Below are 64,162 nucleotides of genomic sequence, written 5' to 3'. Positions count from 1 at the left end.
CGCAGCCGCTTCTGCGCAGCCGCTTCTGCGCAGCCGCTTCTGCGCAGCCGCTTCTGCGCAGCTGTTTCTTGCGCAGCTGTTTCTGCGCAGCTGTTCCTGCCGCAGCTGTTTCTGCGCAGTTGTTTCTGCGCAGTTGTTTCTGCGCAGCTGTTCCTGCGCAGCTGTTTCTGCGCAGCTGTTCCTGCGCAGCTGTTTCTGCGCAGCTGTTCCTGCGCAGCTGTTTCTGCGCAGCTGTTCCTGCGCAGCTGTTCCTGCGCAGCTGTTCCTGCGCAGCTGTTCCTGCGCAGCTGTTTCTGCGCAGCTGTTTCTGCGCAGCAGTTTCTGCGCAGCAGTTTCTGCGCAGCTGTTCCTGCGCAGCTGTTCCTGCGCAGCTGTTCCTGCGCAGCTGTTCCTGCGCAGCTGTTTCTGCGCAGCTGTTTCTGCGCAGCTGTTCCTGCGCAGCTGTTCCTGCGCAGCTGTTCCTGCGCAGCTGTTCCTGCGCAGCTGTTCCTGCGCAGCTGTTCCAGCGCAGCTGTTTCTGCGCAGCTGTTCCTGCGCAGCTGTTTCTGCGCAGCTGTTCCTGCGCAGCTGTTCCTGCGCAGCTGTTCCTGCGCAGCTGTTCCTGCGCAGCTGTTCCTGCGCAGCTGTTCCTGCGCAGCTGTTCCTGCGCAGCTGTTCCTGCGCAGCTGTTCCTGCGCAGCTGTTCCTGCGCAGCTGTTTCTGCGCAGCTGTTTCTGCGCAGCTGCTTCTGCGCAGCTGCTTCTGCGCAGCTGCTTCTGCGCAGCTGCTTCCGCGCAGCTGCTTCTGCGCTGCTGCTTCTGCGCAGCTGCTTCTGCGCAGCTGCTTCTGCGCAGCTGCTTCTGCGCAGCTGCTTCTGCGCAGCCGTTTCTGCGCAGCCGTTTCTGCGCAGCCGTTTCTGCGCTGCCGTTTCTGCGCAGCCGTTTCTGCGCAGCCGTTTCTGCGCAGCCGTTCCTGCGCAGCCGTTCCTGCGCAGCTGTTTCTGCGCAGCTGTTCCTGCGCAGCTGTTTCTGCGCAGCTGTTTCTGCGCAGCTGTTTCTGCGCAGCTGTTTCTGCGCAGCTGTTTCTGCGCAGCTGTTTCTGCGCAGCTGTTTCTGCGCAGCTGTTTCTGCGCAGCTGTTCCTGCGCAGCTGTTCCTGCGCAGCTGTTTCTGCGCAGCTGTTTCTGCGCAGCTGTTTCTGCGCAGCTGTTCCTGCGCAGCTGTTTCTGCGCAGTTGTTTCTGCGCAGCTGTTTCTGCGCAGCTGTTTCTGCGAAGCTGTTTCTGCGCAGCTGTTTCTGCGCAGCTGTTTCTGCGCAGCTGTTCCTGCGCAGCTGTTTCTGCGCAGTTGTTTCTGCGCAGCTGTTCCTGCGCAGCTGTTCCTGCGCAGCTGTTCCTGCGCAGCTGTTCCTGCGCAGCTGTTCCTGCGCAGCTGTTTCTGCGCAGCAGTTTCTGCGCAGCAGTTTCTGCGCAGCAGTTTCTGCGCAGCAGTTTCTGCGCAGCTGTTCCTGCGCAGCTGTTCCTGCGCAGCTGTTCCTGCGCAGCTGTTCCTGCGCAGCTGTTTCTGCGCAGCTGTTCCTGCGCAGCTGTTCCTGCGCAGCTGTTCCTGCGCAGCTGTTCCTGCGCAGCTGTTCCTGCGCAGCTGTTCCTGCGCAGCTGTTCCTGCGCAGCTGTTCCTGCGCAGCTGTTCCTGCGCAGCTGTTCCTGCGCAGCTGTTCCTGCGCAGCTGTTCCTGCGCAGCTGTTTCTGCGCAGCTGTTTCTGCGCAGCTGCTTCTGCGCAGCTGCTTCAGCGCAGCTGCTTCTGCGCAGCTGCTTCTGCGCAGCTGCTTCTGCGCAGCTGCTTCTGCGCAGCTGCTTCTGCGCAGCTGCTTCTGCGCAGCCGCTTCTGCGCAGCCGCTTCTGCGCAGCCGTTTCTGCGCAGCCGTTTCTGCGCAGCCGTTTCTGCGCAGCCGTTTCTGCGCAGCCGTTTCTGCGCAGCCGTTTCTGCGCAGCCGCTTCTGCGCAGCCGCTTCTGCGCAGCCGCTTCTGCGCAGCCGCTTCTGCGCAGCCGCTTCTGCGCAGCCGCTTCTGCGCAGCCGCTTCCGCGCAGCCGCTTCCGCGCAGCCGCTTCCGCGCAGCCGCTTCCGCGCAGCCGCTTCCGCGCAGCCGTTTCCGCGCAGCCGTTTCCGCGCAGCCGTTTCCGCGCAGCCGCTTCCGCGCAGCCGCTTCCGCGCAGCCGCTTCTGCGCAGCCGCTTCTGCGCAGCCGCTTCTGCGCAGCCGCTTCTGCGCAGCCGCTTCTGCGCAGCCGCTTCTGCGCAGCCGCTTCTGCGCAGTTGTTTCTGCGCAGCTGTTTCTGCGCAGCTGTTTCTGCGCAGCTGCATCTGCGCAGCCGCTTCTGCGCAGCCGCTTCTGCGCAGCCGCTTCTGCGCAGCCGCTTCTGCGCAGCCGTTTCTGCGCAGCTGTTTCTGCGCAGCTGTTTCTGCGCAGCTGTTTCTGCGCAGCTGCATCTGCGCAGCTGTTTCTGCGCAGCCGCTTCTGCGCAGCCGCTTCTGCGCAGCCGCTTCTGCGCAGCCGCTTCTGCGCAGCCGCTTCTGCGCAGCCGCTGCTGCGCAGCCGTTTCTGCGCAGCCGTTTCTGCGCAGCCGTTTCTGCGCAGCCGTTTCTGCGCAGCCGCTTCTGCGCAGCCGCTTCTGCGCAGCCGCTTCTGCGCAGGCGCTTCTGCGCAGCCGCTTCTGCGCAGCCGCTTCTGCGCAGCCGCTTCTGCGCAGCCGCTTCTGCGCAGCCGCTTCTGCGCAGCCGCTTCTGCGCAGCCGCTTCTGCGCAGCCGCTTCTGCGCAGCCGCTTCTGCGCTGCCGCTTCTGCGCAGCCGCTTGTGCGCAGCCGCTTGTGCGCAGCCGCTTGTGCGCAGCCGCTTCTGCGCAGCCGCTTCTGCGCAGCCGTTTCTGCGCAGCCGCTTCTGCGCAGCCGCTTCTGCGCAGCCGCTTCTGCGCAGCCGCTTCTGCGCAGCCGCTTCTGCGCAGCCGCTTCTGCGCAGCTGTTCCTGCGCAGCCGCTTCTGCGCAGCTGTTTCTGATTTTCTGATGAGACTGCACTGCAACAGCATGGGTGACGAACTCCGTACGCGCGCGTGGTCTAGATATCCTACCACGCGCGTACGGGATTCAACTTTACATGTTCAACTGCCCAAAAAACATTGAACATGGAGGTACGCTCCTGTAACCGGAGGCTATAGAGTGTTTCTGCGCCGCTGTTTCTGCGCCGCTGTTTCTGCGCAGCTGTTCCTGCGCAGCTGTTCCTGCGCAGCTGTTCCTGCGCAGCTGTTCCTGCGCAGCTGTTCCTGCGCAGCTGTTCCTGCGCAGCTGTTCCTGTGCAGCTGTTCCTGCGCGGCTGTTCCTGCGCGGCTGTTCCTGCGCGGCTGTTTCTGCGCGGCTGATTCTGCGCGGCTGTTTCTGCGAGGCTGTTTCTGCGAGGCTGTTTCTGCGCGGCTGTTTCTGCGCAGCTGTTTCTGCGCAGCTGTTCCTGCGCAGCTGTTCCTGCGCAGCTGTTCCTGCGCAGCTGTTCCTGCGCAGCTGTTCCTGCGCAGCTGTTCCTGCGCAGCTGTTCCTGCGCACCTGTTCCTGCGAACCTGTTCCTGCGCACCTGTACCTGCGCACCTGTTCCTGCGCACCTGTTCCTGCGCACCTGTTCCTGCGCAGCTGTTCCTGCGCAGCTGTTCCCGCGCACCTGTTCCCGCGCACCTGTTCCCGCGCACCTGTTCCCGCGCAGCCGTTCCCGCGCAGCCGTTCCCGCGCAGCCGTTTCCGCGCAGCCATTTCCGCGCAGCCGTTTCCGCGCAGCCGTTTCCGCGCAGCCGCTTCCGCGCAGCCGCTTCTGCGCAGCCGTCTCCGCGCAGCTGTTTCTGATTTTCTGATGAGACTTCACTGCAACAGCATGGGTGACGAACTCCGTACGCGCGCGTGGTCTAGAGATCCTACCACGCGCGTACGGGATTCAACTTTACATGTTCAACTGCCCAAAAAACATTGAACATGGAGGTACGCTCCTGTAACCGGAGGCTATAGAGTGTTTCTGCGCCGCTGTTTCTGCGCAGCTGTTTCTGCGCAGCTGTTTCTGCGCAGCTGTTTCTGCGCAGCTGTTTCTGCGCAGCTGTTTCTGCGCAGCTGTTTCTGCGCAGCTGTTTCTGCGCAGCTGTTTCTGCGCAGCTGTCTCTGCGCAGCTGTCTCTGCGCAGCTGTCTCTGCGCAGCTGTCTCTGCGCAGCTGTTTCTGCGCAGCTGTTTCTGCGCAGCTGTTTCTGCGCAGCTGTTTCTGCGCAGCTGTTTCTGCGCAGCTGTTTCTGCGCAGCTGTTTCTGCGCGGCTGTTTCTGCGCAGCTGTTTCTGCGCAGCTGTTACTGCGCAGCTGTTCCTGCGCACCTGTTCCTGCGCACCTGTTCCTGCGCAGCTGTCCCTGCGCAGCTGTCCCTGCGCAGCTGTTCCTGCGCACCTGTTCCTGCGCAGCTGTTCCTGCGCACCTGTTCCTGCGCACCTGTTCCTGCGCACCTGTTCCTGCGCAGCTGTTCGTGCGCACCTGTTCCTGCGCAGCTGTTCCTGCGCAGCTGTTCCTGCGCACCTGTTCCTGCGCACCTGTTCCTGCGCAGCTGTTCCTGCGCAGCTGTTCCTGCGCAGCTGTTCCTGCGCAGCTGTTCCTGCGCAGCTGTTCCTGCGCAGCTGCTCCTGCACAGCTGTTCCTGCGCAGCAGCTCCTGCGCAGCTGTTTCTGCGCAGCTGTTCCTGCGCAGCTGTTTCTGCGCAGCTGTTTCTGCGCAGCTGTTTCTGCGCAGCTGTTTCTGCGCAGCTGTTTCTGCGCAGCTGCTTCTGCGCAGCTGTTTCTGCGCAGCTGTTCCTGCGCAGCTGTTTCTGCGAAGCTGTTTCTGCGCAGCTGTTTCTGCGCAGCTGTTTCTGCGCAGCCGTTTCTGCGCAGCTGTTCCTGCGCAGCTGTTTCTGCGCAGCTGTTTCTGCGCAGCTGTTCCTGCGCAGCTGTTTCTGCGCAGCTGTTTCTGCGCAGCTGTTTCTGCGCAGCTGTTCCTGCGCAGCTGTTTCTGCGCAGCTGTTTCTGCGCAGCTGTTTCTGCGCAGCTGTTTCTGCGAAGCTGTTTCTGCGCAGCTGTTTCTGCGCAGCTGTTCCTGCGCAGCTGTTTCTGCGCAGCTGTTTCTGCGCAGCTGTTTCTGCGCAGCTGTTCCTGCGCAGCTGTTTCTGCGCAGCTGTTTCTGCGCAGCTGTTTCTGCGCAGCTGTTTCTGCGCAGCTGTTCCTGCGCAGCTGTTCCTGCGCAGCTGTTCCTGCGCAGCTGTTTCTGCGCAGCTGTTTCTGCGCAGCTGATCCTGCGCAGCTGTTCCTGCGCAGCTGTTCCTGCGCAGCTGTTCCTGCGCAGCTGTTTCTGCGCGGCTGTTCCTGCGCGGCTGTTCCTGCGCGGCTGTTCCTGCGCGGCTGTTCCTGCGCGGCTGTTCCTGCGCGGCTGTTCCTGCGCGGCTGTTGCTGCGCGGCTGTTGCTGCGCGGCTGTTTCTGCGCGGCTGTTTCTGCGAGGCTGTTTCTGCGCGGCTGTTTCTGCGCAGCTGTTTCTGCGCTGCTGTTTCTGCGCAGCTGTTTCTGCGCAGCTGTTCCTGCGCAGCTGTTCCTGCGCAGCTGTTCCTGCGCAGCTGTTCCTGCGCAGCTGTTCCTGCGCAGCTGTTCCTGCGCACCTGTTCCTGCGCAGCTGTTCCTGCGCAGCTGTTCCTGCGCAGCTGTTCCTGCGCAGCTGTTCCTGCGCAGCTGTTCCTGCGCAGCTGTTCCTGCGCAGCTGTTCCTGCGCAGCTGTTCCTGCGCAGCTGTTCCTGCGCAGCTGTTCCTGCGCAGCTGTTTCTGCGCAGCTGTTTCTGCGCAGCTGCTTCTGCGCAGCTGCTTCTGCGCAGCTGCTTCTGCGCAGCTGCTTCTGCGCAGCTGCTTCTGCGCAGCTGCTTCTAGCAGCTGCTTCTGCGCAGCTGCTTCTGCGCAGCTGCTTCTGCGCAGCTGCTTCTGCGCAGCCGTTTCTGCGCAGCCGTTTCTGCGCAGCCGTTTCTGCGCTGCCGTTTCTGCGCAGCCGTTTCTGCGCAGCCGTTTCTGCGCAGCCGTTTCTGCGCAGCCGTTCCTGCGCAGCCGTTCCTGCGCAGCTGTTTCTGCGCAGCTGTTCCTGCGCAGCTGTTTCTGCGCAGCTGTTTCTGCGCAGCTGTTCCTGCGCAGCTGTTCCTGCGCAGCTGTTCCTGCGCAGCTGTTCCTGCGCAGCTGTTCCTGCGCAGCTGTTCCTGCGCAGCTGTTTCTGCGCAGCAGTTTCTGCGCAGCAGTTTCTGCGCAGCAGTTTCTGCGCAGCTGTTCCTGCGCAGCTGTTCCTGCGCAGCTGTTCCTGCGCAGCTGTTCCTGCGCAGCTGTTTCTGCGCAGCTGTTTCTGCGCAGCTGTTCCTGCGCAGCTGTTCCTGCGCAGCTGTTCCTGCGCAGCTGTTCCTGCGCAGCTGTTTCTGCGCAGCAGTTTCTGCGCAGCAGTTTCTGCGCAGCAGTTTCTGTGCAGCAGTTTCTGCGCAGCTGTTCCTGCGCAGCTGTTCCTGCGCAGCTGTTTCTGCGCAGCAGTTTCTGCGCAGCAGTTTCTGCGCAGCAGTTTCTGCGCAGCTGTTCCTGCGCAGCTGTTCCTGCGCAGCTGTTCCTGCGCAGCTGTTCCTGCGCACCTGTTCCTGCGCACCTGTTCCTGCGCAGCTGTTCCTGCGCACCTGTTCCTCCGCACCTGTTCCTCCGCACCTGTTCCTGCGCACCTGTTCCTGCGCACCTGTTCCTGCGCAGCTGTTCCTGCGCAGCTGTTCCTGCGCAGCTGTTCCTGCGCAGCTGTTTCTGCGCAGCTGTTCCTGCGCAGCTGTTTCTGCGCAGCTGTTTCTGCGCAGCTGTTTCTGCGCAGCTGTTTCTGCGCAGCTGTTTCTGCGCAGCTGTTTCTGCGCAGCTGTTTCTGCGCAGCTGTTTCTGCGCAGCTGTTCCTGCGCAGCTGTTTCTGCGCAGCTGTTCCTGCGCAGCTGTTCCTGCGCAGCTGTTTCTGCGCAGCTGTTTCTGCGCAGCTGTTCCTGCGCAGCTGTTCCTGCGCAGCTGTTTCTGCGCAGCTGTTTCTGCGAAGCTGTTTCTGCGCAGCTGTTTCTGCGCAGCTGTTTCTGCGCAGCTGTTCCTGCGCAGCTGTTTCTGCGCAGTTGTTTCTGCGCAGTTGTTTCTGCGCAGCTGTTCCTGCGCAGGCTGTTCCTGCGCAGCTGTTTCTGCGCAGCTGTTCCTGCGCAGCTGTTTCTGCGCAGCTGTTCCTGCGCAGCTGTTCCTGCGCAGCTGTTCCTGCGCAGCTGTTCCTGCGCAGCTGTTCCTGCGCAGCTGTTTCTGCGCAGCTGTTTCTGCGCAGCAGTTTCTGCGCAGCAGTTTCTGCGCAGCTGTTCCTGCGCAGCTGTTCCTGCGCAGCTGTTCCTGCGCAGCTGTTCCTGCGCAGCTGTTTCTGCGCAGCTGTTTCTGCGCAGCTGTTCCTGCGCAGCTGTTCCTGCGCAGCTGTTCCTGCGCAGCTGTTCCTGCGCAGCTGTTCCAGCGCAGCTGTTTCTGCGCAGCTGTTTCTGCGCAGCTGTTCCTGCGCAGCTGTTCCTGCGCAGCTGTTCCTGCGCAGCTGTTCCTGCGCAGCTGTTCCTGCGCAGCTGTTCCTGCGCAGCTGTTCCTGCGCAGCTGTTCCTGCGCAGCTGTTCCTGCGCAGCTGTTCCTGCGCAGCTGTTTCCTGCGCAGCTGTTCCTGCGCAGCTGTTCCTGCGCAGCTGTTCCTGCGCAGCTGTTTCTGCGCAGCTGTTTCTGCGCAGCTGTTTCTGCGCAGCTGCTTCTGCGCAGCTGCTTCTGCGCAGCTGCTTCCGCGCAGCTGCTTCCGCGCAGCTGCTTCCGCGCAGCTGCTTCTGCGCAGCTGCTTCTGCGCAGCTGCTTCTGCGCAGCTGCTTCTGCGCAGCCGTTTCTGCGCAGCCGTTTCTGCGCAGCCGTTTCTGCGCTGCCGTTTCTGCGCAGCCGTTTCTGCGCAGCCGTTTCTGCGCAGCCGTTCCTGCGCAGCTGTTCCTGCGCAGCTGTTTCTGCGCAGCTGTTCCTGCGCAGCTGTTTCTGCGCAGCTGTTTCTGCGCAGCTGTTTCTGCGCAGCTGTTTCTGCGCAGCTGTTTCTGCGCAGCTGTTTCTGCGCAGCTGTTTCTGCGCAGCTGTTTCTGCGCAGCTGTTCCTGCGCAGCTGTTTCTGCGCAGCTGTTTCTGCGCAGCTGTTCCTGCGCAGCTGTTCCTGCGCAGCTGTTTCTGCGCAGCTGTTTCTGCGCAGCTGTTTCTGCGCAGCTGTTCCTGCGCAGCTGTTTCTGCGCAGTTGTTTCTGCGCAGCTGTTTCTGCGCAGCTGTTTCTGCGAAGCTGTTTCTGCGCAGCTGTTTCTGCGCAGCTGTTTCTGCGCAGCTGTTCCTGCGCAGCTGTTTCTGCGCAGTTGTTTCTGCGCAGCTGTTCCTGCGCAGCTGTTCCTGCGCAGCTGTTCCTGCGCAGCTGTTCCTGCGCAGCTGTTTCTGCGCAGCAGTTTCTGCGCAGCAGTTTCTGCGCAGCAGTTTCTGCGCAGCTGTTCCTGCGCAGCTGTTCCTGCGCAGCTGTTCCAGCGCAGCTGTTTCTGCGCAGCTGTTCCTGCGCAGCTGTTCCTGCGCAGCTGTTCCTGCGCAGCTGTTCCAGCGCAGCTGTTTCTGCGCAGCTGTTCCTGCGCAGCTGTTCCTGCGCAGCTGTTCCTGCGCAGCTGTTCCTGCGCAGCTGTTCCTGCGCAGCTGTTCCTGCGCAGCTGTTCCTGCGCAGCTGTTCCTGCGCAGCTGTTCCTGCGCAGCTGTTCCTGCGCAGCTGTTCCTGCGCAGCTGCTTCTGCGCAGCTGCTTCTGCGCAGCTGCTTCTGCGCAGCTGCTTCTGCGCAGCTGCTTCTGCGCAGCCGCTTCTGCGCAGCCGTTTCTGCGCAGCCGTTTCTGCGCAGCCGTTTCTGCGCAGCCGTTTCTGCGCAGCCGTTTCTGCGCAGCCGTTTCTGCGCAGCCGTTTCTGCGCAGCCGTTTCTGCGCAGCCGCTTCTGCGCAGCCGCTTCTGCGCAGCCGCTTCTGCGCAGCCGCTTCTGCGCAGCCGCTTCTGCGCAGCCGCTTCCGCGCAGCCGCTTCCGCGCAGCCGCTTCCGCGCAGCCGCTTCCGCGCAGCCGCTTCCGCGCAGCCGTTTCCGCGCAGCCGTTTCCGCGCAGCCGTTTCCGCGCAGCCGCTTCCGCGCAGCCGCTTCCGCGCAGCCGCTTCCGCGCAGCCGCTTCTGCGCAGCCGCTTCTGCGCAGCCGCTTCTGCGCAGCCGCTTCTGCGCAGCCGCTTCTGCGCAGTTGTTTCTGCGCAGCTGTTTCTGCGCAGCTGTTTCTGCGCAGCTGTTTCTGCGCAGCTGCATCTGCGCAGCCGCTTCTGCGCAGCCGCTTCTGCGCAGCCGCTTCTGCGCAGCCGCTTCTGCGCAGCCGCTTCTGCGCAGCTGTTTCTGCGCAGCTGTTTCTGCGCAGCTGTTTCTGCGCAGCTGCATCTGCGCAGCTGTTTCTGCGCAGCCGCTTCTGCGCAGCCGCTTCTGCGCAGCCGCTTCTGCGCAGCCGCTTCTGCGCAGCCGCTTCTGCGCAGCCGCTTCTGCGCAGCCGCTGCTGCGCAGCCGTTTCTGCGCAGCCGTTTCTGCGCAGCCGTTTCTGCGCAGCCGTTTCTGCGCAGCCGTTTCTGCGCAGCCGCTTCTGCGCAGCCGCTTCTGCGCAGCCGCTTCTGCGCAGGCGCTTCTGCGCAGCCGCTTCTGCGCAGCCGCTTCTGCGCAGCCGCTTCTGCGCAGCCGCTTCTGCGCAGCCGCTTCTGCGCAGCCGCTTCTGCGCAGCCGCTTCTGCGCAGCCGCTTCTGCGCAGCCGCTTCTGCGCAGCCGCTTCTGCGCAGCCGCTTGTGCGCAGCCGCTTGTGCGCAGCCGCTTGTGCGCAGCCGCTTCTGCGCAGCCGCTTCTGCGCAGCCGCTTCTGCGCAGCCGTTTCTGCGCAGCCGCTTCTGCGCAGCCGCTTCTGCGCAGCCGCTTCTGCGCAGCCGCTTCTGCGCAGCCGCTTCTGCGCAGCCGCTTCTGCGCAGCTGTTCCTGCGCAGCCGCTTCTGCGCAGCTGTTTCTGATTTTCTGATGAGACTGCACTGCAACAGCATGGGTGACGAACTCCGTACGCGCGCGTGGTCTAGAGATCCTACCACGCGCGTACGGGATTCAACTTTACATGTTCAACTGCCCAAAAAACATTGAACATGGAGGTACGCTCCTGTAACCGGAGGCTATAGAGTGTTTCTGCGCCGCTGTTTCTGCGCCGCTGTTTCTGCGCAGCTGTTCCTGCGCAGCTGTTCCTGCGCAGCTGTTCCTGCGCAGCTGTTCCTGCGCAGCTGTTCCTGCGCAGCTGTTCCTGTGCAGCTGTTCCTGCGCGGCTGTTCCTGCGCGGCTGTTCCTGCGCAGCTGTTTCTGCGCGGCTGATTCTGCGCGGCTGTTTCTGCGAGGCTGTTTCTGCGAGGCTGTTTCTGCGCGGCTGTTTCTGCGCAGCTGTTTCTGCGCAGCTGTTTCTGCGCAGCTGTTCCTGCGCAGCTGTTCCTGCGCAGCTGTTCCTGCGCAGCTGTTCCTGCGCAGCTGTTCCTGCGCACCTGTTCCTGCGCAGCTGTTCCTGCGCAGCTGTTCCTGCGCACCTGTTCCTGCGAACCTGTTCCTGCGCACCTGTACCTGCGCACCTGTTCCTGCGCACCTGTTCCTGCGCACCTGTTCCTGCGCAGCTGTTCCTGCGCAGCTGTTCCCGCGCACCTGTTCCCGCGCACCTGTTCCCGCGCACCTGTTCCCGCGCAGCCGTTCCCGCGCAGCCGTTCCCGCGCAGCCGTTTCCGCGCAGCCGTTTCCGCGCAGCCGTTTCCGCGCAGCCGTTTCCGCGCAGCCGCTTCCGCGCAGCCGCTTCTGCGCAGCCGTCTCCGCGCAGCTGTTTCTGATTTTCTGATGAGACTTCACTGCAACAGCATGGGTGACGAACTCCGTACGCGCGCGTGGTCTAGAGATCCTACCACGCGCGTACGGGATTCAACTTTACATGTTCAACTGCCCAAAAAACATTGAACATGGAGGTACGCTCCTGTAACCGGAGGCTATAGAGTGTTTCTGCGCCGCTGTTTCTGCGCAGCTGTTTCTGCGCAGCTGCTTCTGCGCAGCTGTTTCTGCGCAGCTGTTTCTGCGCAGCTGTTTCTGCGCAGCTGTTTCTGCGCAGCTGTTTCTGCGCAGCTGTTTCTGCGCAGCTGTCTCTGCGCAGCTGTCTCTGCGCAGCTGTCTCTGCGCAGCTGTCTCTGCGCAGCTGTTTCTGCGCAGCTGTTTCTGCGCAGCTGTTTCTGCGCAGCTGTTTCTGCGCAGCTGTTTCTGCGCAGCTGTTTCTGCGCAGCTGTTTCTGCGCGGCTGTTTCTGCGCAGCTGTTTCTGCGCAGCTGTTACTGCGCAGCTGTTCCTGCGCACCTGTTCCTGCGCACCTGTTCCTGCGCAGCTGTCCCTGCGCAGCTGTTCCTGCGCAGCTGTTCCTGCGCACCTGTTCCTGCGCAGCTGTTCCTGCGCACCTGTTCCTGCGCACCTGTTCCTGCGCACCTGTTCCTGCGCACCTGTTCCTGCGCACCTGTTCCTGCGCAGCTGTTCCTGCGCAGCTGTTCCTGCGCACCTGTTCCTGCGCACCTGTTCCTGCGCAGCTGTTCCTGCGCAGCTGTTCCTGCGCAGCTGTTCCTGCGCAGCTGTTCCTGCGCAGCTGTTCCTGCGCAGCTGTTCCTGCGCAGCTGCTCCTGCACAGCTGTTCCTGCGCAGCAGCTCCTGCGCAGCTGTTTCTGCGCAGCTGTTCCTGCGCAGCTGTTTCTGCGCAGCTGTTTCTGCGCAGCTGTTTCTGCGCAGCTGTTTCTGCGCAGCTGTTTCTGCGCAGCTGCTTCTGCGCAGCTGTTTCTGCGCAGCTGTTCCTGCGCAGCTGTTTCTGCGAAGCTGTTTCTGCGCAGCTGTTTCTGCGCAGCTGTTTCTGCGCAGCCGTTTCTGCGCAGCTGTTCCTGCGCAGCTGTTTCTGCGCAGCTGTTTCTGCGCAGCTGTTCCTGCGCAGCTGTTTCTGCGCAGCTGTTTCTGCGCAGCTGTTTCTGCGCAGCTGTTCCTGCGCAGCTGTTTCTGCGCAGCTGTTTCTGCGCAGCTGTTTCTGCGCAGCTGTTTCTGCGAAGCTGTTTCTGCGCAGCTGTTTCTGCGCAGCTGTTTCTGCGCAGCTGTTTCTGCGCAGCTGTTCCTGCGCAGCTGTTTCTGCGCAGCTGTTTCTGCGCAGCTGTTTCTGCGCAGCTGTTCCTGCGCAGCTGTTTCTGCGCAGCTGTTTCTGCGCAGCTGTTTCTGCGCAGCTGTTCCTGCGCAGCTGTTCCTGCGCAGCTGTTTCTGCGCAGCTGTTTCTGCGCAGCTGATCCTGCGCAGCTGTTCCTGCGCAGCTGTTCCTGCGCAGCTGTTTCTGCGCAGCTGTTCCTGCGCAGCTGTTCCTGCGCGGCTGTTCCTGCGCGGCTGTTCCTGCGCGGCTGTTCCTGCGCGGCTGTTCCTGCGCGGCTGTTGCTGCGCGGCTGTTGCTGCGCGGCTGTTTCTGCGCGGCTGTTTCTGCGAGGCTGTTTCTGCGCGGCTGTTTCTGCGCGGCTGTTTCTGCGCTGCTGTTTCTGCGCAGCTGTTTCTGCGCAGCTGTTCCTGCGCAGCTGTTCCTGCGCAGCTGTTCCTGCGCAGCTGTTCCTGCGCAGCTGTTCCTGCGCACCTGTTCCTGCGCAGCTGTTCCTGCGCAGCTGTTCCTGCGCAGCTGTTCCTGCGCAGCTGTTCCTGCGCAGCTGTTCCTGCGCACCTGTTCCTGCGCACCTATTCCTGCGCACCTGTTTTTGCGCACCTGTTTTTGCGCACCTGCTCCTGCGCACCTGTTCCTGCGCAGCTGTTCCTGCGCAGCTGTTCCTGCGCAGCTGTTCCTGCGCAGCTGTTCCTGCGCACCTGTTCCCCCGCACCTGTTCCCGCGCGGCCGTTTCCGCGCAGCCGTTTCCGCGCAGCCGTTTCCGCGCAGCCGTTTCCGCGCAGCCGTTTCCGCGCAGCCGCTTCCGGGCAGCCGCTTCCGCGCAGCCGCTTCCGCGCAGCCGCTTCTGCGCAGCCGTCTCCGCGCAGCTGTTTCTGATTTTCTGAAGAGACTTCACTGCAACAGCATGGGTGACGAACTCCGTACGCGCGCGTGGTCTAGAGATCCTACCACGCGCGTACGGGATTCAACTTTACATGTTCAACTGCCCAAAAATCATTGAACATGGAGGTACGCTCCTGTAACCGGAGGCTATAGAGTGTTTCTGCGCCGCTGTTTCTGCGCCGCTGTTTCTGCGCAGCTGTTTCTGCGCAGCTGTTTCTGCGCATCTGTTTCTGCGCAGCTGTTTCTGCGCAGATGTTTCTGCGCAGCTGTTTCTGCGCAGCTGTTTCTGCGCAGCTGTTTCTGCGCAGCTGTTTCTGCGCAGCTGTTTCTGTGCAGCTGTTTCTGCGCAGCTGTTTCTGCGCATCTGTTTCTGCGCAGCTGTTTCTGCGCAGCTGTTTCTGCGCAGCTGTTTCTGCGCAGCTGTTTCTGCGCAGCTGTTTCTGCGCAGCTGTTTCTGCGCAGCTGTATCTGCGCAGCTGTTTCTGCGCAGCTGTCTCTGTGCAGCTGTCTCTGCGCAGCTGTCTCTGCGCAGCTGTTTCTGCGCAGCTGTTTCTGCGCAGCTGTTTCTGCGCAGCTGTTTCTGCGCAGCTGTTTCTGCGCAGCTGTTTCTGCGCAGCTGTTTCTGCGCAGCTGTTCCTGCGCAGCTGTTTCTGCGCAGCTGTTTCTGCGCAGCTGTTTCTGCGCAGCTGTTCCTGCGCACCTGTTCCTGCGCACCTGTTCCTGCGCAGCTGTTCCTGCGCAGCTGTTCCTGCGCAGCTGTTCCTGCGCACCTGCTCCTGCGCACCTGTTCCTGCGCAGCTGTTCCTGCGCACCTGTTCCTCCGCACCTGTTCCTGCGCAGCTGTTCCTGCGCACCTGTTCCTGCGCAGCTGTTCCTGCGCAGCTGTTCCTGCGCAGCTGTTCCTGCGCAGCTGTTCCTGCGCAGCTGCTCCTGCGCAGCTGTTTCTGCGCAGCTGTTCCTGCGCAGCTGTTTCTGCGCAGCTGTTTCTGCGCAGCTGTTTCTGCGCAGCTGTTTCTGCGCAGCTGTTTCTGCGCAGCTGTTTCTGCGCAGCTGTTCCTGCGCAGCTGTTTCTGCGCAGCTGTTTCTGCGCAGCTGTTCCTGCGCAGCTGTTTCTGCGCAGCTGTTTCTGCGCAGCTTTTTCTGCGCAGCTGTTCCTGCGCAGCTGTTTCTGCGCAGCTGTTTCTGCGCAGCTGTTCCTGCGCAGCTGTTTCTGCGAAGCTGTTTCTGTGCAGCTGTTTCTGCGCAGCTGTTTCTGCGCAGCTGTTTCTGCGCAGCTGTTCCTGCGCAGCTGTTTCTGCGCAGCTGTTCCTGCGCAGCTGTTCCTGCGCAGCTGTTCCTGCGCAGCTGTTCCTGCGCAGCTGATTCTGCGCAGCTGTTTCTGCGCAGCTGTTCCTGCGCAGCTGTTTCTGCGCAGCTGTTTCTGCGCAGCTGTTCCTGCGCAGCTGTTCCTGCGCAGCTGTTCCTGCGCTGCTGTTCCTGCGCAGCTGTTTCTGCGCAGCTGTTCCTGCGCAGCTGTTTCTGCGCAGCTGTTCCTGCGCAGCTGTTTCTGCGCAGCTGTTCCTGCGCAGCTGTTCCTGCGCAGCTGTTCCTGCGCAGCTGTTCCTGCGCAGCTGTACCTGCACAGCTGTTCCTGCGCAGCTGTTCCTGCGCAGCTGTTCCTGCGCAGCTGTTCCTGCGCAGCTGTTTCTGCGCAGCTGTTCCTGCGCAGCTGTACCTGCGCAGCTGTTCCTGCGCAGCTGTTCCTGCGCAGCTGTTCCTGCGCAGCTGTTCCTGCGCAGCTGTTCCTGCGCAGCTGTTCCTGCGCAGCTGTTCCTGCGCAGCTGTTCCTGCGCAGCTGTTCCTGCGCAGCTGTTCCTGCGCAGCTGTTTCTGCGCAGCTGTTTCTGCGCAGCTGTTTCTGCGCAGCTGTTTCTGCGCAGCTGTATCTGCGCAGCTGTATCCGCGCAGCTGTTTCTGCGCAGCTGTTTCTGCGCAGCTGCTTCTGCGCAGCTGCTTCTGTGCAGCTGCTTCTGCGCAGCTGCTTCTGCGCAGCTGCTTCTGCGCAGCTGCTTCTGCGCAGCTGCTTCTGCGCAGCTGCTTCTGCGCAGCTGCTTCTGCGCAGCTGTTTCTGCGCAGCTGCTTCTGCGCAGCCGTTTCTGCGCAGCTGTTTCTGCGCAGCCGTTTCTGCGCAGCCTTTTCTGCGCAGCCGTTTCTGCGCAGCCGTTTCTGCGCAGCCGTTTCTGCGCAGCCGTTTCTGCGCAGCCGTTTCTGCGCAGCCGTTTCTGCGCAGCCGTTTCTGCGCAGCCGTTTCTGCGCAGCCGTTCCAGCGCAGCTGTTTCTGCGAAGCTGTTTCTGCGCAGCTGTTTCTGCGCAGCTGTTTCTGCGCAGCTGTTTCTGCGCAGCTGTTCCTGCGCAGCTGTTCCTGCGCAGCTGTTTCTGCGCAGCTGTTCCTGCGCAGCTGTTCCTGCGCAGCTGTTCCTGCGCAGCTGTTCCTGCGCACCTGTTCCTGCGCACCTGTTTTTGCGCACCTGTTCCTGCGCAGCTGTTCCTGCGCAGCTGTTCCTGCGCAGCTGTTCCTGCGCAGCTGTTCCCGCGCAGCTGTTCCCGCGCACCTGTTCTCGCGCAGCTGTTCTCGCGCAGCCGTTTCCGCGCAGCCGTTTCCGCGCAGCCGTTTCCGCGCAGCCGCTTCCGCGCAGCCGCTTCTGCGCAGCCGTCTCCGCGCAGCTGTTTCTGATTTTCTGATGAGACTTCACTGCAACAGCATGGGTGACGAACTCCGTACGCGCGCGTGGTCTAGAGATCCTACCACGCGCGTACGGGATTCAACTTTACATGTTCAACTGCCCAAAAAACATTGAACATGGAGGTACGCTCCTGTAACCGGAGGCTATAGAGTGTTTCTGCGCCGCTGTTTCTGCGCCGCTGTTTCTGCGCAGCTGTTTCTGCGCAGCTGTTTCTGCGCAGCTGTTTCTGCGCACCTGTTCCTGCGCACCTGTTCCTGCGCAGCTGTTCCTGCGCAGCTGTTCCCGCGCACCTGTTCCCGCGCACCTGTTCCCGCGCACCTGTTCCCGCGCAGCCGTTCCCGCGCAGCCGTTCCCGCGCAGCCGTTTCCGCGCAGCCGTTTCCGCGCAGCCGTTTCCGCGCAGCCGTTTCCGCGCAGCCGCTTCCGCGCAGCCGCTTCTGCGCAGCCGTCTCCGCGCAGCTGTTTCTGATTTTCTGATGAGACTTCACTGCAACAGCATGGGTGACGAACTCCGTACGCGCGCGTGGTCTAGAGATCCTACCACGCGCGTACGGGATTCAACTTTACATGTTCAACTGCCCAAAAAACATTGAACATGGAGGTACGCTCCTGTAACCGGAGGCTATAGAGTGTTTCTGCGCCGCTGTTTCTGCGCAGCTGTTTCTGCGCAGCTGTTTCTGCGCAGCTGTTTCTGCGCAGCTGTTTCTGCGCAGCTGTTTCTGCGCAGCTGTTTCTGCGCAGCTGTTTCTGCGCAGCTGTTTCTGCGCAGCTGTCTCTGCGCAGCTGTCTCTGCGCAGCTGTCTCTGCGCAGCTGTCTCTGCGCAGCTGTTTCTGCGCAGCTGTTTCTGCGCAGCTGTTTCTGCGCAGCTGTTTCTGCGCAGCTGTTTCTGCGCAGCTGTTTCTGCGCAGCTGTTTCTGCGCGGCTGTTTCTGCGCAGCTGTTTCTGCGCAGCTGTTACTGCGCAGCTGTTCCTGCGCACCTGTTCCTGCGCACCTGTTCCTGCGCAGCTGTCCCTGCGCAGCTGTTCCTGCGCAGCTGTTCCTGCGCACCTGTTCCTGCGCAGCTGTTCCTGCGCACCTGTTCCTGCGCACCTGTTCCTGCGCACCTGTTCCTGCGCAGCTGTTCGTGCGCACCTGTTCCTGCGCAGCTGTTCCTGCGCAGCTGTTCCTGCGCACCTGTTCCTGCGCACCTGTTCCTGCGCAGCTGTTCCTGCGCAGCTGTTCCTGCGTAGCTGTTCCTGCGCAGCTGTTCCTGCGCAGCTGTTCCTGCGCAGCTGTTCCTGCGCAGCTGCTCCTGCACAGCTGTTCCTGCGCAGCAGCTCCTGCGCAGCTGTTTCTGCGCAGCTGTTCCTGCGCAGCTGTTTCTGCGCAGCTGTTTCTGCGCAGCTGTTTCTGCGCAGCTGTTTCTGCGCAGCTGTTTCTGCGCAGCTGCTTCTGCACAGCTGTTTCTGCGCAGCTGTTCCTGCGCAGCTGTTTCTGCGAAGCTGTTTCTGCGCAGCTGTTTCTGCGCAGCTGTTTCTGCGCAGCCGTTTCTGCGCAGCTGTTCCTGCGCAGCTGTTTCTGCGCAGCTGTTTCTGCGCAGCTGTTCCTGCGCAGCTGTTTCTGCGCAGCTGTTTCTGCGCAGCTGTTTCTGCGCAGCTGTTCCTGCGCAGCTGTTTCTGCGCAGCTGTTTCTGCGCAGCTGTTTCTGCGCAGCTGTTTCTGCGAAGCTGTTTCTGCGCAGCTGTTTCTGCGCAGCTGTTTCTGCGCAGCTGTTTCTGCGCAGCTGTTCCTGCGCAGCTGTTTCTGCGCAGCTGTTTCTGCGCAGCTGTTTCTGCGCAGCTGTTCCTGCGCAGCTGTTTCTGCGCAGCTGTTTCTGCGCAGCTGTTTCTGCGCAGCTGTTCCTGCGCAGCTGTTCCTGCGCAGCTGTTTCTGCGCAGCTGTTTCTGCGCAGCTGATCCTGCGCAGCTGTTCCTGCGCAGCTGTTCCTGCGCAGCTGTTTCTGCGCAGCTGTTTCTGCGCAGCTGTTCCTGCGCAGCTGTTCCTGCGCAGCTGTTCCTGCGCGGCTGTTCCTGCGCGGCTGTTCCTGCGCGGCTGTTCCTGCGCGGCTGTTGCTGCGCGGCTGTTGCTGCGCGGCTGTTTCTGCGCGGCTGTTTCTGCGAGGCTGTTTCTGCGCGGCTGTTTCTGCGCGGCTGTTTCTGCGCTGCTGTTTCTGCGCAGCTGTTTCTGCGCAGCTGTTCCTGCGCAGCTGTTCCTGCGCAGCTGTTCCTGCGCAGCTGTTCCTGCGCAGCTGTTCCTGCGCACCTGTTCCTGCGCAGCTGTTCCTGCGCAGCTGTTCCTGCGCAGCTGTTCCTGCGCAGCTGTTCCTGCGCAGCTGTTCCTGCGCAGCTGTTCCTGCGCACCTGTTCCTGCGCACCTATTCCTGCGCACCTGTTTTTGCGCACCTGTTTTTGCGCACCTGCTCCTGCGCACCTGTTCCTGCGCAGCTGTTCCTGCGCAGCTGTTCCTGCGCAGCTGTTCCTGCGCAGCTGTTCCTGCGCACCTGTTCCCCCGCACCTGTTCCCGCGCGGCCGTTTCCGCGCAGCCGTTTCCGCGCAGCCGTTTCCGCGCAGCCGTTTCCGCGCAGCCGTTTCCGCGCAGCCGCTTCCGGGCAGCCGCTTCCGCGCAGCCGCTTCCGCGCAGCCGCTTCTGCGCAGCCGTCTCCGCGCAGCTGTTTCTGATTTTCTGAAGAGACTTCACTGCAACAGCATGGGTGACGAACTCCGTACGCGCGCGTGGTCTAGAGATCCTACCACGCGCGTACGGGATTCAACTTTACATGTTCAACTGCCCAAAAATCATTGAACATGGAGGTACGCTCCTGTAACCGGAGGCTATAGAGTGTTTCTGCGCCGCTGTTTCTGCGCCGCTGTTTCTGCGCAGCTGTTTCTGCGCAGCTGTTTCTGCGCATCTGTTTCTGCGCAGCTGTTTCTGCGCAGATGTTTCTGCGCAGCTGTTTCTGCGCAGCTGTTTCTGCGCAGCTGTTTCTGCGCAGCTGTTTCTGCGCAGCTGTTTCTGTGCAGCTGTTTCTGCGCAGCTGTTTCTGCGCATCTGTTTCTGCGCAGCTGTTTCTGCGCAGCTGTTTCTGCGCAGCTGTTTCTGCGCAGCTGTTTCTGCGCAGCTGTTTCTGCGCAGCTGTTTCTGCGCAGCTGTATCTGCGCAGCTGTTTCTGCGCAGCTGTCTCTGTGCAGCTGTCTCTGCGCAGCTGTCTCTGCGCAGCTGTTTCTGCGCAGCTGTTTCTGCGCAGCTGTTTCTGCGCAGCTGTTTCTGCGCAGCTGTTTCTGCGCAGCTGTTTCTGCGCAGCTGTTTCTGCGCAGCTGTTCCTGCGCAGCTGTTTCTGCGCAGCTGTTTCTGCGCAGCTGTTTCTGCGCAGCTGTTCCTGCGCACCTGTTCCTGCGCACCTGTTCCTGCGCAGCTGTTCCTGCGCAGCTGTTCCTGCGCAGCTGTTCCTGCGCACCTGCTCCTGCGCACCTGTTCCTGCGCAGCTGTTCCTGCGCACCTGTTCCTCCGCACCTGTTCCTGCGCAGCTGTTCCTGCGCACCTGTTCCTGCGCAGCTGTTCCTGCGCAGCTGTTCCTACGCAGCTGTTCCTGCGCAGCTGTTCCTGCGCAGCTGCTCCTGCGCAGCTGTTTCTGCGCAGCTGTTCCTGCGCAGCTGTTTCTGCGCAGCTGTTTCTGCGCAGCTGTTTCTGCGCAGCTGTTTCTGCGCAGCTGTTTCTGCGCAGCTGTTTCTGCGCAGCTGTTCCTGCGCAGCTGTTTCTGCGCAGCTGTTTCTGCGCAGCTGTTCCTGCGCAGCTGTTTCTGCGCAGCTGTTTCTGCGCAGCTTTTTCTGCGCAGCTGTTCCTGCGCAGCTGTTTCTGCGCAGCTGTTTCTGCGCAGCTGTTCCTGCGCAGCTGTTTCTGCGAAGCTGTTTCTGTGCAGCTGTTTCTGCGCAGCTGTTTCTGCGCAGCTGTTTCTGCGCAGCTGTTCCTGCGCAGCTGTTTCTGCGCAGCTGTTCCTGCGCAGCTGTTCCTGCACAGCTGTTCCTGCGCAGCTGTTCCTGCGCAGCTGTTTCTGCGCAGCTGTTTCTGCGCAGCTGTTCCTGCGCAGCTGTTGCTGCGCAGCTGTTTCTGCGCAGCTGTTCCTGCGCAGCTGTTCCTGCGCAGCTGTTCCTGCGCTGCTGTTCCTGCGCAGCTGTTTCTGCGCAGCTGTTCCTGCGCAGCTGTTTCTGCGCAGCTGTTCCTGCGCAGCTGTTTCTGCGCAGCTGTTCCTGCGCAGCTGTTCCTGCGCAGCTGTTCCTGCGCAGCTGTTCCTGCGCAGCTGTACCTGCGCAGCTGTTCCTGCGCAGCTGTTCCTGCGCAGCTGTTCCTGCGCAGCTGTTCCTGCGCAGCTGTTTCTGCGCAGCTGTTCCTGCGCAGCTGTACCTGCGCAGCTGTTCCTGCGCAGCTGTTCCTGCGCAGCTGTTCCTGCGCAGCTGTTCCTGCGCAGCTGTTCCTGCGCAGCTGTTCCTGCGCAGCTGTTCCTGCGCAGCTGTTCCTGCGCAGCTGTTCCTGTGCAGCTGTTTCTGCGCAGCTGTTTCTGCGCAGCTGTTTCTGCGCAGCTGTTTCTGCGCAGCTGTTTCTGCGCAGCTGTATCTGCGCAGCTGTATCCGCGCAGCTGTTTCTGCGCAGCTCTTTCTGCGCAGCTGCTTCTGCGCAGCTGCTTCTGTGCAGCTGCTTCTGCGCAGCTGCTTCTGCGCAGCTGCTTCTGCGCAGCTGCTTCTGCGCAGCTGCTTCTGCGCAGCTGCTTCTGCGCAGCTGTTTCTGCGCAGCTGCTTCTGCGCAGCCGTTTCTGCGCAGCTGTTTCTGCGCAGCCGTTTCTGCGCAGCCTTTTCTGCGCAGCCGTTTCTGCGCAGCCGTTTCTGCGCAGCCGTTTCTGCGCAGCCGTTTCTGCGCAGCCGTTTCTGCGCAGCCGTTTCTGCGCAGCCGTTTCTGCGCAGCCGTTTCTGCGCAGCCGTTTCTGCGCAGCTGTTCCAGCGCAGCTGTTTCTGCGAAGCTGTTTCTGCGCAGCTGTTTCTGCGCAGCTGTTTCTGCGCAGCTGTTTCTGCGCAGCTGTTCCTGCGCAGCTGTTCCTGCGCAGCTGTTTCTGCGCAGCTGTTCCTGCGCAGCTGTTCCTGCGCAGCTGTTCCTGCGCAGCTGTTCCTGCGCACCTGTTCCTGCGCACCTGTTTTTGCGCACCTGTTCCTGCGCAGCTGTTCCTGCGCAGCTGTTCCTGCGCAGCTGTTCCTGCGCAGCTGTTCCCGCGCAGCTGTTCCCGCGCACCTGTTCTCGCGCAGCTGTTCTCGCGCAGCCGTTTCCGCGCAGCCGTTTCCGCGCAGCCGTTTCCGCGCAGCCGCTTCCGCGCAGCCGCTTCTGCGCAGCCGTCTCCGCGCAGCTGTTTCTGATTTTCTGATGAGACTTCACTGCAACAGCATGGGTGACGAACTCCGTACGCGCGCGTGGTCTAGAGATCCTACCACGCGCGTACGGGATTCAACTTTACATGTTCAACTGCCCAAAAAACATTGAACATGGAGGTACGCTCCTGTAACCGGAGGCTATAGAGTGTTTCTGCGCCGCTGTTTCTGCGCCGCTGTTTCTGCGCAGCTGTTTCTGCGCAGCTGTTTCTGCGCAGCTGTTTCTGCGCAGCTGTTTCTGCGCAGCTGTTTCTGCGCAGCTGTTTCTGCGCAGCTTTTTCTGCGCAGCTGTTTCTGCGCAGCTGTTTCTGCGCAGCTGTTTCTTCGCAGCTGTTTCTGCGCAGCTGTCTCTGCGCAGCTGTCTCTGCGCAGCTGTTTCTGCGCAGCTGTTTCTGCGCAGCTGTTTCTGCGCAGCTGTTTCTGCGCAGCTGTTTCTGCGCAGCTGTTTCTGCGTAGCTGTTCCTGCGCAGCTGTTTCTGCGAAGCTGTTTCTGCGCAGCTGTTTCTGCGCAGCTGTTTCTGCGCAGCTGTTTCTGCGCAGCTGTTCCTGCGCAGCTGTTCCTGCGCAGCTGTTCCTGCGTAGCTGTTTCTGCGCAGCTGTTTCTGCGCAGCTGTTTCTGCGCAGCTGTTCCTGCGCAGCTGTTTCTGCGCAGCTGTTTCTGCGCAGCTGTTCCTGCGCAGCTGTTCCTGCGCAGCTGTTTCTGCGCCGCTGTTTCTGCGCCGCTGTTTCTGCGCAGCTGTTTCTGCGCAGCTGTTTCTGCGCAGCTGTTTCTTCGCATCTGTTCCTGCGCAGCTGTTTCTGCGCAGCTGTTTCTGCGCAGCTGTTTCTGCGCAGCTGTTTCTGCGCAGCTGTTTCTGCGCAGCTGTTTCTGCGCAGCTGTTTCTGCGCAGCTGTTTCTGCGCAGCTGTAACTGCGCAGATGTCTCTGCGCAGCTGTCTCTGCGCAGCTGTCTCTGCGCAGCTGTTTCTGCGGAGCTGTTTCTGCGCAGCTGTTTCTGCGCAGCTGTTTCTGCGCAGCTGTTTCTGCGCAGCTGTTTCTGCGCAGCTGTTTCTGCGCAGCTGTTTCTGCGCAGCTGTTTCTGCGTAGCTGTTTCTGCGCAGCTGTTCCTGCGCACCTGTTCCTGCGCACCTGTTCCTGCGCACCTGTTCCTGCGCAGCTGTTCCTGCGCAGCTGTTCCTGCGCAGCTGTTCCTGCGCACCTGCTCCTGCGCACCTGTTCCTGCGCAGCTGTTCCTGCGCACCTGTTCCTCCGCACCTGTTCCTGCGCACCTGTTCCTGCGCAGCTGTTCCTGCGCAGCTGTTCCTGCGCAGCTGTTCCTGCGCAGCTGTTCCTGCGCAGCTGTTCCTGCGCAGCTGCTCCTGCGCAGCTGTTTCTGCGCAGCTGTTCCTGCGCAGCTGTTTCTGCGCAGCTGTTTCTGCGCAGCTGTTTCTGCGCAGCTGTTTCTGCGCAGCTGTTTCTGCGCAGCTGTTTCTGCGCAGCTGTTTCTGCGCAGCTGTTCCTGCGCAGCTGTTTCTGCGTAGCTGTTTCTGCGCAGCTGTTCCTGCGCAGCTGTTTCTGCGCAGCTGTTTCTGCGCAGCTGTTCCTGCGCAGCTGTTCCTGCGCAGCTGTTTCTGCGCCGCTGTTTCTGCGCAGCTGTTTCTGCGAAGCTGTTTCTGCGCAGCTGTTTCTGCGCAGCTGTTTCTGCGCAGTTGTTTCTGCGCAGTTGTTTCTGCGCAGCTGTTCCTGCGCAGCTGTTTCTGCGCAGCTGTTCCTGCGCAGCTGTTTCTGCGCAGCTGTTCCTGCGCAGCTGTTCCTGCGCAGCTGTTCCTGCGCAGCTGTTCCTGCGCAGCTGTTCCTGCGCAGCTGTTCCTGCGCAGCTGTTTCTGCGCAGCTGTTTCTGCGCAGCAGTTTCTGCGCAGCAGTTTCTGCGCAGCAGTTTCTGCGCAGCTGTTCCTGCGCAGCTGTTCCTGCGCAGCTGTTCCTGCGCAGCTGTTCCTGCGCAGCTGTTTCTGCGCAGCTGTTCCTGCGCAGCTGTTCCTGCGCAGCTGTTCCTGCGCAGCTGTTCCTGCGCAGCTGTTCCTGCGCAGCTGTTTCTGCGCAGCTGTTTCTGCGCAGCTGTTTCAGCGCAGCTGTTCCTGCGCAGCTGTTTCTGCGCAGCTGTTTCTGCGCAGCTGTTTCTGCGCAGCTGTTTCTGCGCAGCTGTTTCTGCGCAGCTGTTTCTGCGCAGCTGTTCCTTCGCAGCTGTTTCTGCGCAGCTGTTTCTGCGCAGCAGTTTCTGCGCAGCAGTTTCTGCGCAGCTGTTCCTGCGCAGCTGTTCCTGCGCAGCTGTTCCTGCGCAGCTGTTCCTGCGCAGCTGTTTCTGCGCAGCTGTTTCTGCGCAGCTGTTTCTGCGCAGCTGTTCCTGCGCAGCTGTTTCTGCGCAGCTGTTTCTGCGCAGCTGTTCCTGCGCAGCTGTTCCTGCGCAGCTGTTCCTGCGCAGCTGTTCCTGCGCAGCTGTTCCTGCGCAGCTGTTCCTGCGCAGCTGTTCCTGCGCAGCTGTTTCTGCGCAGCTGTTTCTGCGCAGCTGTTCCTGCGCAGCTGTTTCTGCGCAGCTGTTCCTGCGCAGCTGTTCCTGCGCAACTGTTCCTGCGCAGCTGTACCTGCGCAGCTGTTCCTGCGCAGCTGTTCCTGCGCAGCTGTTCCTGCGCAGCTGTTCCTGCGCAGCTGTTCCTGCGCAGCTGTACCTGCGCAGCTGTTCCTGCGCAGCTGTTCCTGCGCAGCTGTTCCTGCGCAGCTGTTCCTGCGCAGCTGTTCCTGCGCAGCTGTTCCTGCGCAGATGTTTCTGCGCAGCTGTTTCTGCGCAGCTGTTTCTGCGCAGCTGTTCCTGCGCAGCTGTTCCTGCGCAGCTGTTCCTGCGCAGCTGTTCCTGCGCAGCTGTTCCTGCGCAGCTGTTCCTGCGCAGCTGTTCCTGCGCAGCTGTTCCTGCGCAGCTGTTCCTGCGCAGCTGTTTCTGCGCAGCTGTTTCTGCGCAGCTGTTTCTGCGCAGCTGTTTCAGCGCAGCTGTATCTGCGCAGCTGTATCTGCGCAGCTGTTTCTGCGCAGCTGTTTCTGCGCAGCTGCTTCTGCGCAGCTGCTTCTGCGCAGCTGCTTCTGCGCAGCTGCTTCTGCGCAGCTGTTTCTGCGCAGCTGTTCCTGCGCAGCTGTTTCTGCGCAGCTGTTTCTGCGCAGCTGTTCCTGCGCAGCTGTTTCTGCGCAGCTGTTTCTGCGCAGCTTTTTCTGCGCAGCTGTTCCTGCGCAGCTGTTTCTGCGCAGCTGTTTCTGCGCAGCTGTTCCTGCGCAGCTGTTTCTGCGAAGCTGTTTCTGCGCAGCTGTTTCTGCGCAGCTGTTTCTGCGCAGCTGTTCCTGCGCAGCTGTTTCTGCGCAGCTGTTCCTGCGCAGCTGTTCCTGCGCAGCTGTTCCTGCGCACCTGTTTTTGCGCAGCTGTTCCTGCGCAGCTGTTCCTGCGCAGCTGTTCCTGCGCAGCTGTTCCCGCGCACCTATTCTCGCGCAGCTGTTCTCGCGCAGCCGTTTCCGCGCAGCCGTTTCCGCGCAGCCGTTTCCGCGCAGCCGTTTCCGCATAGCCGCTTCCGCGCAGCCGCTTCTGCGCAGCCGTCTCCGCGCAGCTGTTTCTGATTTTCTGATGAGACTTCACTGCAACAGCATGGGTGACGAACTCCGTACGCGCGCGTGGTCTAGAGATCCTACCACGCGCGTACGGGATTCAACTTTACATGTTCAACTGCCCAAAAAACATTGAACATGGAGGTACGCTCCTGTAACCGGAGGCTATAGAGTGTTTCTGCGCCGCTGTTTCTGCGCCGCTGTTTCTGCGCAGCTGTTTCTGCGCAGCTGTTTCTGCGCAGCTGTTTCTGCGCAGCTGTTTCTGCGCAGCTGTTTCTGCGCAGCTGTTTCTGCGCAGCTTTTTCTGCGCAGCTGTTTCTGCGCAGCTGTTTCTGCGAACCTGTTTCTTCGCAGCTGTTTCTGCGCAGCTGTCTCTGCGCAGCTGTTTCTGCGCAGCTGTTTCTGCGCAGCTGTTTCTGCGCAGCTGTTTCTGCGCAGCTGTTTCTGCGCAGCTGTTTCTGCGCAGCTGTTTCTGCGCAGCTGTTTCTGCGCAGCTGTTTCTGCGTAGCTGTTCCTGCGCAGCTGTTTCTGCGCAGCTGTTTCTGCGCAGCTGTTTCTGCGCAGCTGTTTCTGCGCAGCTGTTTCTGCGCAGCTGTTCCTGCGCAGCTGTTCCTGCGCAGCTGTTTCTGCGCAGCTGTTTCTGCGCAGCTGTTTCTGCGCAGCTGTTCCTGCGCAGCTGTTTCTGCGCAGCTGTTTCTGCGCAGCTGTTCCTGCGCAGCTGTTCCTGCGCAGCTGTTTCTGCGCCGCTGTTTCTGCGCCGCTGTTTCTGCGCAGCTGTTTCTGCGCAGCTGTTTCTTCGCATCTGTTTCTGCGCAGCTGTTTCTGCGCAGCTGTTTCTGCGCAGCTGTTTCTGCGCAGCTGTTTCTGCACAGCTGTTTCTGCGCAGCTGTTTCTGCGCAGCTGTTTCTGCGCAGCTGTTTCTGCGCAGCTGTTTCTGCGCAGCTGTAACTGCGCAGATGTCTCTGCGCAGCTGTCTCTGCGCAGCTGTCTCTGCGCAGCTGTTTCTGCGGAGCTGTTTCTGCGCAGCTGTTTCTGCGCAGCTGTTTCTGCGCAGCTGTTTCTGCGCAGCTGTTTCTGCGCAGCTGTTTCTGCGCAGCTGTTTCTGCGCAGCTGTTTCTGCGCAGCTGTTTCTGCGCACCTGTTCCTGCGCACCTGTTCCTGCGCACCTGTTCCTGCGCACCTGTTCCTGCGCAGCTGTTCCTGCGCAGCTGTTCCTGCGCAGCTGTTCCTGCGCACCTGCTCCTGCGCACCTGTTCCTGCGCAGCTGTTCCTGCGCACCTGTTCCTCCGCACCTGTTCCTGCGCACCTGTTCCTGCGCACCTGTTCCTGCGCAGCTGTTCCTGCGCAGCTGTTCCTGCGCAGCTGTTCCTGCGCAGCTGTCCATGCGCAGCTGCTCCTGCGCAGCTGTTTCTGCGCAGCTGTTCCTGCGCAGCTGTTTCTGCGCAGCTGTTTCTGCGCAGCTGTTTCTGCGCAGCTGTTTCTGCGCAGCTGTTTCTGCGCAGCTGTTTCTGCGCAGCTGTTTCTGCGCAGCTGTTCCTGCGCAGCTGTTTCTGCGCAGCTGTTTCTGCGCAGCTGTTTCTGCGAAGCTGTTTCTGCGCAGCTGTTTCTGCGCAGCTGTTTCTGCGCAGCTGTTTCTGCGCAGTTGTTTCTGCGCAGTTGTTTCTGCGCAGCTGTTCCTGCGCAGCTGTTTCTGCGCAGCTGTTCCTGCGCAGCTGTTTCTGCGCAGCTGTTCCAGCGCAGCTGTTCCTGCGCAGCTGTTCCTGCGCAGCTGTTCCTGCGCAGCTGTTCCTGCGCAGCTGTTCCTGCGCAGCTGTTCCTGCGCAGCTGTTCCTGCGCAGCTGTTTCTGCGCAGCTGTTTCTGCGCAGCAGTTTCTGCGCAGCAGTTTCTGCGCAGCTGTTCCTGCGCAGCTGTTCCTGCGCAGCTGTTCCTGCGCAGCTGTTCCTGCGCAGCTGTTCCCGCGCAGCTGTTTCTGCGCAGCTGTTTCTGCGCAGCTGTTTCTGCGCAGCTGTTTCTGCGCAGCTGTTCCTGCGCAGCTGTTCCTGCACAGCTGCTCCTGCGCAGCTGTTCCTGCGCAGCTGTTCCTGCGCAGCTGTTTCTGCGCAGCTGTTTCTGCGCAGCTGTTCCTGCGCAGCTGTTTCTGCGCAGCTGTTCCTGCGCAGCTGTTCCTGCGCAGCTGCTCCTGCGCAACTGTTCCTGCGCAGCTGTACCTGCGCAGCTGTTCCTGCGCAGCTGTTCCTGCGCAGCTGTTCCTGCGCAGCTGTTCCTGCGCAGCTGTACCTGCGCAGCTGTTCCTGCGCAGCTGTTCCTGCGCAGCTGTTCCTGCGCAGCTGTTCCTGCGCAGCTGTTCCTGCGCAGCTGTTCCTGCGCAGCTGTTTCTGCGCAGCTGTTTCTGCGCAGCTGTTTCTGCGCAGCTGTTTCTGCGCAGCTGTTCCTGCGCAGCTGTTCCTGCGCAGCTGTTCCTGCGCAGCTGTTCCTGCGCAGCTGTTCCTGCGCAGCTGTTTCTGCGCAGCTGTTCCTGCGCAGCTGTTTCTGCGCAGCTGTTCCTGCGCAGCTGTTCCTGCGCAGCTGTTTCTGCGCAGCTGTTTCTGCGCAGCTGTTCCTGCGCAGCTGTTTCTGCGCAGCTGTTTCTGCGTGCTGTTTCTGCGAAGCTGTTTCTGCGCAGCTGTTTCTGCGCAGCTGTTTCTGCGCAGCTGTTCCTGCGCAGCTGTTTCTGCGCAGCTGTTTCTGCGCAGCAGTTTCTGCGCAGCAGTTTCTGCGCAGCTGTTCCTGCGCAGCTGTTCCTGCGCAGCTGTTCCTGCGCAGCTGTTCCTGCGCAGCTGTTTCTGCGCAGCTGTTTCTGCGCAGCTGTTTCTGCGCAGCTGTTCCTGCGCAGCTGTTCCTGCGCAGCTGTTCCTGCGCAGCTGTTCCTGCGCAGCTGTTTCTGCGCAGCTGTTTCTGCGCAGCTGTTCCTGTGCAGCTGTTTCTGCGCAGCTGTTCCTGCGCAGCTGTTCCTGCGCAGCTGCTCCTGCGCAACTGTTCCTGCGCAGCTGTTCCTGCGCAGCTGTTCCTGCGCAGCTGTTCCTGCGCAGCTGTTCCTGCGCAGCTGTACCTGCGCAGCTGTTCCTGCGCAGCTGTTCCTGCGCAGCTGTTCCTGCGCAGCTGTTCCTGCGCAGCTGTTCCTGCGCAGCTGTTTCTGCGCAGCTGTTTCTGCGCAGCTGTTTCTGCGCAGCTGTTTCTGCGCAGCTGTTTCTGCGCAGCTGTTCCTGCGCAGCTGTTCCTGCGCTGCTGTTCCTGCGCAGCTGTTCCTGCGCAGCTGTTCCTGTGCAGCTGTTCCTGCGCAGCTGTTTCTGCGCAGCTGTTCCTGCGCAGCTGTTCCTGCGCAGCTGTTCCTGCGCAGCTGTTCCTGCGCAGCTGTTCCTGCGCAGCTGTTCCTGCGCAGCTGTTTCTGCGCAGCTGTTCCTGCGCAGCTGTTTCTGCGCAGCTGTTTCAGCGCAGCTGTATCTGCGCAGCTGTATCTGCGCAGCTGTTTCTGCGCAGCTGCTTCTGCGCAGCTGCTTCTGCGCAGCTGCTTCTGCGCAGCTGTTTCTGCGCAGCTGTTCCTGCGCAGCTGTTCCTGCGCAGCTGTTCCTGCGCAGCTGTTCCTGCGCAGCTGTTCCTGCGCAGCTGTTCCTGCGCACCTGTTTTTGCGCACCTGTTCCTGCGCAGCTGTTCCTGCGCAGCTGTTCCTGCGCAGCTGTTCCCGCGCAGCTGTTCCCGCGCACCTGTTCTCGCGCAGCTGTTCTCGCGCAGCCGTTTCCGCGCAGCCGTTTCCGCGCAGCCGTTTCCGCGCAGCCGCTTCCGCGCAGCCGCTTCTGCGCAGCCGTCTCCGCGCAGCTGTTTCTGATTTTCTGATGAGACTTCACTGCAACAGCATGGGTGACGAACTCCGTACGCGCGCGTGGTCTAGAGATCCTACCACGCGCGTACGGGATTCAACTTTACATGTTCAACTGCCCAAAAAACATTGAACATGGAGGTACGCTCCTGTAACCGGAGGCTATAGAGTGTTTCTGCGCCGCTGTTTCTGCGCCGCTGTTTCTGCGCAGCTGTTTCTGCGCAGCTGTTTCTGCGCAGCTGTTTCTGCGCAGCTGTTTCTGCGCAGCTGTTTCTGCGCAGCTGTTTCTGCGCAGCTGTTTCTGCGCAGCTGTTTCTTCGCAGCTGTTTCTGCGCAGCTGTCTCTGCGCAGCTGTCTCTGCGCAGCTGTTTCTTCGCAGCTGTTTCTGCGCAGCTGTTTCTGCGCAGCTGTTTCTGCGCAGCTGTTTCTGCGCAGCTGTTTCTGCGCAGCTGTTTCTGCGTAGCTGTTCCTGCGCAGCTGTTTCTGCGAAGCTGTTTCTGCGCAGCTGTTTCTGCGCAGCTGTTTCTGCGCAGCTGTTTCTGCGCAGCTGTTCCTGCGCAGCTGTTCCTGCGCAGCTGTTTCTGCGCAGCTGTTTCTGCGCAGCTGTTCCTGCGCAGCTGTTCCTGCGCAGCTGTTCCTGCGCAGCTGTTCCTGCGCAGCTGTTCCTGCGCAGCTGTTCCTGCGCAGCTGTTTCTGCGCCGCTGTTTCTGCACCGCTGTTTCTGCGCAGCTGTTTCTGCGCAGCTGTTTCTTCGCATCTGTTTCTGCGCAGCTGTTTCTGCGCAGCTGTTTCTGCGCAGCTGTTTCTACGCAGCTGTTTCTGCGCAGCTGTTTCTGCGCAGCTGTTTCTGCGCAGCTGTTTCTGCGCAGCTGTTTCTGCGCAGCTGTTTCTGCGCAGCTGTAACTGCGCAGATGTCTCTGCGCAGCTGTCTCTGCGCAGCTGTCTCTGCGCAGCTGTCTCTGCGGAGCTGTTTCTGCGCAGCTGTTTCTGCGCAGCTGTTTCTGCGCAGCTGTTTCTGCGCAGCTGTTTCTGCGCAGCTGTTTCTGCGCAGCTGTTTCTGCGCAGCTGTTTCTGCGCAGCTGTTCCTGCGCACCTGTTCCTGCGCACCTGTTCCTGCGCACCTGTTCCTGCGCAGCTGTTCCTGCGCAGCTGTTCCTGCGCAGCTGTTCCTGCGCACCTGCTCCTGCGCACCTGTTCCTGCGCAGCTGTTCCTGCGCACCTGTTCCTCCGCACCTGTTCCTGCGCACCTGTTCCTGCGCACCTGTTCCTGCGCAGCTGTTCCTGCGCAGCTGTTCCTGCGCAGCTGTTCCTGCGCAGCTGTTCCTGCGCAGCTGTTCCTGCGCAGCTGCTCCTGCGCAGCTGTTTCTGCGCAGCTGTTCCTGCGCAGCTGTTCCTGCGCAGCTGTTTCTGCGCAGCTGTTTCTGCGCAGCTGTTTCTGCGCAGCTGTTTCTGCGCAGCTGTTTCTGCGCAGCTGTTTCTGCGCAGCTGTTCCTGCGCAGCTGTTTCTGCGCAGCTGTTTCTGCGCAGCTGTTCCTGCGCAGCTGTTTCTGTGCAGCTGTTTCTGCGCAGCTGTTCCTGCGCAGCTGTTCCTGCGCAGCTGTTTCTGCGCAGCTGTTTCTGCGCAGCTGTTTCTGCGAAGCTGTTTCTGCGCAGCTGTTTCTGCGCAGCTGTTTCTGCGCAGCTGTTCCTGCGCAGCTGTTTCTGCGCAGTTGTTTCTGTGCAGTTGTTTCTGTGCAGCTGTTCCTGCGCAGCTGTTTCTGCGCAGCTGTTCCTGCGCAGCTGTTTCTGCGCAGCTGTTCCTGCGCAGCTGTTCCTGCGCAGCTGTTCCTGCGCAGCTGTTCCTGCGCAGCTGTTCCTGCGCAGCTGTTCCTGCGCAGCTGTTCCTGCGCAGCTGTTCCTGCGCAGCTGTTATTGCGCAGCTGTTTCTGCGCAGCAGTTTCTGCGCAGCAGTTTCTGCGCAGCTGTTCCTGCGCAGCTGTTCCTGCGCAGCTGTTCCTGCGCAGCTGTTCCTGCGCAGCTGTTTCTGCGCAGCTGTTTCTGCGCAGCTGTTCCTGCGCAGCTGTTCCTGCGCAGCTGTTCCTGCACAGCTGTTCCTGCGCAGCTGTTCCTGCGCAGCTGTTTCTGCGCAGCTGTTTCTGCGCAGCTGTTCCTGCGCAGCTGTTCCTGCGCAGCTGTTCCTGCGCAGCTGCTCCTGCGCAGCTGCTCCTGCGCAACTGTTCCTGCGCAGCTGTACCTGCGCAGCTGTACCTGCGCAGCTGTTCCTGCGCAGCTGTTCCTGCGCAGCTGTTCCTGCGCAGCTGTACCTGCGCAGCTGTTCCTGCGCAGCTGTTCCTGCGCAGCTGTTCCTGCGCAGCTGTTCCTGCGCAGCTGTTCCTGCGCAGCTGTTTCTGCGCAGCTGTTTCTGCGAAGCTGTTTCTGCGCAGCTGTTCCTGCGCAGCTGTTCCTGCGCAGCTGTTCCTGCGCAGCTGTTCCTGCGCAGCTGTTCCTGCGCAGCTGTTTCTGCGCAGCTGTTCCTGCGCAGCTGTTCCTGCGCAGCTGTTCCTGTTCAGCTGTTCCTGCGCAGCTGTTCCTGCGCAGCTGTTCCTGCGCAGCTGTTCCTGCGCAGCTGTTCCTGCGCAGCTGTTCCTGCGCAGCTGTTTCTGCGCAGCTGTTTCTGCGCAGCTGCTTCTGCGCAGCTGCTTCTGCGCAGCTGCTTCTGCGCAGCTGCTTCTGCGCAGCTGCTTCTGCGCAGCTGCTTCTGCGCAGCTGCTTCTGCGCAGCCGTTTCTGCGCAGCCGTTTCTGCGCAGCCGTTTCTGCGCAGCCGTTTCTGCGCAGCCGTTTCTGCGCAGCCGTTTCTGCGCAGCCGTTTCTGCGCAGCCGTTTCTGCGCAGCCGTTTCTGCGCAGCCGTTTCTGCGCAGCCGTTTCTGCGCAGCCGTTTCTGCGCAGCCGTTTCTGCGCAGCCGTTCCTGCGCTGCTGTTTCTGCGCAGCTGTTTCTGCGAAGCTGTTTCTGCGCAGCTGTTTCTGCGCAGCTGTTCCTGCGCAGCTGTTTCTGCGCAGCTGTTCCTGCGCAGCTGTTCCTGCGCAGCTGTTCCTGCGCAGCTGTTCCTGCGCAGCTGTTCCTGCGCAGCTGTTCCTGCGCACCTGTTTTTGCGCACCTGTTTTTGCGCACCTGTTCCTGCGCACCTGTTCCTGCGCACCTGTTCCTGCGCAGCTGTTCCTGCGCAGCTGTTCCTGCGCAGCTGTTCCCGCGCAGCTGTTCCCGCGCACCTGTTCTCGCGCAGCTGTTCTCGCGCAGCCGTTTCCGCGCAGCCGTTTCCGCGCAGCCGTTTCCGCGCAGCCGCTTCCGCGCAGCCGCTTCTGCGCAGCCGTCTCCGAGCAGCTGTTTCTGATTTTCTGATGAGACTTCACTGCAACAGCATGGGTGACGAACTCCGTACGCGCGCGTGGTCTAGAGATCCTACCACGCGCGTACGGGATTCAACTTTACATGTTCAACTGCCCAAAAAACATTGAACATGGAGGTACGCTCCTGTAACCAGAGGCTATAGAGTGTTTCTGCGCCGCTGTTTCTGCGCCGCTGTTTCTGCGCCGCTGTTTCTGCGCAGCTGTTTCTGCGCAGCTGTTTCTGCGCAGCTGTTTCTGCGCAGCTGTTTCTGCGCAGCTGTTTCTGCGCAGCTGTTTCTGCGCAGCTGTTTCTGCGCAGCTGTTTCTGCGCAGCTGTTTCTGCGCAGCTGTCTCTGCGCAGCTGTTTCTGCGCAGCTGTCTCTGCGCAGCTGTTTCTGCGCAGCTGTTTCTGCACAGCTGTTTCTGCGCAGCTGTTTCTGCGCAGCTGTTTCTGCGCAGCTGTTTCTGCGTAGCTGTTCCTGCGCAGCTGTTTCTGCGCAGCTGTTTCTGCGCAGCTGTTTCTGCGCAGCTGTTTCTGCGCAGCTGTTCCTGCGCAGCTGTTCCTGCGCAGCTGTTTCTGCGCAGCTGTTTCTGCGCAGCTGTTTCTGCGCAGCTGTTCCTGCGCAGCTGTTCCTGCGCAGCTGTTTCTGCACAGCTGTTTCTGCGCAGCTGTTCCTGCGCAGCTGTTTCTGCGCCGCTGTTTCTGCGCCGCTGTTTCTGCGCAGCTGTTTCTGCGCAGCTGTTTCTGCGCAGCTGTTTCTTCGCATCTGTTTCTGCGCAGCTGTTTCTGCGCAGCTGTTTCTGCGCAGCTGTTTCTGCGCAGCTGTTTCTGCGCAACTGTTTCTGCGCAGCTGTTTCTGCGCAGCTGTTTCTGCGCAGCTGTTTCTGCGCAGCTGTATCTGCGCAGCTGTCTCTGCGCAGCTGTCTCTGCGCAGCTGTTTCTGCGGAGCTGTTTCTGCGCAGCTGTTTCTGCGCAGCTGTTTCTGCGCAGCTGTTTCTGCGCAGCTGTTTCTGCGCAGCTGTTTCTGCGCAGCTGTTTCTGCGCAGCTGTTCCTGCGCAGCTGTTCCTGCGCACCTGTTCCTGCGCAGCTGTTCCTGCGCAGCTGTTCCTGCGCAGCTGTTCCTGCGCAGCTGTTCCTGCGCAGCTGTTCCTGCGCAGCTGTTCCTGCGCAGCTGTTCCTGCGCACCTGCTCCTGCGCACCTGTTCCTGCGCAGCTGTTCCTGCGCACCTGTTCCTCCGCACCTGTTCCTGCGCACCTGTTCCTGCGCACCTGTTCCTGTGCAGCTGTTCCTGCGCAGCTGTTCCTGCGCAGCTGTTCCTGCGCAGCTGTTCCTGCGCAGCTGCTCCTGCGCAGCTGTTTCTGCGCAGCTGTTTCTGCGCAGCTGTTTCTGCGCAGCTGTTTCTGCGCAGCTGTTTCTGCGCAGCTGTTTCTGCGCAGCTGTTTCTGCGCAGCTGTTCCTGCGCAGCTGTTTCTGCGCAGCTGTTTCTGCGCAGCTGTTTCTGCGCAGCTGTTTCTGCGCAGCTGTTTCTGCGCAGCTGTTCCTGCGCAGCTGTTTCTGCGCAGCTGTTTCTGCGCAGCTGTTTCTGCGCAGCTGTTTCTGCGAAGCTGTTTCTGCGCAGCTGTTTCTGCGCAGCTGTTTCTGCGCAGCTGTTCCTGCGCAGCTGTTTCTGCGCAGTTGTTTCTGCGCAGTTGTTTCTGCGCAGCTGTTCCTGCGCAGCTGTTTCTGCGCAGCTGTTCCTGCGCAGCTGTTTCTGCGCAGCTGTTCCTGCGCAGCTGTTCCTGCGCAGCTGTTCCTGCGCAGCTGTTCCTGCGCAGCTGTTCCTGCGCAGCTGTTCCTGCGCAGCTGTTTCTGCGCAGCAGTTTCTGCGCAGCAGTTTCTGCGCAGCAGTTTCTGCGCAGCTGTTCCTGCGCAGCTGTTCCTGCGCAGCTGTTCCTGCGCAGCTGTTTCTGCGCAGCTGTTTCTGCGCAGCTGTTCCTGCGCAGCTGTTCCTGCGCAGCTGTTTCTGCGCAGCTGTTCCTGCGCAGCTGTTTCTGCGCAGCTGTTCCTGCGCAGCTGTTCCTGCGCAGCTGTTCCTGCGCAGCTGTTCCTGCGCAGCTGCTCCTGCGCAGCTGTACCTGCGCAGCTGTTCCTGCGCAGCTGTTCCTGCGCAGCTGTTCCTGCGCAGCTGTTTCTGCGCAGCTGTTCCTGCGCAGCTGTACCTGCGCAGCTGTTCCTGCGCAGCTGTTCCTGCGCAGCTGTTCCTGCGCAGCTGTTCCTGCGCAGCTGTTCCTGCGCAGCTGTTCCTGCGCAACTGTTCCTGCGCAGCTGTTCCTGCGCAGCTGTTCCTGCGCAGCTGTTCCTGCGCAGCTGTTCCTGCGCAGCTGTTCCTGCGCAGCTGTTCCTGCGCAGCTGTTCCTGCGCAGCCGTTTCTGCGCAGCCGTTTCTGCGCAGCCGCTTCTGCGCAGCCGCTTCTGCGCAGCCGCTTCTGCGCAGCCGCTTCTGCGCAGCCGCTTCTGCGCAGCCGCTTCTGCGCAGCCGCTTCTGCGCAGCCGCTTCTGCGCAGCCGCTTCTGCGCAGCCGCTTGTGCGCAGCCGCTTCTGCGCAGCCGCTTCTGCGCAGCCGCTTCTGCGCAGCCGCTTCTGCGCAGCCGTTTCTGCGCAGCCGTTTCTGCGCAGCCGCTTCTGCGCAGCCGCTTCTGCGCAGCCGCTTCTGCGCAGCCGCTTCTGCGCAGCCGCTTCTGCGCAGCCGCTTCTGCGCAGCCGCTTCTGCGCAGCCGCTTCTGCGCAGCCGCTTCTGCGCAGCCGCTTCTGCGCAGCCGCTTCTGCGCAGCCGCTTCTGCGCAGCCGCTTCTGCGCAGCCGCTTCTGCGCAGCTGTTCCTGCGCAGCCGCTTCTGCGCAGCTGTTTCTGATTTTCTGATGAGACTCCACTGCAACAGCATGGGTGACGAACTCCGTACGCGCGCGTGGTCTAGAGATCCTACCACGCGCGTACGGGATTCAACTTTACATGTTCAACTGCCCAAAAAACATTGAACATGGAGGTACGCTCCTGTAACCGGAGGCTATAGAGTGTTTCTGCGCCGCTGTTTCTGCGCCGCTGTTTCTGCGCAGCTGTTTCTGCGCAGCTGTTCCTGCGCAGCTGTTCCTGCGCAGCTGTTCCTGCGCAGCTGTTCCTGCGCAGCTGTTCCTGTGCAGCTGTTCCTGCGCAGCTGTTCCTGCGCAGCTGTTCCTGCGTAGCTGTTCCTGCGCAGCTGTTCCTGCGCAGCTGTTTCTGCGCAGCTGTTCCTGCGCAGCTGTTCCTGCGCAGCTGTTTCTGCGCAGCTGTTTCTGCGCAGCTGTTTCTGTGCAGCTGTTCCTGCGCAGCTGTTTCTGCGCAGCTGTTTCTGCGCAGCTGTTTCTGCGCAGCTGTTTCTGCGCAGCTGTTTCTGCGCAGCTGTATCTGCGCAGCTGTATCTGCGCAGCTGTTTCTGCGCAGCTGTTTCTGCGCAGCTGTATCTGCGCAGCTGTATCTGCGCAGCTGTTTCTGCGCAGCTGTTTCTGCGCAGCTGTTTCTGCGCAGCTGTTTCTGCGCACTGTTTCTGCGCAGCTGTTTCTGCGCAGCTGTTTCTGCGCAGCTGTTTCTGCGCAGCTGCTTCTGCGCAGCTGTTTCTGCGCAGCTGCTTCTGCGCAGCTGTTTCTGCGCAGCTGTTTCTGCGCAGCTGTTTCTGCGCAGCTGTTTCTGCGCAGCTGTTTCTGCGCAGCCGTTTCTGCGCAGCCGTTTCTGCGCAGCCGTTTCTGCGCAGCCGTTTCTGCGCAGCCGTTTCTGCGCAGCCGTTTCTGCGCAGCCGTTTCTGCGCAGCCGTTTCTGCGCAGCCGTTTCTGCGCAGCCGTTTCTGCGCAGCCGTTTCTGCGCAGCCGTTTCTGCGCATACGTTTCTGCGCAGCCGTTTCTGCGCAGCCGTTTCTCCGCAGCCGTTTCTGCGCAGCCGTTTCTGCGCAGCTGTATCTGCGCAGCTGTATCTGCGCAGCTGTATCTGCGCAGCTGTTTCTGCGCAGCTGTTTCTGCGCAGCTGCTTCTGCGCAGCTGCTTCTGCGCAGCTGCTTCTGCGCAGCTGCTTCTGCGCAGCTGATTCTGCGCAGCTGCTTCTGCGCAGCTGCTTCTGCGCAGCTGTTTCTGCGCAGTCGTTTCTGCGCAGCCGTTTCTGCGCAGCCGTTTCTGCGCAGCCGTTTCTGCGCAGCCGTTTCTGCGCAGCCGTTTCTGCGCAGCCGTTTCTGCGCAGCCGTTTCTGCGCAGCCGTTTCTGCGCAGCCGCTTCTGCGCAGCCGCTTCTGCGCAGCCGCTTCTGCGCAGCCGCTTCTGCGCAGCCGCTTCTGCGCAGCCGCTTCTGCGCAGCCGCTTCTGCGCAGCCGCTTCTGCGCAGCCGCTTCTGCGCAGCCGCTTCTGCGCAGCCGCTTCTGCGCAGCCGCTTCTGCGCAGCCGCTTCTGCGCAGCCGTTCCTGCGAAGCCGTTCCTGCGCAGCCGTTCCTGCGCAGCCGTTCCTGCGCAGCCGTTCCTGCGCAGCCGTTCCTGCGCAGCCGTTCCTGCGCAGCCGTTCCTGCGCAGCCGTATCTGCGCAGCCGTTTCTGCGCAGCCGTTTCTGCGCAGCCGTTTCTGCGCAGCCGTTTCTGCGCAGCCGTTTCTGCGCAGCCGCTTCTGCGCAGCCGCTTCTGCGCAGCCGCTTCTGCGCAGCCGCTTCTGCGCAGCCGCTTCTGCGCAGCCGCTTCTGCGCAGCCGCTTCTGCGCAGCCGTTTCTGCGCAGCCGTTTCTGCGCAGCCGTTTCTGCGCAGCCGTTACTGCGCAGCCGTTTCTGCGCAGCCGCTTCTGCGCAGCCGCTTCTGCGCAGCCGCTACTGCGCAGCCGCTACTGCGCAGCCGCTTCTGCGCAGCCGCTTCTGCGCAGCCGCTTCTGCGCAGCCGCTTCTGCGCAGCCGCTTCTGCGCAGCCGCTTCTGCGCAGCCGCTTCTGCGCAGCCGCTTCTGCGCAGCCGCTTCTGCGCAGCCGCTTCTGCGCAGCCGCTTCTGCGCAGCCGCTTCTGCGCAGCCGCTTCTGCGCAGCCGCTTCTGCGCAGCCGCTTCTGCGCAGCCGCTTATGCGCAGCTGTTCCTGCGCAGCCGTTCCTGCGCAGCCGTTTCTGCGAAGCCGTTTCTGCGCAGCCGCTTCTGCGCAGCTGTTTCTGATTTTCTGATGAGACTTCACTGCAACAGCATGGGTGACGAACTCCGTACGCGCGCGTGGTCTAGAGATCCTACCACGTGCGTACGGGATTTAACTTTACATGTTCAACTGCCCAAAAAACATTGAACATGGAGGTACGCTCCTGTAACCGGAGGCTATAGAGTGTTTCTGCGCCGCTGTTTCTGCGCCGCTGTTTCTGCGCCGCTGTTTCTGCGCAGCTGTTTCTGCAGCTGTTTCTGCGCAGCTGTTTCTGCGCAGCTGTTTCTGCGCAGCTGTTGCTGCGCAGCTGTTCCTGCGCAGCTGTTCCTGCGCAGCTGTTCCTGCGCAGCTGTTTCTGCGCAGCTGTTCCTGCGCAGCTGTTCCTGCGCAGCTGTTCCTGCGCAGCTGTTCCTGCGCAGCTGTTTCTGCGCAGCTGTTTCTGCGCACCTGTTTCTGCGCAGCTGTTCCTGCGCAGCTGTTCCTGCGCAGCTGTTTCTGCGCAGCTGTTTCTGCGCAGCTGTTCCTGCGCAGCTGTTTCTGTGCAGCTGTTTCTGCGCAGCTGTTTCTGCGCAGCTGTTTCTGCGCAGCTGTTTCTGCGCAGCTCTTTCTGCGCAGCTGTATCTGCGCAGCTGTTTCTGCGCAGCTGTATCTGCGCAGCTGTATCTGCGCAGCTGTATCTGCGCAGCTGTTTCTGCGCAGCTGTTTCTGCGCAGCTGTTTCTGCGCCCTGTTTCTGCGCAGCTGTTTCTGCGCAGCTGTTTCTGCGCAGCTGTTTCTGCGCAGCTGCTTCTGCGCAGCTGCTTCTGCGCAGCTGTTTCTGCGCAGCTGTTTCTGCGCAGCTGTTTCTGCGCAGCTGTTTCTGCGCAGCTGTTTCTGCGCAGCTGTTTCTGCGCAGCCGTTTCTGCGCAGCCGTTTCTGCGCAGCCGTTTCTGCGCAGCCGTTTCTGCGCAGCCGTTTCTGCGCAGCCGTTTCTGCGCAGCCGTTTCTGCGCAGCCGTTTCTGCGCAGCCGTTTCTGCGCAGCCGTTTCTGCGCAGCCGTTTCTGCGCAGCCGTTTCTGCGCAGCCGTTTCTGCGCATACGTTTCTGCGCAGCCGTTTCTGCGCAGCCGTTTCTGCGCAGCCGTTTCTGCGCAGCCGTTTCTGCGCAGCCGTTTCTGCGCAGCCGCTTCTGCGCAGCCGCTTCTGCGCAGCCGCTTCTGCGCAGCCGCTTCTGCGCAGCCGTTTCCGCGCAGCCGCTTCCGCGCAGCCGCTTCCGTGCAGCCGCTTCTGCGCAGCCGCTTCTGCGCAGCCGCTTCTGCGCAGCCGCTTCTGCGCAGCCGCTTCTGCGCAGCCGCTTCTGCGCAGCCGCTTCTGCGCAGCTGTTTCTGCGCAGCTGTTTCTGCGCAGCTGCATCTGCGCAGCTGTTTCTGCGCAGCTGCTTCTGCGCAGCTGCTTCTGCGCAGCTGCTGCTGCGCAGCCGTTTCTGCGCAGCCGTTTCTGCGCAGCCGTTTCTGCGCAGCCGTTTCTGCGCAGCCGCTTCTGCGCAGCCGCTTCTGCGCAGCCGCTTCTGCGCAGCCGCTTCTGAGCAGCCGCTTCTGCGCAGCCGCTTCTGCGCAGCCGCTTCTGCGCAGCCGCTTCTGCGCAGCCGCTTCTGCGCAGCCGCTTCTGCGCCGCCGCTTCTGCGCAGCCGCTTCTGCGCAGCCGCTTCTGCGCAGCCGCTTCTGCGCAGCCGCTTCTGCGCAGCCGCTTGTGCGCAGCCGCTTCTGCGCAGCCGCTTCTGCGCAGCCGCTTCTGCGCAGCCGCTTCTGCGCAGCCGTTTCTGCGCAGCCGTATCTGCGCAGCCGTTTCTGCGCAGCCGTTTCTGCGCAGCCGTTTCTGCGCAGCCGTTTCTGCGCAGCCGTTTCTGCGCAGCCGTTTCTGCGCAGCCGCTTCTGCGCAGCCGCTTCTGCGCAGCCGCTTCTGCGCAGCCGCTTCTGCGCAGCCGCTTCTGCGCAGCCGCTTCTGCGCAGCCGCTTCTGCGCAGCCGCTTCTGCGCAGCCGCTTCTGCGCAGCCGCTTCTGCGCAGCCGCTTCTGCGCAGCCGCTTCTGCGCAGCCGCTTCTGCGCAGCCGCTTCTGCGCAGCTGTTTCTGATTTTCTGATGAGACTTCACTGCAACAGCATGGGTGACGAACTCCGTACGCGCGCGTGGTCTAGAGATCCTACCACGCGCGTACGGGATTCAACTTTACATGTTCAACTGCCCAAAAAACATTGAACATGGAGGTACGCTCCTGTAACCGGAGGCTATAGAGTGTTTCTGCGCCGCTGTTTCTGCGCCGCTGTTTCTGCGCAGCTGTTTCTGCGCAGCTGTTTCTGCGCAGCTGTTCCTGCGCAGCTGTTCCTGTGCAGCTGTTCCTGCGCAGCTGTTCCTGCGCAGCTGTTCCTGCGCAGCTGTTCCTGCGCAGCTGTTTCTGCGCAGCTGTTTCTGCGCAGCTGTTTCTGCGCAGCTGTTTCAGCGCAGCTGTATCTGCGCAGCTGTATCTGCGCAGCTGTTTCTGCGCAGCTGTTTCTGCGCAGCTGCTTCTGCGCAGCTGCTTCTGCGCAGCTGCTTCTGCGCAGCTGCTTCTGCGCAGCTGCTTCTGCGCAGCTGTTTCTGCGCAGCTGTTCCTGCGCAGCTGTTTCTGCGCAGCTGTTCCTGCGCAGCTGTTTCTGCGCAGCTGTTTCTGCGCAGCTTTTTCTGCGCAGCTGTTCCTGCGCAGCTGTTTCTGCGCAGCTGTTTCTGCGCAGCTGTTCCTGCGCAGCTGTTTCTGCGAAGCTGTTTCTGCGCAGCTGTTTCTGCGCAGCTGTTTCTGCGCAGCTGTTTCTGCGCAGCTGTTCCTGCGCAGCTGTTTCTGCGCAGCTGTTCCTGCGCAGCTGTTCCTGCGCAGCTGTTCCTGCGCAGCTGTTCCTGCGCAGCTGTTTCTGCGCAGCTGTTTCTGCGCAGCTGTTCCTGCGCAGCTGTTTCTGCGCAGCTGTTTCTGCGCAGCTGTTCCTGCGCAGCTGTTTCTGCGCAGCTGTTTCTGCGCAGCTGTTCCTGCGCAGCTGTTCCTGCGCAGCTGTTCCTGCGCAGCTGTTCCTGCGCAGCTGTTCCTGCGCAGCTGTTCCTGCGCTGCTGTTCCTGCGCAGCTGTTTCTGCGCAGCTGTTCCTGCGCAGCTGTTTCTGCGCAGCTGTTCCTGCGCAGCTGTTTCTGCGCAGCTGTTCCTGCGCAGCTGTTCCTGCGCAGCTGTTCCTGCGCAGCTGTTCCTGCGCAGCTGTACCTGCGCAGCTGTTCCTGCGCAGCTGTTCCTGCGCAGCTGTTCCTGCGCAGCTGTTCCTGCGCAGCTGTTTCTGCGCAGCTGTTCCTGCGCAGCTGTTCCTGCGCAGCTGTACCTGCGCAGCTGTTCCTGCGCAGCTGTTCCTGCGCAGCTGTTCCTGCGCAGCTGTTCCTGCGCAGCTGTTCCTGCGCAGCTGTTCCTGCGCAGCTGTTCCTGCGCAGCTGTTCCTGCGCAGCTGTTCCTGCGCAGCTGTTTCTGCGCAGCTGTTTCTGCGCAGCTGTATCTGCGCAGCTGTATCTGCGCAGCTGTTTCTGCGCAGCTGTTTCTGCGCAGCTGCTTCTGCGCAGCTGCTTCTGCGCAGCTGCTTCTGCGCAGCTGCTTCTGCGCAGCTGCTTCTGCGCAGCTGCTTCTGCGCAGCTGCTTCTGCGCAGCTGTTTCTGCGCAGCTGTTTCTGCGCAGCCGTTTCTGCGCAGCCTTTTCTGCGCAGCCGTTTCTGCGCAGCCGTTTCTGCGCAGCCGTTTCTGCGCAGCCGTTTCTGCGCAGCCGTTTCTGCGCAGCCGTTTCTGCGCAGCCGTTTCTGCGCAGCCGTTCCAGCGCAGCCGTTTCTGCGAAGCCGTTTCTGCGCAGCTGTTTCTGCGCAGCTGTTTCTGCGCAGCTGTTTCTGCGCAGCTGTTCCTGCGCAGCTGTTCCTGCGCAGCTGTTCCTGCGCAGCTGTTCCTGCGCAGCTGTTCCTGCGCACCTGTTCCTGCGCACCTGTTCCTGCGCACCTGTTCCTGCGCAGCTGTTCCTGCGCAGCTGTTCCCGCGCAGCTGTTCCCGCGCAGCTGTTCCCGCGCACCTGTTCTCGCGCAGCTGTTCTCGCGCAGCCGTTTCCGCGCAGCCGTTTCCGCGCAGCCGTTTCCGCGCAGCCGCTTCCGCGCAGCCGCTTCCGCGCAGCCGTTTCTGCGCAGCCGTTTCTGCGCAGCCGTTTCTGCGCAGCCGTTTCTGCGCAGCCGTTTCTGCGCAGCCGTTTCTGCGCAGCCGTTTCTGCGCAGCCGTTCCTGCGCTGCTGTTCCTGCGCAGCTGTTTCTGCGAAGCTGTTTCTGCGCAGCTGTTTCTGCGCAGCTGTTTCTGCGCAGCTGTTTCTGCGCAGCTGTTTCTGCGCAGCTGTTCCTGCGCAGCTGTTCCTGCGCAGCTGTTTCTGCGCAGCTGTTCCTGCGCAGCTGTTCCTGCGCAGCTGTTCCTGCGCAGCTGTTCCTGCGCAGCTGTTCCTGCGCACCTGTTTTTGCGCACCTGTTTTTGCGCACCTGTTCCTGCGCAGCTGTTCCTGCGCAGCTGTTCCTGCGCAGCTGTTCCCGCGCACCTGTTCCCGCGCACCTGTTCTCGCGCAGCTGTTCTCGCGCAGCCGTTTCCGCGCAGCCGTTTCCGCGCAGCCGTTTCCGCGCAGCCGCTTCCGCGCAGCCGCTTCTGCGCAGCCGTCTCCGCGCAGCTGTTTCTGATTTTCTGATGAGACTTCACTGCAACAGCATGGGTGACGAACTCCGTACGCGCGCGTGGTCTAGAGATCCTACCACGCGCGTACGGGATTCAACTTTACATGTTCAACTGCCCAAAAAACATTGAACATGGAGGTACGCTCCTGTAACCAGAGGCTATAGAGTGTTTCTGCGCCGCTGTTTCTGCGCCGCTGTATCTGCGCCGCTGTTTCTGCGCAGCTGTTTCTGCGCAGCTGTTTCTGCGCAGCTGTTTCTGCGCAGCTGTTTCTGCGCAGCTGTTTCTGCGCAGCTGTTTCTGCGCAGCTGTTTCTGCGCAGCTGTCTCTGCGCAGCTGTTTCTGCGCAGCTGTCTCTGCGCAGCTGTTTCTGCGCAGCTGTTTCTGCGCAGCTGTTTCTGCGCAGCTGTTTCTGCGCAGCTGTTTCTGCGCAGCTGTTTCTGCGCAGCTGTTTCTGCGTAGCTGTTCCTGCGCAGCTGTTTCTGCGCAGCTGTTTCTGCACAGCTGTTTCTGCGCAGCTGTTCCTGCGCAGCTGTTCCTGCGCAGCTGTTTCTGCGCAGCTGTTTCTGCGCAGCTGTTTCTGCGCAGCTGTTCCTGCGCAGCTGTTCCTGCGCAGCTGTTTCTGCGCAGCTGTTTCTGCGCAGCTGTTCCTGCGCAGCTGTTTCTGCGCCGCTGTTTCTGCGCCGCTGTTTCTGCGCAGCTGTTTCTGCGCAGCTGTTTCTGCGCAGCTGTTTCTTCGCATCTGTTTCTGCGCAGCTGTTTCTGCGCAGCTGTTTCTGCGCAGCTGTTTCTGCGCAGCTGTTTCTGCGCAGCTGTTTCTGCGCAGCTGTTTCTGCGCTGCTGTTTCTGCGCAGCTGTTTCTGCGCAGCTGTATCTGCGCAGCTGTCTCTGCGCAGCTGTCTCTGCGCAGCTGTTTCTGCGGAGCTGTTTCTGCGCAGCTGTTTCTGCGCAGCTGTTTCTGCGCAGCTGTTTCTGCGCAGCTGTTTCTGCGCAGCTGTTTCTGCGCAGCTGTTTCTGCGCAGCTGTTCCTGCGCACCTGTTCCTGCGCAGCTGTTCCTGCGCAGCTGTTCCTGCGCAGCTGTTCCTGCGCAGCTGTTCCTGCGCACCTGCTCCTGCGCACCTGTTCCTGCGCAGCTGTTCCTGCGCACCTGTTCCTCCGCACCTGTTCCTGCGCACCTGTTCCTGCGCACCTGTTCCTGCGCAGCTGTTCCTGCGCAGCTGTTCCTGCGCAGCTGCTCCTGCGCAGCTGTTTCTGCGCAGCTGTTTCTGCGCAGCTGTTTCTGCGCAGCTGTTTCTGCGCAGCTGTTTCTGCGCAGCTGTTTCTGCGCAGCTGTTTCTGCGCAGCTGTTTCTGCGCAGCTGTTTCTGCGCAGCTGTTTCTGCGCAGCTGTTTCTGCGCAGCTGTTCCTGCGCAGCTGTTTCTGCGCAGCTGTTTCTGCGCAGCTGTTTCTGCGCAGCTGTTCCTGCGCAGCTGTTCCTGCGCAGCTGTTTCTGCGCAGCTGTTTCTGCGCAGCTGTTTCTGCGAAGCTGTTTCTGCGCAGCTGTTTCTGCGCAGCTGTTTCTGCGCAGCTGTTCCAGCGCAGCTGTTTCTGCGCAGTTGTTTCTGCGCAGTTGTTCCTGCGCAGCTGCTCCTGCGCAGCTGTACCTGCGCAGCTGTTCTTGCGCAGCTGTTCCTGCGCAGCTGTTCCTGCGCAGCTGTTTCTGCGCAGCTGTTTCTGCGCAGCTGTACCTGCGCAGCTGTTCCTGCGCAGCTGTTCCTGCGCAGCTGTTCCTGCGCAGCTGTTCCTGCGCAGCTGTTCCTGCGCAACTGTTCCTGCGCAGCTGTTCCTGCGCAGCTGTTCCTGCGCAGCTGTTCCTGCGCAGCTGTTTCTGCGCAGCTGTTCCTGCGCAGCTGTTCCTGCGCAGCTGTTCCTGCGCAGCTGTTTCTGCGCAGCCGTTTCTGCGCAGCCGCTTCTGCGCAGCCGCTTCTGCGCAGCCGCTTCTGCGCTGCCGCTTCTGCGCAGCCGCTTCTGCGCAGCCGCTTCTGCGCAGCCGCTTCTGCGCAGCCGCTTCTGCGCAGCCGCTTCTGCGCAGCCGCTTCTGCGCAGCCGCTTGTGCGCAGCCGCTTCTGCGCAGCCGCTTCTGCGCAGCCGCTTCTGCGCAGCCGCTTCTGCGCAGCCGTTTCTGCGCAGCCGTTTCTGCGCAGCCGTTTCTGCGCAGCCGTTTCTGCGCAGCCGTTTCTGCGCAGCTGTATCTGCGCAGCTGTCTCTGCGCAGCTGTCTCTGCGCAGCTGTTTCTGCGGAGCTGTTTCTGCGCAGCTGTTTCTGCGCAGCTGTTTCTGCGCAGCTGTTTCTGCACAGCTGTTTCTGCGCAGCTGTTTCTGCGCAGCTGTTTCTGCGCAGCTGTTTCTGCGCAGCTGTTCCTGCGCACCTGTTCCTGCGCAGCTGTTCCTGCGCAGCTGTTCCTGCGCAGCTGTTCCTGCGCAGCTGTTCCTGCGCACCTGCTCCTGCGCACCTGTTCCTGCGCAGCTGTTCCTGCGCACCTGTTCCTCCGCACCTGTTCCTGCGCACCTGTTCCTGCGCACCTGTTCCTGCGCAGCTGTTCCTGCGCAGCTGTTCCTGCGCAGCTGCTCCTGCGCAGCTGTTTCTGCGCAGCTGTTTCTGCGCAGCTGTTTCTGCGCAGCTGTTTCTGCGCAGCTGTTTCTGCGCAGCTGTTTCTGCGCAGCTGTTTCTGCGCAGCTGTTTCTGCGCAGCTGTTTCTGCGCAGCTGTTTCTGCGCAGCTGTTTCTGCGCAGCTGTTCCTGCGCAGCTGTTTCTGCGCAGCTGTTTCTGCGCAGCTGTTTCTGCGCAGCTGTTCCTGCGCAGCTGTTCCTGCGCAGCTGTTTCTGCGCAGCTGTTTCTGCGCAGCTGTTTCTGCGAAGCTGTTTCTGCGCAGCTGTTTCTGCGCAGCTGTTTCTGCGCAGCTGTTCCAGCGCAGCTGTTTCTGCGCAGTTGTTTCTGCGCAGTTGTTCCTGCGCAGCTGCTCCTGCGCAGCTGTACCTGCGCAGCTGTTCTTGCGCAGCTGTTCCTGCGCAGCTGTTCCTGCGCAGCTGTTTCTGCGCAGCTGTTTCTGCGCAGCTGTACCTGCGCAGCTGTTCCTGCGCAGCTGTTCCTGCGCAGCTGTTCCTGCGCAGCTGTTCCTGCGCAGCTGTTCCTGCGCAACTGTTCCTGCGCAGCTGTTCCTGCGCAGCTGTTCCTGCGCAGCTGTTCCTGCGCAGCTGTTTCTGCGCAGCTGTTCCTGCGCAGCTGTTCCTGCGCAGCTGTTCCTGCGCAGCTGTTTCTGCGCAGCCGTTTCTGCGCAGCCGCTTCTGCGCAGCCGCTTCTGCGCAGCCGCTTCTGCGCTGCCGCTTCTGCGCAGCCGCTTCTGCGCAGCCGCTTCTGCGCAGCCGCTTCTGCGCAGCCGCTTCTGCGCAGCCGCTTCTGCGCAGCCGCTTCTGCGCAGCCGCTTGTGCGCAGCCGCTTCTGCGCAGCCGCTTCTGCGCAGCCGCTTCTGCGCAGCCGCTTCTGCGCAGCCGTTTCTGCGCAGCCGTTTCTGCGCAGCCGTTTCTGCGCAGCCGTTTCTGCGCAGCCGTTTCTGCGCAGCCGTTTCTGCGCAGCCGCTTCTGCGCAGCCGCTTCTGCGCAGCCGCTTCTGCGCAGCCGCTTCTGCGCAGCCGCTTCTGCGCAGCCGCTTCTGCGCAGCCGCTTGTGCGCAGCCGCTTGTGCGCAGCCGCTTCTGCGCAGCCGCTTCTGCGCAGCCGCTTCTGCGCAGCCGCTTCTGCGCAGCTGTTCCTGCGCAGCCGCTTCTGCGCAGCTGTTTCTGATTTTCTGATGAGACTCCACTGCAACAGCATGGGTGACGAACTCCGTACGCGCGCGTGGTCTAGAGATCCTACCACGCGCGTACGGGATTCAACTTTACATGTTCAACTGCCCAAAAAACATTGAACATGGAGGTACGCTCCTGTAACCGGAGGCTATAGAGTGTTTCTGCGCCGCTGTTTCTGCGCCGCTGTTTCTGCGCAGCTGTTTCTGCGCAGCTGTTTCTGCGCAGCTGTTCCTGCGCAGCTGTTCCTGCGCAGCTGTTCCTGCGCAGCTGTTCCTGCGCAGCTGTTCCTGTGCAGCTGTTCCTGCGCAGCTGTTCCTGCGCAGCTGTTCCTGCGTAGCTGTTCCTGCGCAGCTGTTCCTGCGCAGCTGTTTCTGCGCAGCTGTTCCTGCGCAGCTGTTCCTGCGCAGCTGTTTCTGCGCAGCTGTTTCTGCGCAGCTGTTTCTGTGCAGCTGTTCCTGCGCAGCTGTTTCTGCGCAGCTGTTTCTGCGCAGCTGTTTCTGCGCAGCTGTTTCTGCGCAGCTGTTTCTGCGCAGCTGTATCTGCGCAGCTGTATCTGCGCAGCTGTTTCTGCGCAGCTGTTTCTGCGCAGCTGTATCTGCGCAGCTGTATCTGCGCAGCTGTATCTGCGCAGCTGTTTCTGCGCAGCTGTTTCTGCGCAGCTGTTTCTGCGCACTGTTTCTGCGCAGCTGTTTCTGCGCAGCTGTTTCTGCGCAGCTGTTTCTGCGCAGCTGCTTCTGCGCAGCTGTTTCTGCGCAGCTGCTTCTGCGCAGCTGTTTCTGCGCAGCTGTTTCTGCGCAGCTGTTTCTGCGCAGCTGTTTCTGCGCAGCCGTTTCTGCGCAGCCGTTTCTGCGCAGCCGTTTCTGCGCAGCCGTTTCTGCGCAGCCGTTTCTGCGCAGCCGTTTCTGCGCAGCCGTTTCTGCGCAGCCGTTTCTGCGCAGCCGTTTCTGCGCAGCCGTTTCTGCGCAGCCGTTTCTGCGCAGCCGTTTCTGCGCAGCCGTTTCTGCGCAGCCGTTTCTGCGCAGCCGTTTTTGCGCATACGTTTCTGCGCAGCCGTTTCTGCGCAGCCGTTTCTGCGCAGCCGTTACTGCGCAGCCGTTTCTGCGCAGCCGTTTCTGCGCAGCCGTTTCTGCGCAGCCGTTTCTGCGCAGCCGTTTCTGCGCAGCCGTATCTGCGCAGCCGTTTCTGCGCAGCCGCTTCTGCGCAGCCGCTTCTGCGCAGCCGCTTCTGCGCAGCCGCTTCTGCGCAGCCGCTTCTGCGCAGCCGCTTCTGCGCATTCGTTTCTGCGCAGCCGTTTCTGCGCAGCCGTTTCTGCGCAGCCGTATCAGCGCAGCCGTTTCTGCGCAGCCGTTTCTGCGCAGCCGTTTCTGCGCAGCCGTTTCTGCGCAGCCGTTTCTGCGCAGCTGTATCTGCGCAGCTGTATCTGCGCAGCTGTATCTGCGCAGCTGTTTCTGCGCAGCTGTTTCTGCGCAGCTGCTTCTGCGCAGCTGCTTCTGCGCAGCTGCTTCTGCGCAGCTGCTTCTGCGCAGCTGATTCTGCGCAGCTGCTTCTGCGCAGCTGCTTCTGCGCAGCTGTTTCTGCGCAGTCGTTTCTGCGCAGCCGTTTCTGCGCAGCCGTTTCTGCGCAGCCGTTTCTGCGCAGCCGTTCCTGCGCAGCTGTTTCTGCGCAGCTGTTCCTGCGCAGCTGTTCCTGTGCAGCTGTTCCTGCGCAGCTGTTTCTGCGCAGCCGTTTCTGCGCAGCCGCTTCTGCGCAGCCGCTTCTGCGCAGCCGCTTCTGCGCTGCCGCTTCTGCGCAGCCGCTTCTGCGCAGCCGCTTCTGCGCAGCCGCTTCTGCGCAGCCGCTTCTGCGCAGCCGCTTCTGCGCAGCCGCTTCTGCGCAGCCGCTTGTGCGCAGCCGCTTCTGCGCAGCCGCTTCTGCGCAGCCGCTTCTGCGCAGCCGCTTCTGCGCAGCCGTTTCTGCGCAGCCGTTTCTGCGCAGCCGTTTCTGCGCAGCCGTTTCTGCGCAGCCGTTTCTGCGCAGCCGTTTCTGCGCAGCCGCTTCTGCGCAGCCGCTTCTGCGCAGCCGCTTCTGCGCAGCCGCTTCTGCGCAGCCGCTTCTGCGCAGCCGCTTCTGCGCAGCCGCTTGTGCGCAGCCGCTTGTGCGCAGCCGCTTCTGCGCAGCCGCTTCTGCGCAGCCGCTTCTGCGCAGCCGCTTCTGCGCAGCTGTTCCTGCGCAGCCGCTTCTGCGCAGCTGTTTCTGATTTTCTGATGAGACTCCACTGCAACAGCATGGGTGACGAACTCCGTACGCGCGCGTGGTCTAGAGATCCTACCACGCGCGTACGGGATTCAACTTTACATGTTCAACTGCCCAAAAAACATTGAACATGGAGGTACGCTCCTGTAACCGGAGGCTATAGAGTGTTTCTGCGCCGCTGTTTCTGCGCCGCTGTTTCTGCGCAGCTGTTTCTGCGCAGCTGTTTCTGCGCAGCTGTTCCTGCGCAGCTGTTCCTGCGCAGCTGTTCCTGCGCAGCTGTTCCTGCGCAGCTGTTCCTGCGCAGCTGTTCCTGCGCAGCTGTTCCTGCGCAGCTGTTCCTGCGTAGCTGTTCCTGCGCAGCTGTTCCTGCGCAGCTGTTTCTGCGCAGCTGTTCCTGCGCAGCTGTTCCTGCGCAGCTGTTTCTGCGCAGCTGTTTCTGCGCAGCTGTTTCTGTGCAGCTGTTCCTGCGCAGCTGTTTCTGCGCAGCTGTTTCTGCGCAGCTGTTTCTGCGCAGCTGTTTCTGCGCAGCTGTTTCTGCGCAGCTGTATCTGCGCAGCTGTATCTGCGCAGCTGTTTCTGCGCAGCTGTTTCTGCGCAGCTGTATCTGCGCAGCTGTATCTGCGCAGCTGTATCTGCGCAGCTGTTTCTGCGCAGCTGTTTCTGCGCAGCTGTTTCTGCGCACTGTTTCTGCGCAGCTGTTTCTGCGCAGCTGTTTCTGCGCAGCTGTTTCTGCGCAGCTGCTTCTGCGCAGCTGTTTCTGCGCAGCTGCTTCTGCGCAGCTGTTTCTGCGCAGCTGTTTCTGCGCAGCTGTTTCTGCGCAGCCGTTTCTGCGCAGCCGTTTCTGCGCAGCCGTTTCTGCGCAGCCGTTTCTGCGCAGCCGTTTCTGCGCAGCCGTTTCTGCGCAGCCGTTTCTGCGCAGCCGTTTCTGCGCAGCCGTTTCTGCGCAGCCGTTTCTGCGCAGCCGTTTCTGCGCAGCCGTTTCTGCGCAGCCGTTTCTGCGCAGCCGTTTCTGCGCAGCCGTTTTTGCGCATACGTTTCTGCGCAGCCGTTTCTGCGCAGCCGTTTCTGCGCAGCCGTTACTGCGCAGCCGTTTCTGCGCAGCCGTTTCTGCGCAGCCGTTTCTGCGCAGCCGTTTCTGCGCAGCCGTTTCTGCGCAGCCGTATCTGCGCAGCCGTTTCTGCGCAGCCGCTTCTGCGCAGCCGCTTCTGCGCAGCCGCTTCTGCGCAGCCGCTTCTGCGCAGCCGCTTCTGCGCAGCCGCTTCTGCGCATTCGTTTCTGCGCAGCCGTTTCTGCGCAGCCGTTTCTGCGCAGCCGTATCAGCGCAGCCGTTTCTGCGCAGCCGTTTCTGCGCAGCCGTTTCTGCGCAGCCGTTTCTGCGCAGCCGTTTCTGCGCAGCTGTATCTGCGCAGCTGTATCTGCGCAGCTGTATCTGCGCAGCTGTTTCTGCGCAGCTGTTTCTGCGCAGCTGCTTCTGCGCAGCTGCTTCTGCGCAGCTGCTTCTGCGCAGCTGCTTCTGCGCAGCTGATTCTGCGCAGCTGCTTCTGCGCAGCTGCTTCTGCGCAGCTGTTTCTGCGCAGTCGTTTCTGCGCAGCCGTTTCTGCGCAGCCGTTTCTGCGCAGCCGTTTCTGCGCAGCCGTTTCTGCGCAGCCGTTCCTGCGCAGCCGTTTCTGCGCAGCCGTTTCTGCGCAGCCGTTTCTGCGCAGCCGCTTCTGCGCAGCCGCTTCTGCGCAGCCGCTTCTGCGCAGCCGCTTCTGCGCAGCCGCTTCTGCGCAGCCGCTTCTGCGCAGCCGCTTCTGCGCAGCCGCTTCTGCGCAGCCGCTTCTGCGCAGCCGCTTCTGCGCAGCCGCTTCTGCGCAGCCGCTTCTGCGCAGCCGCTTCTGCGCAGCCGCTTCTGCGCAGCCGCTTCTGCGCAGCCGCTGCTGCGCAGCCGTTCCTGCGAAGCCGTTCCTGCGCAGCCGTTCCTGCGCAGCCGTTCCTGCGCAGCCGTTCCTGCGCAGCCGTTCCTGCGCAGCCGTTCCTGCGCAGCCGTTCCTGCGCAGCCGTTCCTGCGCAGCCGTATCTGCGCAGCCGTTTCTGCGCAGCCGTTTCTGCGCAGCCGTTTCTGCGCAGCCGTTTCTGCGCAGCCGTTTCTGCGCAGCCGCTTCTGCGCAGCCGCTTCTGCGCAGCCGCTTCTGCGCAGCCGCTTCTGCGCAGCCGCTTCTGCGCAGCCGCTTCTGCGCAGCCGCTTCTGCGCAGCCGCTTCTGCGCAGCCGCTTCTGCGCAGCCGTTTCTGCGCAGCCGTTTCTGCGCAGCCGTTTCTGCGCAGCCGTTACTGCGCAGCCGTTTCTGCGCAGCCGCTTCTGCGCAGCCGCTTCTGCGCAGCCGCTACTGCGCAGCCGCTACTGCGCAGCCGCTTCTGCGCAGCCGCTTCTGCGCAGCCGCTTCTGCGCAGCCGCTTCTGCGCAGCCGCTTCTGCGCAGCCGCTTCTGCGCAGCCGCTTCTGCGCAGCCGCTTCTGCGCAGCCGCTTCTGCGCAGCCGCTTCTGCGCAGCCGCTTCTGCGCAGCCGCTTCTGCGCAGCCGCTTCTGCGCAGCCGCTTCTGCGCAGCCGCTTCTGCGCAGCCGCTTCTGCGCAGCCGCTTATGCGCAGCTGTTCCTGCGCAGCCGTTCCTGCGCAGCCGTTTCTGCGAAGCCGTTTCTGCGCAGCCGCTTCTGCGCAGCTGTTTCTGATTTTCTGATGAGACTTCACTGCAACAGCATGGGTGACGAACTCCGTACGCGCGCGTGGTCTAGAGATCCTACCACGTGCGTACGGGATTTAACTTTACATGTTCAACTGCCCAAAAAACATTGAACATGGAGGTACGCTCCTGTAACCGGAGGCTATAGAGTGTTTCTGCGCCGCTGTTTCTGCGCCGCTGTCTCTGCGCCGCTGTTTCTGCGCAGCTGTTTCTGCAGCTGTTTCTGCGCAGCTGTTTCTGCGCAGCTGTTTCTGCGCAGCTGTTGCTGCGCAGCTGTTCCTGCGCAGCTGTTCCTGCGCAGCTGTTCCTGCGCAGCTGTTTCTGCGCAGCTGTTCCTGCGCAGCTGTTCCTGCGCAGCTGTTCCTGCGCAGCTGTTCCTGCGCAGCTGTTTCTGCGCAGCTGTTTCTGCGCACCTGTTTCTGCGCAGCTGTTCCTGCGCAGCTGTTCCTGCGCAGCTGTTTCTGCGCAGCTGTTTCTGCGCAGCTGTTCCTGCGCAGCTGTTTCTGTGCAGCTGTTTCTGCGCAGCTGTTTCTGCGCAGCTGTTTCTGCGCAGCTGTTTCTGCGCAGCTCTTTCTGCGCAGCTGTATCTGCGCAGCTGTTTCTGCGCAGCTGTATCTGCGCAGCTGTATCTGCGCAGCTGTATCTGCGCAGCTGTATCTGCGCAGCTGTTTCTGCGCAGCTGTTTCTGCGCAGCTGTTTCTGCGCCCTGTTTCTGCGCAGCTGTTTCTGCGCAGCTGTTTCTGCGCAGCTGTTTCTGCGCAGCTGCTTCTGCGCAGCTGCTTCTGCGCAGCTGTTTCTGCGCAGCTGTTTCTGCGCAGCTGTTTCTGCGCAGCTGTTTCTGCGCAGCCGTTTCTGCGCAGCCGTTTCTGCGCAGCCGTTTCTGCGCAGCCGTTTCTGCGCAGCCGTTTCTGCGCAGCCGTTTCTGCGCAGCCGTTTCTGCGCAGCCGTTTCTGCGCAGCCGTTTCTGCGCAGCCGTTTCTGCGCAGCCGTTTCTGCGCAGCCGTTTCTGCGCATACGTTTCTGCGCAGCCGTTTCTGCGCAGCCGTTTCTGCGCAGCCGTTTCTGCGCAGCCGTTTCTGCGCAGCCGTTTCTGCGCAGCCGCTTCTGCGCAGCCGCTTCTGCGCAGCCGCTTCTGCGCAGCCGCTTCTGCGCAGCCGTTTCCGCGCAGCCGCTTCCGCGCAGCCGCTTCCGCGCAGCCGCTTCCGCGCAGCCGCTTCCGCGCAGCCGCTTCTGCGCAGCCGCTTCTGCGCAGCCGCTTCTGCGCAGCCGCTTCTGCGCAGCCGCTTCTGCGCAGCTGTTTCTGCGCAGCTGTTTCTGCGCAGCTGCATCTGCGCAGCTGTTTCTGCGCAGCTGCTTCTGCGCAGCTGCTTCTGCGCAGCTGCTGCTGCGCAGCCGTTTCTGCGCAGCCGTTTCTGCGCAGCCGTTTCTGCGCAGCCGTTTCTGCGCAGCCGCTTCTGCGCAGCCGCTTCTGCGCAGCCGCTTCTGCGCAGCCGCTTCTGAGCAGCCGCTTCTGCGCAGCCGCTTCTGCGCAGCCGCTTCTGCGCAGCCGCTTCTGCGCAGCCGCTTCTGCGCAGCCGCTTCTGCGCCGCCGCTTCTGCGCAGCCGCTTCTGCGCAGCCGCTTCTGCGCAGCCGCTTCTGCGCAGCCGCTTCTGCGCAGCCGCTTGTGCGCAGCCGCTTCTGCGCAGCCGCTTCTGCGCAGCCGCTTCTGCGCAGCCGCTTCTGCGCAGCCGTTTCTGCGCAGCCGTATCTGCGCAGCCGTTTCTGCGCAGCCGTTTCTGCGCAGCCGTTTCTGCGCAGCCGTTTCTGCGCAGCCGTTTCTGCGCAGCCGCTTCTGCGCAGCCGCTTCTGCGCAGCCGCTTCTGCGCAGCCGCTTCTGCGCAGCCGCTTCTGCGCAGCCGCTTCTGCGCAGCCGCTTCTGCGCAGCCGCTTCTGCGCAGCCGCTTCTGCGCAGCCGCTTCTGCGCAGCCGCTTCTGCGCAGCTGTTCCTGCGCAGCCGCTTCTGCGCAGCTGTTTCTGATTTTCTGATGAGACTTCACTGCAACAGCATGGGTGACAAACTCCGTACGCGCGCGTGGTCTAGAGATCCTACCACGCGCGTACGGGATTCAACTTTACATGTTCAACTGCCCAAAAAACATTGAACATGGAGGTACGCTCCTGTAACCGGAGGCTATAGAGTGTTTCTGCGCCGCTGTTTCTGCGCCGCTGTTTCTGCGCAGCTGTTTCTGCGCAGCTGTTTCTGCGCAGCTGTTCCTGCGCAGCTGTTCCTGCGCAGCTGTTCCTGCGCAGCTGTTCCTGCGCAGCTGTTCCTGCGCAGCTGTTCCTGCGCAGCTGTTTCTGCGCAGCTGTTTCTGCGCAGCTGTTTCTGCGCAGCTGTTTCAGCGCAGCTGTATCTGCGCAGCTGTATCTGCGCAGCTGTTTCTGCGCAGCTGTTTCTGCGCAGCTGCTTCTGCGCAGCTGCTTCTGCGCAGCTGCTTCTGCGCAGCTGCTTCTGCGCAGCTGCTTCTGCGCAGCTGTTTCTGCGCAGCTGTTCCTGCGCAGCTGTTTCTGCGCAGCTGTTCCTGCGCAGCTGTTTCTGCGCAGCTGTTTCTGCGCAGCTTTTTCTGCGCAGCTGTTCCTGCGCAGCTGTTTCTGCGCAGCTGTTTCTGCGCAGCTGTTCCTGCGCAGCTGTTTCTGCGAAGCTGTTTCTGCGCAGCTGTTTCTGCGCAGCTGTTTCTGCGCAGCTGTTTCTGCGCAGCTGTTCCTGCGCAGCTGTTTCTGCGCAGCTGTTCCTGCGCAGCTGTTCCTGCGCAGCTGTTCCTGCGCAGCTGTTTCTGCGCAGCTGTTTCTGCGCAGCTGTTCCTGCGCAGCTGTTTCTGCGCAGCTGTTTCTGCGCAGCTGTTCCTGCGCAGCTGTTCCTGCGCAGCTGTTCCTGCGCAGCTGTTCCTGCGCAGCTGTTTCTGCGCAGCTGTTCCTGCGCAGCTGTTCCTGCGCAGCTGTTCCTGCGCAGCTGTTCCTGCGCAGCTGTTCCTGCGCAGCTGTTCCTGCGCAGCTGTTCCTGCGCAGCTGTTCCTGCGCAGCTGTTCCTGCGCAGCTGTTCCTGCGCAGCTGTTCCTGCGCAGCTGTTTCTGCGCAGCTGTTTCTGCGCAGCTGTTTCTGCGCAGCTGTATCTGCGCAGCTGTATCTGCGCAGCTGTTTCTGCGCAGCTGTTTCTGCGCAGCTGCTTCTGCGCAGCTGCTTCTGCGCAGCTGCTTCTGCGCAGCTGCTTCTGCGCAGCTGCTTCTGCGCAGCTGCTTCTGCGCAGCTGTTTCTGCGCAGCTGTTTCTGCGCAGCCGTTTCTGCGCAGCCTTTTCTGCGCAGCCGTTTCTGCGCAGCCGTTTCTGCGCAGCCGTTTCTGCGCAGCCGTTTCTGCGCAGCCGTTTCTGCGCAGCCGTTTCTGCGCAGCCGTTTCTGCGCAGCCGTTTCTGCGCAGCCGTTCCAGCGCAGCCGTTTCTGCGAAGCCGTTTCTGCGCAGCTGTTTCTGCGCAGCTGTTTCTGCGCAGCTGTTTCTGCGCAGCTGTTCCTGCGCAGCTGTTCCTGCGCAGCTGTTCCTGCGCAGCTGTTCCTGCGCAGCTGTTCCTGCGCACCTGTTCCTGCGCACCTGTTCCTGCGCACCTGTTCCTGCGCAGCTGTTCCTGCGCAGCTGTTCCCGCGCAGCTGTTCCCGCGTAGCTGTTCCCGCGCACCTGTTCTCGCGCAGCTGTTCTCGCGCAGCCGTTTCCGCGCAGCCGTTTCCGCGCAGCCGTTTCCGCGCAGCCGCTTCCGCGCAGCCGCTTCCGCGCAGCCGTTTCTGCGCAGCCGTTTCTGCGCAGCCGTTTCTGCGCAGCCGTTTCTGCGCAGCCGTTTCTGCGCAGCCGTTTCTGCGCAGCCGTTTCTGCGCAGCCGTTCCTGCGCTGCTGTTCCTGCGCAGCTGTTTCTGCGAAGCTGTTTCTGCGCAGCTGTTTCTGCGCAGCTGTTTCTGCGCAGCTGTTTCTGCGCAGCTGTTTCTGCGCAGCTGTTCCTGCGCAGCTGTTCCTGCGCAGCTGTTTCTGCGCAGCTGTTCCTGCGCAGCTGTTCCTGCGCAGCTGTTCCTGCGCAGCTGTTCCTGCGCACCTGTTTTTGCGCACCTGTTTTTGCGCACCTGTTCCTGCGCAGCTGTTCCTGCGCAGCTGTTCCTGCGCAGCTGTTCCCGCGCACCTGTTCCGGCGCACCTGTTCTCGCGCAGCTGTTCTCGCGCAGCCGTTTCCGCGCAGCCGTTTCCGCGCAGCCGTTTCCGCGCAGCCGCTTCCGCGCAGCCGCTTCCGCGCAGCCGCTTCTGCGCAGCCGTCTCCGCGCAGCTGTTTCTGATTTTCTGATGAGACTTCACTGCAACAGCATGGGTGACGAACTCCGTACGCGCGCGTGGTCTAGAGATCCTACCACGCGCGTACGGGATTCAACTTTACATGTTCAAATGCCCAAAAAACATTGAACATGGAGGTACGCTCCTGTAACCAGAGGCTATAGAGTGTTTCTGCGCCGCTGTTTCTGCGCCGCTGTATCTGCGCCGCTGTTTCTGCGCAGCTGTTTCTGCGCAGCTGTTTCTGCGCAGCTGTTTCTGTGCAGCTGTTTCTGCGCAGCTGTTTCTGCGCAGCTGTTTCTGCGCAGCTGTTTCTGCGCAGCTGTCTCTGCGCAGCTGTTTCTGCGCAGCTGTCTCTGCGCAGCTGTTTCTGCGCAGCTGTTTCTGCGCAGCTGTTTCTGCGCAGCTGTTTCTGCGCAGCTGTTTCTGCGCAGCTGTTTCTGCGCAGCTGTTTCTGCGTAGCTGTTCCTGCGCAGCTGTTTCTGCGCAGCTGTTTCTGCGCAGCTGTTTCTGCGCAGCTGTTTCTGCGCAGCTGTTCCTGCGCAGCTGTTCCTGCGCAGCTGTTTCTGCGCAGCTGTTTCTGCGCAGCTGTTTCTGCACAGCTGTTCCTGCGCAGCTGTTCCTGCGCAGCTGTTTCTGCGCAGCTGTTTCTGCGCAGTTGTTCCTGCGCAGCTGTTTCTGCGCCGCTGTTTCTGCGCCGCTGTTTCTGCGCAGCTGTTTCTGCGCAGCTGTTTCTGCGCAGCTGTTTCTTCGCATCTGTTTCTGCGCAGCTGTTTCTGCGCAGCTGTTTCTGCGCAGCTGTTTCTGCGCAGCTGTTTCTGCGCAGCTGTTTCTGCGCAGCTGTTTCTGCGCTGCTGTTTCTGCGCAGCTGTTTCTGCGCAGCTGTATCTGCGCAGCTGTCTCTGCGCAGCTGTCTCTGCGCAGCTGTTTCTGCGGAGCTGTTTCTGCGCAGCTGTTTCTGCGCAGCTGTTTCTGCGCAGCTGTTTCTGCGCAGCTGTTTCTGCGCAGCTGTTTCTGCGCAGCTGTTTCTGCGCAGCTGTTTCTGCGCAGCTGTTCCTGCGCACCTGTTCCTGCGCAGCTGTTCCTGCGCAGCTGTTCCTGCGCAGCTGTTCCTGCGCAGCTGTTCCTGCGCACCTGCTCCTGCGCACCTGTTCCTGCGCAGCTGTTCCTGCGCACCTGTTCCTCCGCACCTGTTCCTGCGCACCTGTTCCTGCGCACCTGTTCCTGCGCAGCTGTTCCTGCGCAGCTGTTCCTGCGCAGCTGCTCCTGCGCAGCTGTTTCTGCGCAGCTGTTTCTGCGCAGCTGTTTCTGCGCAGCTGTTTCTGCGCAGCTGTTTCTGCGCAGCTGTTTCTGCGCAGCTGTTTCTGCGCAGCTGTTTCTGCGCAGCTGTTTCTGCGCAGCTGTTTCTGCGCAGCTGTTTCTGCGCAGCTGTTCCTGCGCAGCTGTTTCTGCGCAGCTGTTTCTGCGCAGCTGTTTCTGCGCAGCTGTTCCTGCGCAGCTGTTCCTGCGCAGCTGTTTCTGCGCAGCTGTTTCTGCGCAGCTGTTTCTGCGAAGCTGTTTCTGCGCAGCTGTTTCTGCGCAGCTGTTTCTGCGCAGCTGTTCCAGCGCAGCTGTTTCTGCGCAGTTGTTTCTGCGCAGTTGTTCCTGCGCAGCTGCTCCTGCGCAGCTGTACCTGCGCAGCTGTTCTTGCGCAGCTGTTCCTGCGCAGCTGTTCCTGCGCAGCTGTTTCTGCGCAGCTGTTTCTGCGCAGCTGTACCTGCGCAGCTGTTCCTGCGCAGCTGTTCCTGCGCAGCTGTTCCTGCGCAGCTGTTCCTGCGCAGCTGTTCCTGCGCAGCTGTTCCTGCGCAGCTGTTCCTGCGCAGCTGTTCCTGCGCAGCTGTTCCTGCGCAGCTGTTTCTGCGCAGCTGTTCCTGCGCAGCTGTTCCTGCGCAGCTGTTCCTGCGCAGCTGTTTCTGCGCAGCCGTTTCTGCGCAGCCGCTTCCGCGCTGCCGCTTCTGCGCAGCCGCTTCTGCGCTGCCGCTTCTGCGCAGCCGCTTCTGCGCAGCCGCTTCTGCGCAGCCGCTTCTGCGCAGCCGCTTCTGCGCAGCCGCTTCTGCGCAGCCGCTTCTGCGCAGCCGCTTGTGCGCAGCCGCTTCTGCGCAGCCGCTCCTGCGCAGCCGCTTCTGCGCAGCCGCTTCTGCGCAGCCGCTTCTGCGCAGCCGTTTCTGCGCAGCCGTTTCTGCGCAGCCGTTTCTGCGCAGCCGTTTCTGCGCAGCCGTTTCTGCGCAGCCGTTTCTGCGCAGCCGCTTCTGCGCAGCCGCTTCTGCGCAGCCGCTTCTGCGCAGCCGCTTCTGCGCAGCCGCTTCTGCGCAGCCGCTTCTGCGCAGCCGCTTGTGCGCAGCCGCTTGTGCGCAGCCGCTTCTGCGCAGCCGCTTCTGCGCAGCCGCTTCTGCGCAGCCGCTTCTGCGCAGCTGTTCCTGCGCAGCCGCTTCTGCGCAGCTGTTTCTGATTTTCTGATGAGACTCCACTGCAACAGCATGGGTGACGAACTCCGTACGCGCGCGTGGTCTAGAGATCCTACCACGCGCGTACGGGATTCAACTTTACATGTTCAACTGCCCAAAAAACATTGAACATGGAGGTACGCTCCTGTAACCGGAGGCTATAGAGTGTTTCTGCGCCGCTGTTTCTGCGCCGCTGTTTCTGCGCAGCTGTTTCTGCGCAGCTGTTTCTGCGCAGCTGTTCCTGCGCAGCTGTTCCTGCGCAGCTGTTCCTGCGCAGCTGTTCCTGCGCAGCTGTTCCTGCGCAGCTGTTCCTGCGCAGCTGTTCCTGCGCAGCTGTTCCTGCGTAGCTGTTCCTGCGCAGCTGTTCCTGCGCAGCTGTTTCTGCGCAGCTGTTCCTGCGCAGCTGTTCCTGCGCAGCTGTTTCTGCGCAGCTGTTTCTGCGCAGCTGTTTCTGTGCAGCTGTTCCTGCGCAGCTGTTTCTGCGCAGCTGTTTCTGCGCAGCTGTTTCTGCGCAGCTGTTTCTGCGCAGCTGTTTCTGCGCAGCTGTATCTGCGCAGCTGTATCTGCGCAGCTGTTTCTGCGCAGCTGTTTCTGCGCAGCTGTATCTGCGCAGCTGTATCTGCGCAGCTGTATCTGCGCAGCTGTTTCTGCGCAGCTGTTTCTGCGCAGCTGTTTCTGCGCACTGTTTCTGCGCAGCTGTTTCTGCGCAGCTGTTTCTGCGCAGCTGTTTCTGCGCAGCTGCTTCTGCGCAGCTGTTTCTGCGCAGCTGCTTCTGCGCAGCTGTTTCTGCGCAGCTGTTTCTGCGCAGCTGTTTCTGCGCAGCTGTTTCTGCGCAGCCGTTTCTGCGCAGCCGTTTCTGCGCAGCCGTTTCTGCGCAGCCGTTTCTGCGCAGCCGTTTCTGCGCAGCCGTTTCTGCGCAGCCGTTTCTGCGCAGCCGTTTCTGCGCAGCCGTTTCTGCGCAGCCGTTTCTGCGCAGCCGTTTCTGCGCAGCCGTTTCTGCGCAGCCGTTTCTGCGCAGCCGTTTCTGCGCAGCCGTTTTTGCGCATACGTTTCTGCGCAGCCGTTTCTGCGCAGCCGTTTCTGCGCAGCCGTTACTGCGCAGCCGTTTCTGCGCAGCCGTTTCTGCGCAGCCGTTTCTGCGCAGCCGTTTCTGCGCAGCCGTTTCTGCGCAGCCGTATCTGCGCAGCCGTTTCTGCGCAGCCGCTTCTGCGAAGCCGCTTCTGCGCAGCCGCTTCTGCGCAGCCGCTTCTGCGCAGCCGCTTCTGCGCAGCCGCTTCTGCGCATTCGTTTCTGCGCAGCCGTTTCTGCGCAGCCGTTTCTGCGCAGCCGTATCAGCGCAGCCGTTTCTGCGCAGCCGTTTCTGCGCAGCCGTTTCTGCGCAGCCGTTTCTGCGCAGCCGTTTCTGCGCAGCCGTTTCTGCGCAGCTGTATCTGCGCAGCTGTATCTGCGCAGCTGTTTCTGCGCAGCTGTTTCTGCGCAGCTGCTTCTGCGCAGCTGCTTCTGCGCAGCTGCTTCTGCGCAGCTGCTTCTGCGCAGCTGATTCTGCGCAGCTGCTTCTGCGCAGCTGCTTCTGCGCAGCTGTTTCTGCGCAGTCGTTTCTGCGCAGCCGTTTCTGCGCAGCCGTTTCTGCGCAGCCGTTTCTGCGCAGCCGTTTCTGCGCAGCCGTTCCTGCGCAGCCGTTTCTGCGCAGCCGTTTCTGCGCAGCCGTTTCTGCGCAGCCGCTTCTGCGCAGCCGCTTCTGCGCAGCCGCTTCTGCGCAGCCGCTTCTGCGCAGCCGCTTCTGCGCAGCCGCTTCTGCGCAGCCGCTTCTGCGCAGCCGCTTCTGCGCAGCCGCTTCTGCGCAGCCGCTTCTGCGCAGCCGCTTCTGCGCAGCCGCTTCTGCGCAGCCGCTTCTGCGCAGCCGCTGCTGCGCAGCCGCTTCTGCGCAGCCGCTGCTGCGCAGCCGTTCCTGCGAAGCCGTTCCTGCGCAGCCGTTCCTGCGCAGCCGTTCCTGCGCAGCCGTTCCTGCGCAGCCGTTCCTGCGCAGCCGTTCCTGCGCAGCCGTTCCTGCGCAGCCGTTCCTGCGCAGCCGTATCTGCGCAGCCGTTTCTGCGCAGCCGTTTCTGCGCAGCCGTTTCTGCGCAGCCGTTTCTGCGCAGCCGCTTCTGCGCAGCCGCTTCTGCGCAGCCGCTTCTGCGCAGCCGCTTCTGCGCAGCCGCTTCTGCGCAGCCGCTTCTGCGCAGCCGCTTCTGCGCAGCCGCTTCTGCGCAGCCGCTTCTGCGCAGCCGCTTCTGCGCAGCCGCTTCTGCGCAGCCGCTTCTGCGCAGCCGTTTCTGCGCAGCCGTTTCTGCGCAGCCGTTTCTGCGCAGCCGTTTCTGCGCAGCCGTTTCTGCGCAGCCGCTTCTGCGCAGCCGCTTCTGCGCAGCCGCTACTGCGCAGCCGCTACTGCGCAGCCGCTACTGCGCAGCCGCTTCTGCGCAGCCGCTTCTGCGCAGCCGCTTCTGCGCAGCCGCTTCTGCGCAGCCGCTTCTGCGCAGCCGCTTCTGCGCAGCCGCTTCTGCGCAGCCGCTTCTGCGCAGCCGCTTCTGCGCAGCCGCTTCTGCGCAGCCGCTTCTGCGCAGCCGCTTCTGCGCAGCCGCTTCTGCGCAGCCGCTTCTGCGCAGCCGCTTATGCGCAGCCGCTTATGCGCAGCTGTTCCTGCGCAGCTGTTCCTGCGCAGCCGTTTCTGCGCAGCCGCTTCTGCGCAGCTGTTTCTGATTTTCTGATGAGACTTCACTGCAACAGCATGGGTGACGAACTCCGTACGCGCGCGTGGTCTAGAGATCCTACCACGTGCGTACGGGATTCAACTTTACATGTTCAACTGCCCAAAAAACATTGAACATGGAGGTACGCTCCTGTAACCGGAGGCTATAGAGTGTTTCTGCGCCGCTGTTTCTGCGCCGCTGTTTCTGCGCCGCTGTTTCTGCGCCGCTGTTTCTGCGCAGCTGTTTCTGCAGCTGTTTCTGCGCAGCTGTTTCTGCGCAGCTGTTTCTGCGCAGCTGTTGCTGCGCAGCTGTTCCTGCGCAGCTGTTCCTGCGCAGCTGTTCCTGCGCAGCTGTTCCTGCGCAGCTGTTCCTGCGCAGCTGTTCCTGCGCAGCTGTTCCTGCGCAGCTGTTCCTGCGCAGCTGTTCCTGCGCAGCTGTTCCTGCGCAGCTGTTTCTGCGCAGCTGTTTCTGCGCAGCTGTTTCTGCGCAGCTGTTTCTGCGCAGCTGTTTCTGCGCAGCTGTATCTGCGCAGCTGTATCTGCGCAGCTGTTTCTGCGCAGCTGCTTCTGCGCAGCTGCTTCTGCGCAGCTGCTTCTGCGCAGCTGCTTCTGCGCAGCTGCTTCTGCGCAGCTGTTTCTGCGCAGCTGTTTCTGCGCAGCCGTTTCTGCGCAGCCGTTTCTGCGCAGCCGTTTCTGCGCAGCCGTTTCTGCGCAGCCGTTTCTGCGCAGCCGTTTCTGCGCAGCCGTTTCAGCGCAGCCGTTTCTGCGCAGCCGTTCCAGCGCAGCTGTTTCTGCGAAGCTGTTTCTGCGCAGCTGTTTCTGCGCAGCTGTTTCTGCGCAGCTGTTCCTGCGCAGCTGTTCCTGCGCAGCTGTTCCTGCGCAGCTGTTCCTGCGCAGCTGTTCCTGCGCACCTGTTTTTGCGCACCTGTTCCTGCGCAGCTGTTCCTGCGCAGCTGTTCCCGCGCAGCTGTTCCCGCGCACCTGTTCTCGCGCAGCTGTTCTCGCGCAGCCGTTTCCGCGCAGCCGTTTCCGCGCAGCCGTTTCCGCGCAGCCGCTTCCGCGCAGCCGCTTCTGCGCAGCCGTCTCCGCGCAGCTGTTTCTGATTTTCTGATGAGACTTCACTGCAACAGCATGGGTGACGAACTCCGTACGCGCGCGTGGTCTAGAGATCCTACCACGCGCGTACGGGATTCAACTTTACATGTTCAACTGCCCAAAAAACATTGAACATGGAGGTACGCTCCTGTAACCGGAGGCTATATAGTGTTTCTGCGCCGCTGTTTCTGCGCCGCTGTTTCTGCGCAGCTGTTTCTGCGCAGCTGTTTCTGCGCAGCTGTTTCTGCGCAGCTGTTTCTGCGCAGCTGTTTCTGCGCAGCTGTTTCTGCGCAGCTGTTTCTGCGCAGCTGTTTCTTCGCAGCTGTTTCTGCGCAGCTGTCTCTGTGCAGCTGTCTCTGCGCAGCTGTTTCTGCGCAGCTGTTTCTGCGCAGCTGTTTCTGCGCAGCTGTTTCTGCGCAGCTGTTTCTGCGCAGCTGTTTCTGCGCAGCTGTTTCTGCGCAGCTGTTTCTGCGCAGCTGTTTCTGCGTAGCTGTTCCTGCGCAGCTGTTTCTGCGAAGCTGTTTCTGCGCAGCTGTTTCTGCGCAGCTGTTTCTGCGCAGCTGTTTCTGCGCAGCTGTTCCTGCGCAGCTGTTCCTGCGCAGCTGTTTCTGCGCAGCTGTTTCTGCGCAGCTGTTTCTGCGCAGCTGTTCCTGCGCAGCTGTTTCTGCGCAGCTGTTCCTGCGCAGCTGTTCCTGCGCAGCTGTTCCTGCGCAGCTGTTCCTGCGCAGCTGTTTCTGCGCCGCTGTTTCTGCGCCGCTGTTTCTGCGCAGCTGTTTCTGCGCAGCTGTTTCTTCGCATCTGTTTCTGCGCAGCTGTTTCTGCGCAGCTGTTTCTGCGCAGCTGTTTCTGCGCAGCTGTTTCTGCGCAGCTGTTTCTGCGCAGCTGTTTCTGCGCAGCTGTTTCTGCGCAGCTGTTTCTGCGCAGCTGTTTCTGCGCAGCTGTTTCTGCGCAGCTGTTTCTGCGCAGCTGTAACTGCGCAGATGTCTCTGCGCAGCTGTCTCTGCGCAGCTGTTTCTGCGGAGCTGTTTCTGCGCAGCTGTTTCTGCGCAGCTGTTTCTGCGCAGCTGTTTCTGCGCAGCTGTTTCTGCGCAGCTGTTTCTGCGCAGCTGTTTCTGCGCAGCTGTTCCTGCGTACCTGTTCCTGCGCACCTGTTCCTGCGCACCTGTTCCTGCGCAGCTGTTCCTGCGCAGCTGTTCCTGCGCAGCTGTTCCTGCGCACCTGCTCCTGCGCAGCTGTTTCTGCGCACCTGTTCCTCCGCACCTGTTCCTGCGCACCTGTTCCTGCGCACCTGTTCCTGCGCAGCTGTTCCTGCGCAGCTGTTCCTGCGCAGCTGTTCCTGCGCAGCTGTTCCTGCGCAGCTGCTCCTGCGCAGCTGTTTCTGCGCAGCTGTTCCTGCGCAGCTGTTTCTGCGCAGCTGTTTCTGCGCAGCTGTTTCTGCGCAGCTGTTTCTGCGCAGCTGTTTCTGCGCAGCTGTTTCTGCGCAGCTGTTCCTGCGCAGCTGTTTCTGCGCAGCTGTTTCTGCGCAGCTGTTCCTGCGCAGCTGTTTCTGCGCAGCTGTTTCTGCGCAGCTGTTCCTGCGCAGCTGTTCCTGCGCAGCTGTTTCTGCGCAGCTGTTTCTGCGCAGCTGTTTCTGCGAAGCTGTTTCTGCGCAGCTGTTTCTGCGCAGCTGTTTCTGCGCAGCTGTTCCTGCGCAGCTGTTTCTGCGCAGTTGTTTCTGTGCAGTTGTTTCTGCGCAGCTGTTCCTGCGCAGCTGTTTCTGCGCAGCTGTTCCTGCGCAGCTGTTTCTGCGCAGCTGTTCCTGCGCAGCTGTTTCTGCGCAGCTGTTCCTGCGCAGCTGTTCCTGCGCAGCTGTTCCTGCGCAGCTGTTCCTGCGCAGCTGTTCCTGCGCAGCTGTTCCTGCGCAGCTGTTCCTGCGCAGCTGTTTCTGCGCAGCTGTTTCTGCGCAGCAGTTTCTGCGCAGCAGTTTCTGCGCAGCTGTTCCTGCGCAGCTGTTCCTGCGCAGCTGTTCCTGCGCAGCTGTTCCTGCGCAGCTGTTTCTGCGCAGCTGTTTCTGCGCAGCTGTTTCTGCGCAGCTGTTCCTGCGCAGCTGTTCCTGCGCAGCTGTTCATGCGCAGCTGTTCCTGCGCAGCTGTTCCTGCGCAGCTGTTTCTGCGCAGCTGTTTCTGCGCAGCTGTTCCTGCGCAGCTGTTTCTGCGCAGCTGTTCCTGCGCAGCTGTTCCTGCGCAGCTGCTCCTGCGCAGCTGTACCTGCGCAGCTGTTCCTGCGCAGCTGTTCCTGCGCAGCTGTTCCTGCGCAGCTGTTCCTGCGCAGCTGTTCCTGCGCAGCTGTACCTGCGCAGCTGTTCCTGCGCAGCTGTTCCTGCGCAGCTGTTCCTGCGCAGCTGTTCCTGCGCAGCTGTTCCTGCGCAGCTGTTCCTGCGCAGCTGTTTCTGCGCAGCTGTTTCTGCGCAGCTGTTTCTGCGCAGCTGTTCCTGCGCAGCTGTTCCTGCGCAGCTGTTCCTGCGCAGCTGTTCCTGCGCAGCTGTTTCTGCGCAGCTGTTCCTGCGCAGCTGTTCCTGCGCAGCTGTTCCTGCGCAGCTGTTCCTGCGCAGCTGTTCCTGCGCAGCTGTTTCTGCGCAGCTGTTTCTGCGCAGCTGTTTCTGCGCAGCTGTATCTGCGCAGCTGTTTCTGCGCAGCTGTTTCTGCGCAGCTGTTTCTGCGCAGCTGCTTCTGCGCA

At 61.9% G+C, this 64,162-nt stretch overlaps 1 protein-coding gene across 1 annotated transcript; it reads right to left on the bottom strand.

Moving 5' to 3' along the window:
• Nucleotides 1–35,208: 35,208 nt before the first annotated feature.
• On the bottom strand, nucleotides 35,209–45,883 carry LOC126232343 (uncharacterized). Its single transcript, XM_049942620.1, has 5 exons — nucleotides 42,216–45,883; nucleotides 39,596–42,061; nucleotides 37,475–39,491; nucleotides 37,014–37,292; nucleotides 35,209–36,900 (listed from the first exon to the last, which is right to left on the bottom strand). The coding sequence occupies exons 1-5, from the start codon at nucleotides 45,881–45,883 to the stop codon at nucleotides 35,209–35,211; spliced, it is 10,122 nt and encodes a 3,373-aa protein (XP_049798577.1).
• Between the last annotated feature and the right edge of the window lie 18,279 nt (nucleotides 45,884–64,162).

Source organism: Schistocerca nitens, unplaced genomic scaffold (genome assembly GCF_023898315.1).
Source record: "Schistocerca nitens isolate TAMUIC-IGC-003100 unplaced genomic scaffold, iqSchNite1.1 HiC_scaffold_468, whole genome shotgun sequence".
Lineage (NCBI taxonomy): Eukaryota > Metazoa > Arthropoda > Insecta > Orthoptera > Acrididae > Schistocerca > Schistocerca nitens.
The sequence above is the reverse complement of the archived record's forward strand: the minus strand, read 5'-3'. Positions and strand labels throughout refer to the sequence as shown.

Bases quoted from the DNA above. Each gene is read 5' to 3' on its own strand.
- LOC126232343 (XM_049942620.1), bottom strand. From the start codon at position 45,883: ATGCTGTTGCAGTGGAGTCTCATCAGAAAATCAGAAACAGCTGCGCAG. The intron at 42,062-42,215 runs GCGCAGAAACAC...ATGCTGTTGCAG, and splicing joins ACAGCGGCGCAGAAACAGCG to TGAAGTCTCATCAGAAAATC. The intron at 37,293-37,474 runs GTACCTCCATGT...ACGGCTTCGCAG, and splicing joins TAGCCTCCGGTTACAGGAGC to AAACGGCTGCGCAGGAACGG.